Below are 72089 nucleotides of genomic sequence, written 5' to 3'. Positions count from 1 at the left end.
ATGACTAACAGGTACAAACTTGCCACTAGCAACTTCGACTAATAAAGCATTATCTAGTCTATCAACAGGCAAAGCTAGTTTTCTACCAAATTCATGCGATATAAAGGAGTAGTTGGCTCTAGAATCAAATAAAATTTGGGCAGGCAATTTGTTTACGAGAAAGGTACCTGAAGCGACTTCAGCTTCATCTTTAGCAGCTTCCTGTATCATCTGGAATGCTCTCGCCTTCGGCTTTGGCGGAATGTTAGGTCTAGCTGCCTCCTTCTTCTTCGGGCAGTCCCTCGACATGTGTCCCTCCTCACCATAACCGTAACAAACTTTCTTAGCGAGGGTGCATTCATTGGCATAGTGCCCTGGCTTTCCATACTTGTAGCATGTGGCCACTACCTCACATTTTCCATGATGCTTCTTCTTACATTTGTCGCACCACTTGGCTTCCCCTCCTCCTCCTCTCGAACTAGACTTCGAGAACTTGTTTTTCTTGTTGGACCCTGAGGTTCCATCGAACTTCCTCTTTTCACCAACATCTATCCTTTCTAGACCCTTTTCCTTCTGCTGGGCCTCCACATTCTTAGCTGCTCGAACATCTGTTTTCAGAGTGGTTGCCATCTTGGTTGTCGGACCAAAGTCGGCAGGCAGTCCATTAGCAAACCTCTCAATCTTGGAGAGTTCCGTTGGCACTAGGTACGTAAATAACTTCATTTTCTCAGTGAATGCAGTAGCATAGTCATCTATGCTCAGTTGTCTAACTGAAAAGACAGTCTTCTGTTTGTTGCTACAGTCGCAACTTTCAAATACCATCTCCATTTCGGAGATCCAATCCATAATCTCAACAGGCTTCAGGCTTCCAGAAAGACTTGGCGGCTTGGCGCCCAAGAAGTTCTTGTACATTCGCCCATCCTTGTTGTTTCTCCTTTCCGGATCGTTCCTTCGTTCTCCTTGAGTCCCAACTTGACTCACCATGTGACTATTGTTCCCTTCCTCCGATTGCTCGGGAATCAATTCGGGTTCCTCAATAGGTATGATAGGTTCATCCCTATTATCATGCAACATCTGTCGCATTTCATCCCTTTGTTCGGCTAACATAGCCTGAATCATGGCTTGTACCCCAGCCATCGTTATTGGTTCTGGTGCTGCTGCTACAACACGTATTTGCTCAATCACTGGCGGTTGATTCCTGTTTTCATCTGTATTTCCAACACCACTCCTTGTTCTCACCATTTTTTATCTACACACCAAATAAGGTGAAATTAGATCCTCATCCATGATAGATATTCAAATCATCCTTATCACTCCGAAACGTTTATATGTTAGTTCTAATACCGTAGACGTACGCTTAGAATCCTACACATATAAGGTTTCCAGATCCGGTCAACAACAGACCATAGATCCGAACAATTAATATAATATATGGCAACATATAACATTTAGCACATAAAAGCATTTTAGGCAACTTTCCTAAAATAAACTAGTGCTCGTGTCTATAATATATCTGCCACACTTCTCACAATCTCCACTTAGCATTCTAAGTTTAATTCTAGAAATCCTAAAAATTCCTAGTTCGCTTAAACTAATGCTCTGATACCAACTGTGACATCCCCAAAATCACAGCCAGAAAAGACCGATTTCATTTATGATTTTTAAAATAATTTCAGAGTAAATCCTTTTGATTTAAAAGAGTTGCGGAATTTGTTCCCAAAACAAAATATGATAAAATAATATTTATCAAATCATTTCATCAAGAGATGCATTTTCATTATATAATCAAAACTCGGGATGTCATATTCCGATACAGACCATAAAGCATAAACGATAACATTACAAGTCATTCAACAAATATATACATATACAGACTTGTAAACAAAACAACTCAATGATTCATCCACCTTATGCCCTTGCGCCACTTCCTGTAATACAAATAAAACTGAGTGGGTCGGGCTTGGGAGCCTGGTGAGCATATAGGGTTTTCAACCCACAATAAATAAATTATATTTAATTTCACCAACCAACGATAACCCGATTACCCATTCCCGTTATCCTCCCTTTACGTCCCTAAAACAACATCTATCTCAAGGGACCTAATCTAGGATTTTCATCGGGACGGACATTACTGCTAAGGGGTTTCCTCAACAATAGATATCCTAAAGGCAACCATGAGGGGGATAGAGTACACCGGTGAACACATCGTTCACAACACCTACAGGTTATGAACGTGGTAGCGTTCCACAGGACTGTCTATAAAGAGTATGTGGTCGTTATCCATACTCTGCTAAATAACTAGATCAACAACAACAACATCGAGGCCTCTCATCTGTTTATTACTGTCACACCCCAAAACCAAGAACGGCGGAAACATTCTGGGGCGGAGGACGTCATGTAAAGTATCACAACACAGTAAATGTAAATAAGCAAACAACATCATTCATTGCATTAAATATATAATTTTAATACAAGCGTGTTCCATACAGTTTTAGACACCAAAAATATAATGTAAATCAAAATAATATGATGAGTCTTGAATGCGCTCCATCTTCTCAAAAGCTGGCATCGGTACCTGTCTACTGATGACCTGAGAATACAAGTTATTTTGAAAGAGTTTATCAGCATTAAGCTGGTGAGTTTATAAGTATTTTAGTGTCGATGTTTGTTATCAAAACGTTTGAACGTGTCTCAAGTGTAAGTTTGTAAAATGTATGTAAGTGTTTGTAAAAGTTTGAATCTCTCAGAAAAACCTATATTTTCTATTAAACTAGCCTTCTACCAAGGCTTAACTGGTTTGTATGCTCGTTTGTTGTGAAACTGTGTAATTTCCCAAGTGTAACTATCATTTAACAAAATATAGTTTGTACATTAAAGTTTGAGTGAAATAATCACTAAAAATATGTAATGGGTAAATCTTTGTAGTACTGTAGTGTTGTATTATAGGAACTACTGCTATACTAACTACCTTAAACCGGATTTATATTAAGGTATAATGTGATAAATTGCACCATACTATCGACTGGTAACAATGACATACGAATGGTCGTAATAACGGAATGAAGTTTGGCACCCGCAGACCTGCAGGTCCGGCTGTAGCTAGCAGCAAGGTGTAGGATAGTCAATCCAGTATAGATCTATACGCAAACTCACGCTCTCCCTCCAATAGAATTCTGGCTACAACTCGGGCCATGACATTTAAGGCATGCTCCGATACAGTGGATCACAATTGTTAACGTATTCTTGTATATGTAGTGTACTGTTTCTCGTCTAGTATAGTTGTATATGTTCTCCTCCTAGTATAGTTGTATATGTTCTCTTTCTAGTATAGTTGTATATGTTCTCGTAGTAATGTAATGTATATGTTCTCATAGTAATGTAAAGTATAGACTCATGAATGAACTGACTCATTGATCTAGAAGTTGTAGTAGTATGATCCTGTGTTACCCCGATGGCAACATACTAATGATGTGTATAGTACGCATGAATTTGGATGTACTTTTATGTCTATATATGTATATTTGATATATAACTAATATTGAAACGACCTTTGGACGGTTACCCGAAATCCCACCAGACCACATCCAAATCGAGAAAAAGGAAATAGGGCGGATGGCCTTCCTAAGCCCTTTAAACATTACTTATATATCTATACATATATGGGAATGCAATTTATATGAAGTATAACAAAGTTTAAATAAAATTATTTGGTAAGTAAAAGAGTTTGTAAAACATTTTGAAGTAAAACAGTTTGATAAACAGTTTGAACAGTGATAAAATCATTGGTTTTCTAGTTATTAATCACATGTGATTAATGTAATCACATGTGATTGAAGCAATAACTATAAGCATTTAACTTGTATCCCCCCCATAAAGTATTTAAAACATTTAAAAGCATTTCAAAGGTTAATTAAAGGGGTATGAACTCACTTGTGGTGAGTGGTTTGGATTGTAGTGTCGGATACCGTGCTAGGTGGCAAACGGAGACTTGTTCACACGCACGAGCCTAGTTATCATATAATGAGCATATATATAACTAATTAGCCAAATAATAACTTAATGAAATAAGTTGGGACACTTAGGAACATGTAAACACTTTGTATAAGTGTTATAGGTCCTAATGGTTGCATCTAAGTTGTTATGGGACAAGGCTAAAGGGGTTTAAAGCTTCCAAGGACCTTGTATAAGAGTTTACTACCCAATAAACCCCACACAAGGAGTTTACGGTCGTAAACCCATGATTTTACAGCCGTGAACTCCAATCTTGGTGGTTTTGGGTGTTTTAAGGTGCTAAATGATTTCTAGAATAAGCCTAGCTTGGTGGTTTAATCCTTTGGGTAGTTTAGGGCATAGATTATACTCCTTTGAGGAGTTTACGGCCAAAAGACCATATCCCTTAGATTTTACGGCTGTAAACTCTCATGGGATGGATGTTTTAATTCTTTCAAGTCTCTTGCACAAGTAGGATAATTTCTAGGCTTTTGTTTAAGGCTAAGGGGAACCCTAGGCACACTTTGGTGCCCTTACTTGGAGTTTACGGCCCAAGAGCATTTCTTGGCCGTAAACTCCCTTTTAGGGGTGATTTTGATGTGTTAAAGTCCCCATTTTAGCTACAAGTAATTGAGGGTTAAAGTCTAAAGCCTTAGGGGGTGATTAGGGCACATTAAGCCCTTGAAAATGATGTTTACGGTCCAAGAAACTCTTGGGCCGTAAACTCCTAAAACTACGTGTTCTTGATTGTTTTCTAGTCTCAAATGATCATACATATTATCCTATGCTAGCTACCTAACAAGGAAATGGGACTAGATAGCCTTAAAGCTTCATTTTGGAGTTTACTCCCCAAGAACGTTCTTGGGCGGTAAACTCCCGGATCTCACATATTTGACATGTAATCTATGTTATTAAGCATATAACAAGCATTATAAAACAACTAGAGAAGTGTACTCACGATTTGGGATGAAAACCCGAAGATCCGTGAGAGAGAAAATGGCTTTTCTCTAGTTGGAAATGTGAATAATGAATGAATTTAGTTCAGAAATCTATTTATAGTCCTGAAATATTTTTGGTAGAAAATATTTTTATAGTGGAATTGGACTCTAACATTATGAAGTTTTGAAATGCCCAAGTTTCACGAACCCAAGAGCATCCACTCTCTTGATATCTCCTTAAACGTAAACCCTAATGTACACAAACTTATTCGGAAAAGTCTGAAATTCATTGAAACTGGACTAGCTTCTATTGAATAGTTAATGTTCATACAAAAATGGAAATTTCGGGTTGTCACATCATCCCCCCGTTAGAAGGAATTTCGTCCCGAAATTAGAATTTAAGCAAATAAGAAGTTACAAACAATTAAGCGAAAAGATGAGGGTATTTCAGTTTCATCTGATCCTCGCGTTCCCAAGTGAATTCCCATCCTCGCTTGGCGTTCCAGCGAACCTTCACGATAGGGATACGGCTTTGCTTCGTCTGCTTGACCTCACGGTCCATGATCTCTACTGGTTCTTCAACGAAGTTGAGGCTCTCGTTTATCTCGATCTCGTCGAGTGGGATTACAAGAGTCTCGTCGGACAGACACTTTTTCAAGTTAGATACGTGGAATGTAGAATGCACGTTACGAAGTGCGTCGGGTAGGTCGAGTTTGTAAGCTACGGGGCCGACTCTTGTGAGAATCTCGAAAGGCCCTATGTACCTCGGATTTAGCTTCCCACGCTTGCCGAAGCGTATCAAGCCCTTCCAGGGTGAGACTTTGAGAAGGACTCGGTCTCCCACCTGAAATTCCAAAGGTTTCCTTCGTTTATCAGCGTAGCTCTTCTGTCGGTCTCTAGAGGCTTTTAATCGTTCACGGATCTGAACGATTTTCTCTGTCATTTCCCGAATGATCTCCGGACCAGTGAGAGTACTGTCGGAAGCTTGCCCCTGGCTAATTGGGTATCACCCATCTCAGCCCAGCACAGAGGAGATCTGCACTTTCGGCCGTAGAGAGCTTCAAATGGAGCAGCCTTGATGCTCGTGTGATAACTGTTATTATTGGAAAACTCGACAAGGGGTAAATGAGTATCCCATGCCTTCCCAAAGTCAATCACGCAGGCTCGCAACATATCTTCCAGTGTTTGGATGGTCCTCTCACTCTGTCCGTCGGTCTGTGGATGGTAGGCTGTGCTCATGTCCAGCCTTGTTCCTAAGGAATGTTGTAGTGATTGCCAGAATCTTGAGGTGAACCTACTATCTCTATCGGAGATAATGGACATAGGAACACCATGAAGCCGTTCGATTTCCCTGATGTATGTTCTCGTAAGTTTCTCCATCTTGTCAGTTTCTTTGATAGGCAGGAAATGTGCAGACTTGGTCAATCTATCGACGATGACCCATATGGTATCAAGTCCACCTGTTGTTTTGGGCAACTTGGTTATGAAATCCATAGTGATCCGCTCCCACTTCCATTCTGGAATCTCTGGTTGTTGCAGTAAACCAGAGGGCTTCTGGTACTCGACCTTAACCTTTGCGCAAGTAAGGCATTTACTTACGAAGGTAGCAATCTCTGCTTTCATATTAGGCCACCAGTATAGCTTTTTAAGATCCAAATACATCTTATCTGAACCTGGGTGGACGGAATACCGAGTGTTGTGCGCCTCGGTCATGACCAAGTCTCGGAAACCACCGTGTTTTGGTGTCCAGATCCGGTTCATGAAATACAAGGCTTCGTCACCCTTGGCTTCTAAATTCTTATCCATTCCTCTATGGGATTCACTCGTCACATTTTCAGGTTTCATGGCTTCAAGTTGGGCCGCCTGAATTTGCTTAGACAAGTGTGAATGGATTGTTATTGACAATGACTTCACTTTGCGACCAGAATATTCTTTCCGACTTAGGGCGTCTGCTACTACGTTGGCTTTACCCGGATGATAACGAATATCGCATTCGTAGTCACTGAGTAGCTCGACCCACCGTCGTTGTCTCATGTTGAACTCCTTCTGATCGAAAATGTGTTGTAAACTCTTGTGGTCGGTAAAGATAGTGCTTTTCGTTCCGTACAAGTAATGTCTCCAGATCTTCAGAGCAAACACCACTGCTCCTAGTTCGAGATCGTGGGTCGTGTAGTTAACTTCGTGTGTCTTCAACTGTCTGGAGGCGTAGGCGATGACCTTACCTTGTTGCATCATAACACACCCGAGCCCTTGATTTGATGCATCGCAATAGACTACGAAGTCTTCTATCCCTTCGGGGAGGGATAGTATTGGCGCGGTGCACAAGACTCGTTTGAGCGTTTGGAACGCTCTCTCTTGTTTCTCTTCCCAGTCAAAGGCCACGCCTTTCTGGGTCAGGGTTGTAAGAGGTTTCGCTATTCGGGAGAAGTTCTGTATGAATCTGCGGTAGTAGCCAGCAAGGCCTAGAAATTGACGAATTTCAGTAGGCGTCTTCGGTGCTGACCAGTTCTCAATGGATTTAATTTTGGATGGGTCCACGTGGATTCCCTCTTCGCTTACCACGTGTCCTAAGAATTCGACTCTTCGGATCCAAAATTCACATTTCGAGAACTTCGCATAAAGTTTCTCCTTTCGTAATGTCCCTAGAACTTGTCGCAGGTGATCGCCATGCTCTTCCTTACTTCGGGAGTAGATCAGGATGTCGTCAATGAAAACGATGACGAACTGATCCAAGTAAGGTCGGCATACTCTATTCATCAGATCCATGAAGACTGCAGGCGCATTGGTCAATCCGAATGGCATCACCACGAACTCGTAATGTCCGTAACGAGTTCGGAAGGCTGTCTTCGGCACATCCTCCTCTAGTACTCGTAGCTGGTGATATCCGGATCTCAGATCAATTTTGGAAAAATAATTCGCCCCTGGCAGTTGGTCAAAGAGATCGTCTATGGGAGGCAGAGGGTAACGATTCTTGACCGTCAGTTTGTTGAGTTCTTTGTAGTCGATACACATACGGAATGATCCGTCTTTATTCTTAACGAACAAAACTGGTGCTCCCCAAGGTGAGAAGCTCGGCCTTATAAAGCCCTTGTTGAGCAGTTCGTTAAGTTGACCAGAGAGTTCCTGCATCTCAGCTGGTGCTAAGTGGTAGGGCGACTTGGCTACTGGGGTAGCTCCTAGGACTAAGTCGATTCTGAACTCGACCTATCGTTGCGGAGGTAATCCAGGTAGCTCTTCTGGGAAAATGTCGGGGAAGTCGCTCACTACTGGGATGTTCTTTAGTTCTTTCGTTTCGAGGCTCGTGTCAACGACGTGAGCAAGGAATGCATGGTATTCTTTACGCAGATACTTATGCGCTTGAATACTTGATATTATACGAAGATTCGCACCAGGTTTGTCGCCATAGAATATAAGAGTTTCGTTAGATGGGAGGTTTAGACGGACTTCTTTCTCGTAGCACATGATGTCGGCGCGATGAAGACTTAACCAATCCATGCCGATGATAACGTCGAAGCTTTTAATTGGGACCGGCATGAGGTCGATTGGGAATGAATGGTTATCTAGAGTTAGGGTACAACCTAAGTAGATGCTATTCGTACTTTCAGTTTTCCCATTAGCCATTTCTGCTGTGAATTGTTCCTTAAGTGTGTGTGTGTTTGTTGTTTAAGCATGCGGGAAAATTTATGGTTTACGAAGCTTCGCTCCGCTCCATTATCGAACAGAATACATGCATAGGAGTTATCGAGGAGGAACGTACCAGTCACCACTGTCGGGTCAGCAACTGCTTCCCCGAGGCCTATAGCTAGTACCCTCCCTGCTCCTCCAGCATTCTTCGCTTTGGGGCAGTCCCTCTTAAAGTGGCCTGCTTCGCCACATCCATAGCAGGTCGGGCTCGCACCAGAGCCAGGGACTTGGGTGATCGGTTGTGCCGGGAACTTACAGAAATGGACGGTGTGTCCTTTCCTGTTGCAGTTAGAGCACTGCATTTCACGGAAGGGGTCGTTGTGGTGGAAGTTGCATTTGTTGCACTTAGGCAAACTTCCAACATACTGCTTCCCCGGAGCAGTAGCAGCAGCAGGGGTCACCGCAGCATGCACTGCCACAATTTGCTACTTTTTGGTAGCTTGCTGCTTCTTCCTTTCGTCCCAGAATTTCCGCTTAGTGTCAGCAGGTTTGGAGGGTTCCGGGATGGTTAGGGTGGTTGTTGTTGCAGGAGTTTTGACTCCGTGGTCAATGAGTCGTTGTGCCAGTCGCTTGGCACTGTCGAAGGTAGCGGGGTTTGATGCTAGGACATTCCCCTGATACGGAGGCACTAGCCCCCATACGTACCTTTCGATCTTTTTCCCCTCAGTGGGAACCATATTGGGGCAGAGGGCCACCAGTTCGCTGAATCGGGCAGTATAAGCGACCACGTTGGTGCCCTTCATAGTCAGGTTCCAAAGTTCCTGCTCCAATTTCTGGACTTCGCCCCTCGACCAGTATTCCTCAATCATGAGATCTTTCATCGTTTCCTAGCCCATGTCGTTGGCTATGACGAGGGTTAGAGCTTTAACGTGGCCGTTCCACCACGTCAGGGATTTTCCCTCAAAGGTGCATGCGGCATATTTGACTTTACTCGCAGCAGGGCATGAACAGATTTCGAAGACTGATTCAGTATTCTCGAACCATTGCGAGAGGGCAATGACTCCGCCGGTGCCATAGAAGGACTTCGGCTTGCAATTGGTGAAATCCTTGTAGGAGCACTCTCTCGAGCGCACATGGGTTTCAACCTGAACTGATTCAACAAGGGTTCCACCTCTACTGGCATCATATGAGTGATACTGAGCCATGGCAGTTGCCACTGCTACAGCTACGGCAGCATTCAGGGTTGTAGTATCGATGACCGGAGGCGGAGGAGGCGGTGGAGGTGCAGGGTTATTCCTGGGAGATTTGCGAGGAGGCATCTTTCAGCTATAAGTTTATAAAGATAAGAAAAATGGTAAGAATCAATTCGTAAGCAACGTGAGAGTGACACATGGACTAACTAGCCGTAGCCCAACAGTTGTATAAGTGTTTGAGATCACAACAAAGAATATTAGTAGGAAACACAAATGTACAGATTTTTCCCACAGATTAGATAGATGTCAGTAATATTGGTATTACTGATGTAATAAGTTCAGGGAAAATCGACCTATCAGTAGTTCTTACATCATACCATACAGAAAAGTTTGACAGTTCTTAGATTCCTAATTAGAGTACTGAAAGTGAGGAATATTTTACAGACAAGTGCTACATAGAGCACAGATGTTAAAGGCTATTCCTTAACCAAAAGGCAGAGATGTACTAGACATCATCTAACGGCGATGGGAATTCCTCGGGCGATCCCTAAGGTCTGACACTTGACGAAACACCTCTTGAAGGTGTCGATCCTGAGCCCTCTGGCGGGCTCGAAGTTCCAAGACTTCAGCTCGGGAGGCAGCCAGCTGTTGCTGCAGGGTTTCATTGGTTCTCCGGGTCTGTTCCATGTCTTCTTTCAGACGGCGGATGCGGACTGTGTTGACACCAGAGTTGGCATCAATCTCCATGACCCGGTCGATGGCTGCTCGACCTTGCTCAACATTACGAGCTATTCTGCGGATAATGACGGGCAGAGCTCGGTCAGCAGAGCCACCTTCACTGACGTTGTAAAAGATTTGGTCCCCAAAGTATGGTAAGGGTTGACCCTGTTCGTCACTCCAGCGATTCAAGTTGGTTGCCCACAAGGGTGTAGGACCTGGAAAAGCTGGTCGGGGGTTGTTGTTCGGGGCTTGACCTACTATCGGTAGGTTGTTGACTTCAGGCTCGGATTCGGATCCATCAGAAAAGCCTTCTGTGAGGTGATCATCCAAAGGGATTGGATGCTCATCTTCGGGCTCTTCTTCGATCCACCCGGCATTGACTTCATTTGGAAAGTACGGGTCGCCGTGATGGAATCCATCCATTTAAATCTACGCGAGAAGAGAGGTATAAGAATATAGTATACATGTAACTAGTAGTACAAAATACACCTATAGTATTTTAAGTTTAAGTTCTACTGATCTTCTTGTGGTATTGTTGGTAAGTTTTTAGACTTGTTAACACATCACAACCATTCTAGGGCATATGCTAATCACTCCTCGGACCAGCATAGTTGATCAGGCTATGCCATTCCCAGGACTGACCATACATCCCCGAGCTCACTTGTGATATTTAACAATCGTAATACTTTTGTTCTTGTCATTGTGACACTGATTTTAGTATGAATGCAGACTAGTATACTTAATTAAATATTTTAATATTTAAAGTATAGACTCTGGGTCAGAGTGCTTTAATCCCTAATGGGTTTATAGTTTAGTATATCTTTTATGGGTCGATATACTTGATTCACTATGAACAATGCTTTGATACCAATCTGTCACACCCCAAAACCAAGAACGGCGGAAACGTTCTGGGGCGGAGGACGTCATGTAAAGTATCACAACACAGTAAATGTAAATAAGCAAACAACATCATCCATTGCATTAAATATATAATTTTAATACAAGCGTGTTCCGTACAGTTTTAGACACCAAATATATAATGTAAATCAAAATAATATGATGAGTCTTGAATGCGCTCCATCTTCTCAAAAGCTGGCATCGGTACCTGTCTACTGATGACCTGAGAATACAAGTTATTTTGAAAGAGTTTATCAGCATTAAGCTGGTGAGTTCATAAGTATTTTAGTGTCGATGTTTGTTATCAAAACGTTTGAACGTGTCTCAAGTGTAAGTTTGTAAAATGTATGTAAGTGTTTGTAAAAGTTTGAATCTCTCAGAAAAACCTATATTTTCTATTAAAGTAGCCTTCTACCAAGGCTTAACTGGTTTGTATGCTCGTTTGTTGTGAAAGTGTGTATTTTCCCAAGTGTAACTATCATTTAACAAAATATAGTTTGTACATTAAAGTTTGAGTGAAATAATCACTAAAAATATGTAATGGGTAAATCTTTGTAGTACTGTAGTGTTGTATTATAGGAACTACTGCTGTACTAACTACCTTAAACCGGATTTATATTAAGGTATAATGTGATAAATTGCACCATACTATCGACTGGTAACAATGACATACGAATGGTCGTAATAACGGAATGAAGTTTGGCACCCGCAGACCTGCAGGTCCGGCTGTAGCTAGCAGCAAGGTGTAGGATAGTCAATCCAGTATAGATCTATACGCAAACTCACGCTCTCCCTCCAATAGAATTCTGGCTACAACTCGGGCCATGACATTTAAGGCATGCTCCGATACAGTGGATCACAATTGTTAACGTATTCTTGTATATGTAGTGTACTGTTTCTCGTCTAGTATAGTTGTATATGTTCTCCTCCTAGTATAGTTGTATATGTTCTCTTTCTAGTATAGTTGTATATGTTCTCGTAGTAATGTAATGTATATGTTCTCATAGTAATGTAAAGTATAGACTCATGAATGAACTGACTCATTGATCTAGAAGTTGTAGTAGTATGATCCTGTGTTACCCCGATGGCAACATACTAATGATGTGTATAGTACGCATGAATTTGGATGTACTTTTATGTCTATATATGTATATTTGATATATAACTAATATTGAAACGACCTTTGGACGGTTACCCGAAATCCCACCAGACCACATCCAAATCGAGAAAAAGGAAATAGGGCGGATGGCCTTCCTAAGCCCTTTAAACATTACTTATATATCTATACATATATGGGAATGCAATTTATATGAAGTATAACAAAGTTTAAATAAAATTATTTGGTAAGTAAAAGAGTTTGTAAAACATTTTGAAGTAAAACAGTTTGATAAACAGTTTGAACAGTGATAAAATCATTGGTTTTCTAGTTATTAATCACATGTGATTAATGTAATCACATGTGATTGAAGCAATAACTATAAGCATTTAACTTGTATCCCCCCCATAAAGTATTTAAAACATTTAAAAGCATTTCAAAGGTTAATTAAAGGGGTATGAACTCACTTGTGGTGAGTGGTTTGGATTGTAGTGTCGGATACCGTGCTAGGTGGCAAACGGAGACTTGTTCACACGCACGAGCCTAGTTATCATATAATGAGCATATATATAACTAATTAGCCAAATAATAACTTAATGAAATAATTTGGGACACTTAGGAACATGTAAACACTTTGTATAAGTGTTATAGGTCCTAATGGTTGCATCTAAGTTGTTATGGGACAAGGCTAAAGGGGTTTAAAGCTTCCAAGGACCTTGTATAAGAGTTTACTACCCAATAAACCCCACGCAAGGAGTTTACGGTCGTAAAACCTTGAGTTTACGGCCGTGAACTCCAATCTCGGTGGTTTTGGGTGTTTTAAGGTGCTAAATGATTTCTAGAATAAGCCTAGCTTGGTGGTTTAATCCTTTGGGTAGTTTAGGGCATAGATTATACTCCTTTGAGGAGTTTACAGCCAAAAGACCATATCCCTTAGAGTTTATGGCCTTAAACTCTCATGGGATGGATGTTTTAATTCTTTCAAGTCTCTTGCACAAGTAGGATAATTTCTAGGCTTTTGTTTAAGGCTAAGGGGAACCCTAGGCACACTTTGGTGCCCTTACTTGGAGTTTACGGCCCAAGAGCATTTCTTGGCCCTAAACTCCCTTTTAGGGGTGATTTTGATGTGTTAAAGTCCCCATTTTAGCTACAAGTAATTGAGGGTTAAAGTCTAAAGCCTTAGGGGGTGATTAGGGCACATTAAGCCCTTGAAAATGGTGTTTACGGTCCAAGAAACTCTTGGGCCGTAAACTCCTAAAAGTATGTGTTCTTGATTCTTTTCTAGTCTCAAATGACCATACATATTATCCTATGCTAGCTACCTAACAAGGAAATGGGACTAGATAGCCTTAAAGCTTCATTTTGGAGTTTACTCCCCAAGAACGTTCTTGGGCGGTAAACTCCCGGATCTCACATATTTGACATGTAATCTATGTTATTAAGCATATAACAAACATTATAAAACAACTAGAGAAGTGTACTCACGATTTCGGATGAAAACCCGAAGATCCGTGAGAGAGAAAATGGCTTTTCTCTAGTTAGAAATGTGAATAATGAATGAATTTAGTTCAGAAATCTATTTATAGTCCTGAAATATTTTTGGCAGAAAATATTTTTATTCTGGAATTGGACTCTAACATTATGAAGTTTTGAAATGCCCAAGTTTCACGAACCCAAGAGCATCCACTCTCCTGATATCTCCTTAAACGTAAACCCTAATGTACACAAACTTATTCGGAAAAGTCTTAAATTCATTGAAACTGGACTAGCTTCTATTGAATAGTTAATGTTCGTACAAAAATGGAAATTCCGAGTTGTCACAATTACACACCAACTATCTACCCATGTTCTACCCAACATATTAGTAGATAAAAATATATATTTTTATACATAGTTTAAAACCTGTATAGCATTTTCATTCAATACATAACAGATGAGGCACACCCACCTAACACGTATTTCATAGAAAATAAATCAGATCTATGAGATAGAAGAGAGTGAATATACATTCACACACATAACAACAAAATTATACACATAACACGTATTTCGTATAAAATACTTCATAATTATGCGTTAGAAAAAAGTAACTACACACTCACTTGATCAGAAGATAATCGGACAGCACTACGACTTGTAGAAGTAGTATTCTTCGGTAGATCTGGAAGATCTTCACAAAAACCGGGCTCCTCGCGGGCAGAGCTTCGGCTCGGGAATCGCACTTCTCGGGATCTTCGGGGCTTCGAAACTTGCTTCGAGGCTCGGGATTGACACCGGGGCCTCTGGATACTTCTGGCATGCAAAACGATGCAAAACGGGAGAAAGAGGAGAGAATTTGGCAAATGGAGTCGGCTGCCCTCGCAACCCTTTTGTAGGAGGCTGAGGCCTCGCAGTACGCTGGGCGTACTCCTCCGAAATCGTCATTGCATGCGTCATCTGAAGAACTCGAGTGTGAGGGTCGTCATGCTTCGCTGTACGCTGGGCGTACTTCGGATAAGTCTGGTGACTCCCCTTCAGATAATGTCGGATTTAATAATTAAATTTACATATTAATTATTTAATAAACATCAAAAATTCATATCTTCTTCATACGAACTCCGTTTTCGAAGTTCTTTATATCCACGCGTAGGTGAGACTACGCTCTACAACTTTCGTTTAAACTCCGTCGGCTAATTTTGACTTTATTTTTATTATTTATTTTTAGTAGGCCGGGACAGGAAAACTTTGTTATAAATTCATAACTTCTTTATCCGACATCCATTCTCGCCTATCTTTTTATCGCTTCGCTACCACTAATGAGATCTTCGATTCTCGTTTAGATTGTTTCGGCTAAAAACCGCTCGATCTCAAATCGAGTATTCGGGTTGCATACTGCTAAGTCGAAACTTCAGAAAATCATAACTTCCTCATACGAAGTCAGATTTGGGCTTCTATATATATTCGGAAACCTCGTTTCGTCCATTACAACTTTATGTAAAGATATCGAGTTTATTTTACACTTAAATTTTGAAGCTTATTTTTATTCTTAATTAATCAAATCACATAGTTAAGCAATTAAGCACAAAACACATAATACTCAAATAATACACTTCTATTATTTCAAAACGTATGAGTACGAGTGAGATATATATGGGGAATAGAACCCCTAAACATGTCATTGATCCAGAAGCACGGATTAGACATAGTCATTGGTCCCTAGTCCGAGAGTATGGATTGGACTCAGTCAACTGTCGTTAATCCGGGAATATGGATTAAGACATAGTCAGTTGTCATTAATCCGGGAGTATGGATTAAGACATAGTCAATTGTACTTAGTCTGGGAGTATGGACTATTAATCCGGGAGTATGGATTTAAACACAGACCAATTGTCCCTCATCCGAGAGTATGGAATATGTACAATCAAGGACTCAAGAGCATGGATTAGATCCAGAGTAAGAGGTAAAATTTAAGGTCCGTGAGTATGGATAGTCTCGTTGTGAGGACTGACGGGGTGGGGGTAAGAGTTGATTATATATATGGGGAAATTGTATATTGTGTGAATTTATATATATATATATATATATATATATATATATATATATATATATATATATATATATGTATAACATTGTGGGATTGAAATCCCTATGTACTCACCAGGTTTCCCAACCTGACCCACTCAGTTTATTTACATCACAGGTGTTGATATGAAGTCACATTACACTGAGAGATTTAAAAGAGATGTAGATCACTAGTGATAATGAATGTAAGTTTTGTTTATGCTTATGTTTATGTATTGACGATGACATCCCAAATGTTTTAAAATGAATAAAAATACTTTTCTTCGGAAATGCTTTGAAAACGTATTTATCATGTTTTACTGGGAACAAATTCCGCAATATTTTTATTAAAAGAGGTACTCTGATTTTTATAAAGCATAAACAAAATCGGTCTTTTCTGGCCGTGAAAATGGGCATGTCACAGTTGGTATCAGAGCATTAGTTTAAGCGAACTAGGAATATGGATTTATTTCTAAACTTAAACTTAGAATGCTAAGCAATGATTGTGATGAGTGTGTCTAATAAATTTAGGTAATACACCTGAATAGACACAAGCACTAGCTTATTTTAGGAATTATGCCTAAAATGCCTTTATGTGCTAAATGTTTGTGCCTGATATGTTGTTATTTGTTTGGATCTATGGTTTATTGCCGACCAGATCTGGAAACCTTATGTGTTTAGGATTCTAAGCGTTTAACTACGATATTAGAACTAGCATATAAACATTTCGGGGTGATAAGGATGATTTAAACGTCAATCCTAAATAAAGATCTAGTTTCACCTTATTCGGTGTATAGATCAAGATGGCAAGGACCCGTAGCGGAAACGTGAATGCAAATGGAAACCGAGATCAGCCCCCAGTGATTGAGCAAATACCAGTTGTGGTAGCCATTGCTGAGCCAATAACGATGGCCGGAGTGCAAGCGATGATCCAGGCGATGTTGGATCGTCAAATGGAGGAAACCAGATGTTTGCTCCAACAAAATCGAGTGGAAGAGACCATACAGATCGAACAGCCCGAGTTGAACGAAGGGCGGACTAAGGAGGGGAACTACATTGGAACTGGTGGTCAAGTCAACCCACCAATAGTTCGACAAAACAACCAAGATGACGGAGTCGAGAGGAATGGATGCAAGTACAAGGATTTTCTAACTTGCAAGCCATCGAATTTCACTGGAAAGGAAGATCCGATCGGGGTCATGGATTGGATCTCGGAGATGGAGTTAGCTTTCATGAAGTGTGGTTGCAGAGGCAAACTACAAACCACGTTTGCGGTACGCCAGTTCAGAGGAGGCGTGGTTTGTTGGTGGAACACTCTGGGGAAGACTCTAAGCCCCAATGAGCCCCTGCAACTGACGTGGGTAGAGTTTTTGGTGCAGTTCAAACGTAAGTACTGCTCAGCCCAAAATCTGCTCGAGCTAGAAAACCAATTCCATACCTTGAAGAAAGGAAGCATGTTTGTTGATGAATACACCAACAACTTCACAGAGAAGATGGAGTTCGTCTTACATCTTGTTCCGGATGAGCTGACGAAAATTGACAAGTACGCAAAAGGACTTCCATGGGAATATCCAGTGCCAGTACGTTAGGCACCTACTTTGGAGGCAGCTATCTGGGCTACCAAGTCGGTTGAGGAGATGATTAAGGGAAGAGCAACCAACAAGACCGAGGTTGGAGAAAAGAGGAAGTTTGAGGGGTCTATGAAGCAAGTCCATTACAAGGAAGTTTAGAGGTGGAGGGATTGAAGAAAGATGGTGCGAGAAGTGCAAAAAGAAACACTCTGGAAAATGCAGTGAGGAGGTGACTTGTTTCAAGTGTGGGAAGCATGGGCATTATGCCAACGAGTGTACATTCAACAAAAGGGTGTGTTATGGATGTAACGAGGAAGGGCACTTCAAGCAAGACTGCCCAAAGAGAGAGGGTGTTACAAAGCCAAATGTGCCGCCAAAGCCAAAGGCGAGAGCATTTCAAATGATCCTTGACGAAGCAGATGACAATGCGAGGATTCAGGAGTGAAGGCTTGTCATCCAAAGATCGAGTTATGAAGTAGTCGTGTAGATATTACCTCGCGATGTAGCCTATTAGAAGCATAGTCTAGGGTGAACTTGAACACCTATGTAAACATTTCAAGGAATAATATAAAAACCTTCATTTTGATATTTGATGTGTTAAGCTGTTATGTGATTTTCTTGTATGGTGACTTGGAAAACTGCGGGACAATACTTGGGACGAGTATGAGTAGGTGTGAATGGTAGTAGAGGCCTATACTACCGGAAGCACAGGACTCACACTTGGATCAGGGAAAGTCACAAGGTTACCAAGAAACTAGTAATTGATTTCGCTTTATTCAAGTATGTCGTTACCATTGTTTCGGTAATGACTAAGAAGATTGTTGTTATCCCGACCCTAGTGGTCATATCACATTGAGTCCGACTACGATGAGTAGGTTACGTGGTTCAGAGAACCAAGTTTGATGTAGCGTCCGACTTAAACCAAACGATTGAAATCAAAGCGATCAATAGAAGTATCGCGCTCGTTGTTAAAGAAGTTGGTAGCTAGAAATGCTACATGTTAAAATGTGATTATATCACATTAGACCATGAAGGAAGGCATATTCCATTCTGGAATTTGACTCTAAGAGACCTGAGTCTAAGCGTTGCTACATATGATGATAGGTCATTAGAATATGACACATCGGTCAATTGTAGTAAATCAAAATAACTTATCCTAAGTTTGTTAAGAAGAAGAAGGAGTCTCTGATAAAGAATGAGGTTCTGACACGAAGGTCATGATTGAAAGACTAACGAGCAGGTGCAAGACCGAGCACCGCCTGCAATCAAGGAGTCCAAGAGTTAGATACTCGTTCGAAGCAACATAGAAGTTACAGTTATTACCTAGGATGAAGAGATAACGTATGGAGTCATTATACAATCCTGTTTCGTTGATGATTCCAAGACGTAATCATCCTAAGGGGGGGATAATTGTAACGCTCGTAGATTCGGGCTAGTCAATTTAGAGATGATAGTGGTCGAAAATGACTTTTCGGAAAAAGATTATTTATAATAAATAGTCTTAACCATGTTGTAGAATATGTCTCAAGGTTTCCGTACGTATAAAGAACGCCGAAATCCGAGTTATAACAAGAAGTTATGGCCCGTCGAAGCTTTTCGGCAAAACCGGCACGGCACCGGGAGACGTAAATAGTGAATTTCAGATAGAGGACTTTTTTAGCCTTAGTGATCTAAACAAAAGTTGTAGTATACATTAAACCGAGAACATACAAAAAAAAAAGAACGCCTAAATCTGACTTCGTATGGGGAAGTTATGATTTTTCTAAGATTTGGCATAGCAGTGAACGGCTCGAAACTCGAATTTTAGTTTGAGCGGTTTTTGGCTTACGCGACCTAAATGAGAGTTGAAGATCTCATTAATAGGAACTCAACGGTAAAAAGACAGACGAAAACGGAGTCCGTATGAGGGAGTTACGAATAATTCGCGGTCATTTAGCAGTCTAATCTCCTTGTACTGTTAAATTTAAGATCGTTCGATAATTAGCCGATGGAGTCTAAACGAAAGTTGTAGATATTGCTTTTACCTACGCGTGGATATAAAGAACGTCGAAAACGGAGCTAATATACAAAAGTTATGAATTTTTGAAAATCGGCTGATTTCCACCCTATGTGCGATGCCACGTGTTAGCACCAGGCTGCGCCTGGCTCACGACGTGAGCACCTTAAATCTCACGACGTGAGTGACCCTCCAGCCTCCTATAAATAATAGGTGAAGCCCTCTTCATTCCTCACACCTCCCCTCACTTCCCTCTCTCTCTCTAGAACTTCTCTGTAGCCCCGAAACCCCCCCCCCCCCCCTGAAAAGCCTAGGGAACCTCCCTAGCACGAGGCGGAAGCCTCGGAGCGCCCAACGGCTCCGAGAAGAAGAGCCTTTCGGCTCAGGAACGTTGCTCCAGCGGAGCCCGGTTTTGAGAAAAAGCTACTGTAAGTAAGCTACGCCTACGCTATTTTTAATATAGCTTTTATTTAATTATAGTAACGTTATTAGGAACTTATAATAAATACTTGGGCTATTATTATGGGCTATAGAAGTATTGTTTAATGCTTATATAATAGTAATAATAGCTACACTATTAATTAGTCGCGGTTAACGTTAGACTGAACCCTAGTGATATTGATACTAGGTTTTGTCGAGGAAAATTATTTTAAGAGTAACGCAGTGTTGTCCGAGTGCCGAGTCACCACCTAATCAAGTGAGTGCATAGTCCCTTTCATGGACATGATTTTAATACAAGTATTGATTGAACGTATTAAATATATGTTTATGTGCGAATTATTTGATGTTGTCTGAATTACATGTTAAAGAACATACCCGATTATTTATAATGATTTAGGTTAATGAGTAAACCTAAAATTTGTTATGAGGGTCATGGGGTAGTATCTCCTTATGAGTACGAGTGAGATATATACAGGGAATAGAACCCTTAAACATGTCATTGATCCAAAAGCACGGATTAGACATAGTCATTTGTCCCTAGTCCGAGAGTATGGATTGGACTCAGTCAACTGTCGTTAATCCGGGAGTATGGATTAAGACATAGTCAGTTGTCATTAATCCGGGAGTATGGATTAAGACATAGTCAATTGTCCTTAGTCCGGGAGTATGGACAGGACATAGTCATCTGTCATTAATCCGGGAGTATGGATTTAGACATAGACCAATTGTCCCTCATCCGAGAGTATGGAATAGGTACAATCAAGGACTCGAGAGCATGGATTAGATCCAAAGTAAGAGGTAAAATTTAAGGTCCTTGAGTATGGATAGTCTCGTTGTGAGGACTGATGGGGTGGGGGTAAGAGTTGATTATATATATGGGGAAATCGTATATTGTGTGAATTTATATATATATATATATATATATATATATATATATGTGTGTGTGTGTGTGTGTATAACATATTGGGATTAAAATCCCTATGTACTCTCCAGGTTTCCCAACCTGACCCACTCAATTTATTTACATCACAGGTGTTGATATGAAGTCACATTACACTGAGAGATTTAAAAGAGATGTAGATCACTAGTGATAATGAATGTAAGTTCTGTTTATGCTTATGTTTCTGTATTGACGATGACATCCCAAATGTTTTAAAATGAATAAAAATACTTTTCTTCGGAAATGCTTTGATAACGTATTTATCATGTTTTACTGGGAACAAATTCCTCAACATTTTTATTAAAAGAGATACTCTGATTTTTATAAAGCATAAACAAAATCGGTCTTTTCTGGCCGTAAAAATGGGGATGTCACAAAGGCAATGGCGGGAGCAAGTCCGGGAAGACCCACCGGTCATTCCGGTGGATGAAGAGTTGCTTATGGATTGGTACAACATTGAAGCAAGAAGGTACCAAGATGACCTTAGGAGAAGCATGAACTATAACAATGAGTCATTTGTTTATTTGTTTGAACAAATGAATATCGCACCAAGGCCCAAACCCGGATTCCCCTATGTGCCAAGTTGGGAGGAAAGATTGCAAGCAAGGAGGAACCAAGCTAGTGGAAGTAGGATAGGAGGCGATGAAGAAGAGGATGATGATTGATATTTTTATTTGTTTTGGATGTTTAAAAACTATTTCTATTTGTTTTGTGGGTTTGAAACTTTTTGAAACATTTAGGACGATAAGTAGGAATTTATTTTTATCACTTGTGGTTGCTCTTATTTTTTTCAGATTGAGGCTAGGATGCATGCGAGAGTATAAAATGTCAAGGCTGGAGTAAGGGTCGAGTCTAGAAGAAAATGTGCAATTTTTGAGTTTAAGATCAAGTATGTTGTCAAAGAGGGTTTAAGAGTGTTGCTTATTAAAGAAAAATGAAGGAAAGACACTAAATTATCATACCCAACCACATCAGGAACAGACTCAAAAGCAGAAGATATATTTATCACTCAGCGATGTACTCGCCGAGTGCATATTTTGGGCTCGGCGAGTCCGCTTGCGAAACCACGACTTTTCTGCTAAAAGTTCTTCTGCTCGTCGAGCAGCTGTATTTACTCGGCGACTCACTCAATACTTCACTATCAAATTTTGGATTTTGACCACATATGATATGGGTTTACTCATATTCTTTAAAGGCTAATTCCCGAAGATGATTCAAGACTATTTTCATGCATATTTGGAGTTGTACCACATGAGATTTGACACCCAAAACATGGATGAGCTGTTCCCATGTTTAAAGTCGGTTGAAGATGGAGCTTTCAAAGAAGAAAATCAACCTCGCGACTACTATCTCAGGGGAGTTTTTTCCAATTCTCTCTTTACTTTTATGTTTTTCATGCACAACATGCAATGGGGACATTGCATAATTTAAGTGTGGGGTAGTGGGGTAGGGGGCTTGGTTATTACACTAGTTAAATTTTCAAAAATTTTACATAAATTTGCTAGGACTTAACTTAGAAAATTTGGTAAAAAGCAATTAGGGTTCATACTAGTATTATGTTTGATGATTTCATGAAGACCCAAATGTTTAGTTGAGCCTACATACGTTCTAGTGAATTTTTGGCCCCCTTTATTCTAGTGAAATCATGGTACAAAAACACAACCTCGTTTATTTTGAGGGATGCAAAACGTTTAGCATCGTGTACTTGAAATGTATCCAGGAAAACTATTATCTTTAACCAATAAAGGTTGAAGTTGAGTGCCCCTGCTAAAGCATGTAGGGTTTTGAGTGAAAAAGAAAAAAAAAGTGAGATACATGTAAAAAAGAGAGAGAGAATTACAAGAAAAGTTTGAAGAATTTTGGAGCAATTAAAGTGAAGATCAAAAGATCAAAATTCCGAAGGTTCAAAAGTTAAAGATACCAAAAACCAAAAGTTGGTGAATTCAAAGAAATAAAGATCAAGTTATCAAGGAAGTGAAGAATTCTAAAAATAGCTCCATATTTGTATCGAAAAAATTGTAATTTTCTAGTTATGTATGCTCGGGTTGCTCAACCAAAAATACCTTTGAGGTTAGGAGGTTTTCTACGGATGGATTCGGAGGGATGCAGAAAATGAGCGTGGTTCAAAAGAAGTGGGAAAGTGTTTATGAGGATTGTGAGTATTTAGAATTGAGGGGGGTCCTTAGGGAAGTTTTAGACACAAATGCATGCTTTGCGGTCTTGACATAATGGCTGGGTTCGATTGGAATTGTCTTATTTGATATTAGTAGGCTAAAATTCAGTTTTTCTTGGGGGCAAACAAAAGTCAAGTGTGGGGTATTTTGATATGTGCATATTTCGCTATACATTTAGTATAGATCTTCATCATTTATTAGCTAATTATTTACATATTATGGACAAAAGGTACTTAATAGTGTTCAAATTGTATGTTCAGGTCAAAAGAGAAGCTCAGAGGTAAAAGGAAGCAGGAGATACAATTGAAAGCTCGGGAACTGAAGAAAGAAGAAAAATGCTAAATCCTAAAGCTACTCGGCGAGTAGGAACGTCTACTCGACGAGTACACACGAAGATTCGTGAAGCAACACGTGGAGTCCTTGCCGTATACAGATTCCTCAAGGGGACTCGCCGAGTCGGTTGACTACTCGACGAGTAGCCCCTGTTTTGAGATATCTATAAATAGAAGCCACAAATCCAAATTAACTCTCTCTGGCTTTTGGGAAGCTTATTTGGCGATTAAGGAGACTGATGGAGATCTGAAAGAAGAACCCTAATCCTCAATTCTAAGAAGAATAAGGCAACTTAGGTTTAATTTTCCACTTTACCTTTGAATAGAACTATGTCTAGCTTGTTTAAATTCGTTTTTGAGTTTGTTTTTACTGCAATTATGAACTAAACCCTTTATCTTCTGTTTAAGGTAGATGATTTTGTGAATATGAATTGATTTTATGGTTAGCATTAATTTTAATTGGCGATATTGTTTCGTTAAGTTTGTTAAAGAACCTCATATATTAATAACAACTATTTTCTGTTAATAAATCAGTAATTAAGTTGTATGAACATCTCTTAGTTATTAATTTCATATGATTTATGTGACCACATAGTTATATGCCTAGGAATACCGAATGTGAAACTAGAATTAACTAGAAGATAGGTAAGTTGATACGTGAGCTTGTGTGATACACCATCAACAAGAGATTAATTGAATCACCAATTTAATTAACCATTACAAGTCTTACTTAACCCGAATTAATTAACTAGGGAACTTATTAATTTAGACAACTGGTCACTGCTTGAATTAAACTGTTTTCTAAGGATTAGCAATAACGAACGTGAACCTAATAATCTCAATCGGTAGCCAATGAAAAGTTAATCCGATATATTTACCATAAAATCAACCATACGATCAATTGATTCGAGCCTAAACAGAAGTCCTTTTTATCATTGAATTTAGTTGCAATTTAATTGTTGAGCTGTTAGTTGCTTAGTTAAGTGTTAGTTAAGTTTCTAGTCTTGTAAAACTAGAGAAAACCTTACTTTTTATTACTTGTTCTTAGATAATATTAGTAATTAGTTTAATTTCCGTTCCCTGAGTTCGATACCCTACTTATTTTACTATACTACAATTGATAGGTCCACTGCCTTTGTGTGTCTAATTCATAATTAAAGAGTAGGATAAAACTAGTTGGATTCACACACATCACTGGCCTAATCAATATATTCATCACAAGTAGCGGTATTAAGGTTGTTGGATCTTGAATAGGATGTCGAGTGATTTAAAAAACAAGTTTGCTATAGAGTTCAGGGTCGTCAGGTCTTTACCCAGTAATTTATGTATTGTGTTGATTATGACATCTTTAGGGTTTTGTGTTTTTAAAACATCTTTACTCAAGATATTTTAATAAAACAAAACATTTTCCGCAAAATGTTTTATTACATTAGGATGTTCCGCAAAAAAAGATATTATGATTTTTAAAGTGTAAAGATAAAAAGTTTTTCGGTTCTGAAAAATAAGGGTTGCCACATTAACTTATGGTTGTTATTATCTTTAGTGATTAATTGTTATTTTATGTAACTAAGTCTATCATATATTTTGATTGTATAAGTTGTCTTAGAAAAACTTATTATTATATTTTATATATTATTGTTGCATATAAACAAACCATTATAATCTTTATATTGTTGGTTGATATTTATTTATTCATAACATGAACAGATAAATATTTAATTTTTTATTTTTTATTTGTTGTAATAAACATCTTGTATTCTTTTTTTAAGCGTAACAAGTTGAAACATTCAAAGCTCCCACTATGTATGTCGCAATTCAAGCAGTTATTTCACCCAGTATGTATGTCATAATTCAAGAAGTTCTTTCACTATACGTCACTGGTCCTAAGACTGGTAAGTCCCTCATTTGTTTGTTTTACTTTCATAATCGGATCTGAACTCATGACCCGTTTGGCTTCTTCTTGTAGGTCTTGTTCTTGATTCGGGAGATAGTGTAACTCATATTTTTCCAATCTATTAAGGTTATGCTCTTGCTCATGCTATATATAATTAAATCAACAAAATTGCTCTATCAAATTGAACAGGAAACATATACATATATATGGAAAGATCTTATTATATTGGATTTGTTACAACAAATTAAGAAGACAAATTCTATCTTTATCTAATATTCAAACTAAATAAAAGCATGTGAATAATGTACATAAATAAAAGAAATCGGGTCCAGATTATGTGTTTATAGGCTCCCGCAAGATGGACGATCGAGAGAGAAGGCCAATCTTGGAAATGAGAGTATGGAACCCTTGATTAAGAAGTGGCTTTGTTTAGGCATCAGCTAATTGATCATCACCGTTAATATGGGTGACACGAATAGAGCCTTCTTGGACCTTTTCTCGAACAAAATGGAAGTCGAGTGCGAGATCTTTCATACGTGAAAGAAACACGGGGTTGGCAGAATAATTTGTGGCACTAAGATTGTCGCAAAATATGGTTGGCACCTCGCTAGATTTGAAACCAAGTTCAGATAATAATGATATTAACCATTGGACTTCAGTTATAGTGGATGAAACTGCTCTGAATTCTGCTTATGTGGATGAGCGAGCTAACGTTGGTTGTCTTTTAGAGCTCCAGGAAATAGGATTAGATCCAAGTACACAACATAGCCTGTGGTGCTGCGATAAGTTTGTTTGTCACCTGCCCAATCAACATCAGTAAAGGCATGTAAGTTTAGTGGTGAGTTGTGACGTATGAGGAGACCGTGATTCATTGTGCCATGTAAGTATCGCAGCAATCTTTTAAGTGTTGTCCAATGAATATATGTAGGTCGATGCATAAACTGTGAGAGTTTATTAACTGCAAAGGCGGTATCTGGTCGTGTAAGTGATAAATATTGCAGCACCCCAACCAATGATTTGTAATTTGTTGAGTTTGGGATGGGTTTTCCATTATCAATGGTGAGGTGTAGTGAACTTGACATCGAGGTGGTTGTCGGTTTACAATCAGTCATTTTGGCTTTACGAAGAAGGTCAAGAATGTATTTGGTTTGGGAGAGAAACAAACCATTGGAGTGGGGAAGAACTTCGACTCCAAGAAAGTAGGAAAGAGTTCCTAAGTCTTTTAAGGAAAAACGATTAGCTAGAGAGGTGATGAATGAATTCACATGAAAAGAGTTGGTGTCGGTAATGATAATATCATCAACATTGACAAGAATATATATAGATGATGTTTGAGAATGATGAACGAATAAAGATGAATCTGAAACTGTGGGTTTGAATTTAGAAGAGATTAAGAATGATTTAAGCTCATTGTACCAAGAACGTGATGCTTGGCGAAGTCCATAGATTGCTTTGTTTAGTTTGCAAACATGATCAGGGGAGGATGGGTCAATGAACCCAGGAGGTTGAGACATGTAAACAGACTCGGTGAGATGACCTTGCAAAAATGCATTGTTAACGTCTAGTTGACGTAAACACCAGTTTTGGAAGGTAGCCAAAGAGAGAATGAGACGGAGAGTAGCTGGTTTAACTACAGGACTGAAGGTTTCAGTGGAGTCAAGTCCTGGTCGTTGATGGAAGCCTTTAGCTACGAGTCGAGCTTTTAGGCAGTCAACGGTACCATCGGGTTTGTATTTAGTGCGATAAACTCATTTACATCCAACTAAATTGGGGGCTGAGTCATGAGGGACAAGAGTCCAAGTGTTGTTACGAATGAGAGCGTCATATTCAGATTGCATTGCATGACACCATGCAGGTTGTTTTAAGGCTTGAGTGATGGTTTGGGGTTCATGAGATGAGGAGGTAGCAAAATGATAAAGAAGAAAGTGATCATTATAATATTTAGAATTGGGTTTGGGATTTTTTTTCGAGTGTTTATCTGTTGTGTATTGGAAGGGGGGGTTGTTCAGGTGGAGTAGGTGCGGAAGAAATGGAAGTGTGTGGAGAGGATCGTAAACTGTTGGATTTAGTGGAATCGACAGAGGTGGAAGAAGAGAGGATTAGAGTAGTGTTAGGTGTGGAAGGGGGGGCTGTTTGAAGGAAAAGATGAGGGAGAATTTGGTGGTGATGAAAGATATGAATTTGAAGGTGGCTGATTTGGAAGAGGGACTAGATTAAGGTGAAGCCAAGTATCAGGTTCAAGTGTTGGTGGTGTAGTAGTGTTAGTTTAGAGTAGGGAAATTCTTATTCGACAAAGTAAACATGGCGTGAGGTATATATTTTGTTGGTTATTGGGTCCAGAAGATGGTATGCACTTTGTGATGAAGAGTAGCTAACAAAAATGCAAGGTTTGGATCGAGACTCCAATTTGTGTTTGGTATAAGGACATAACCATGGATATGCAAGGCAGCCGAAACTTCTGAGTTTATCATAATTTGGCGATTTTTGAAAGAGTCTGAAATATGGGGAAGTATTATGAAGAGTGTTGGTGGGTAGCCGGTTGATTAGGTATGTAGCTGTGGTAACAGCAAAGGTCCAGAATTTTAATTGCATGTTTGCATGAGATAAGAGTGACAAAGCAGTTTCAACAATATGGCGATGCCTTCTTTCAGCATATCCATTATGTTCAGGAGTGTGAGGAAGAGAAGTAAGATGAGAAATTCCACAGGATGATAAATGAGAAGCTAGTTTGAGGTACTCACCTCCATTATCAGAGAAAAATTGTTTAATTTTGAGTTGAAAGAAGTTTTCAACAAGGTTTTGAAAACATGTAAAGATTGTGAGAGAATCAGATTTGTTTTTCAAAGGGTACGCCCATGTATACTTGGTGAAATGATCTACAAAAATGATATAGTATTTGTATCCATCGATAAATTGAATTGGAGAGGTCCAAACATCTGAGAAAATTAATTCGAGTGGATGGGTAGATGTAAGAGATGTAGTATGAAAAGGAAGCTTATGACTTTTATTAATGCAACATGAATTAGATGTCAAATGTTGTAAGACTCTAAGATGTGGATGTCCAAGTCGATGGTGCCAAGGAATGGACTTATTGGAGAGAATGACCTTTAGTGATGGCAAGTTCACCTGTGGGTATTTGTTCTTGAAGGCATAACAAGATGTGAGTGAATGACCTTTAGTGATTTGACTAATGCATTGATGAACACTATTACTAAAAGAGGTTATTCGTTTATCACAATTTATGTAACCTTAACATTGTGTATTAATTTCCCAATAATCATTATTCTACAAAACTCATAACACCGTAAAACAAAATCAAAATCAAAGTTGTATTTCTGATTTCCTTCCCCCAATTCACCAAATCTTTACATTCAAAACAGAAACCTTCAAACTAAAACACCAAATCTTCACCTTTTTGACTCGATAATTTCTCAAAACAACATTAATAAGGGGAAATAAAATAAAACAAATAAATATATATATTTATATGTCAATAATCTGAAACTAATCTTATTTATTTCTTACAATAATCTCCATATCCATCGATGATAAGAAACTGTACCCTACGAATGCGCCATGAAATAATCCAAAATCGTCTTTCGTTTCAAAGAAGGCGGAGGATTCAAAACAGAAGACGGACTTCCAAAACTCGGATCCGGTGATTTCTCGCATGTTTCATCGATATACAAATTCAAATTCGAATTCGAATTCGAATTCAAATTCAGATTCGACGACTGTTTTTTGATGGATTCGGGAGTTCTAATTTCCGCCATTGATGTTTCTAGTGGTGGATCGAGTAAAGGTTGAGGTGCGTTTACAGATCCTTTTGTTTCTTCTTCGAAAAGTTTTCGGCATTTCATCTTCGGAATTGTGAATTCTCGTTTTCGGATTGATGATGGAGATCGGGTATTTGAATAGCAGCTGTTGTTGATGTTCCATAGTCGGACCTGAAAAGATATTATTTTTACCTTTATGAGAAAAAAAATATTTAATTTATTTCATTGATCAGTAAGTAGTAAAACTTACCACGGAATCATCAGCAGAGGTTGCTATTTTACCTATCTCAGATGAGCACCTACAAATGAATAAAAAATTGTTAATTTTTTTTTGGTAATTATAAATTTATAATTTAAATATTTACTACATACCAATCTACTGCAGTAACTTCTCCATTATGGCCTTTAAGCATAACAGGATCAGCTGTATGATTGTTGACCTGCCATACATATGCATTTCCATCACTAGATCCACTCAGGATATGCCCTGCATCTGGACTCAATTTTGACTGCATATTTTCACATTTAAAAACCATTAATTATTCCATTATTTAAATAAAAAATAATAATATTGGAAAGAGAATTTTACCTTAACAAAAAATGTACTGATGTCACACCCTTTGAAGCTTTTAATAGGCCCCTTCTCTAGTCTAAGTACATTCAAGAGATATATCCTGTTGAAAAGCAAAAATATTTATGGTTAATTTCATAAAAAAAAACTTTATATTTTGTGTTTTTTCTAAAAAAAACCCTCAACTTTGTTTTTTTCTGAAAAAAAAAAACCCTCAAACTTCTAACTGTTTATAAATAAATCCTTGATTTTTTTAGTTTTTACAGAAAGAAGCCTCACAATTTTCGGAAAAATGACTAGAAGGGTAAGATTGGAAAAAATGAAAAAAATGCAAGATCTTTTTCAAGAATAGAATAAAGATGAGGTTTAATCCGGAAAAAACACAAAAGATTAACCTTAACCCAAATATTTATGCTAAAACTAAAAAAAGGAATGAAATTATTGGAAAGGGTAAAGGGTAAAATGGTCAAAAGATTTTAAAAGTGTACCTGCCGTCCATGCATGAAGCAGAAATATACACTCCATTTAAATCTTGGGAGAGGCTAGATATGCCATATGATCTTACCTGAAAGAAAATTAAATATATATCATGTAATTGTAATTATTTAATTAATCACTTTTTTATTTGTTGTAACAATTGAATAATGTACTTCAATTAATTAACTTTTATAGCATCCTATTTTTAGTTTTTTTCTATAAGGAAATGAAAAATCTAACATTTATTGTTATTATCCAGATACAAATAAACAAAAGTACATTGCTATTCTTGTAACCCAAAACTTTTTTTTATAAAAAAAATGAAAAATCTATTCATTTTTATAATAAATTAACGAAGTTTTCAACATGAAGACATACCCATTTCTGTTTTGTTCTATCATGAACACTGGTCTGAGTAAATGGAGTTGTAAGATTCCTTGTATCCCAAAACTTTATAGCACTACAAAAAAGTAACATTTCATTGATTGAAAAATAACCAAAATTTAAATAATCATTCACCAATATGCAACTAAAATTCTAAATAAATTACAGTAGAATCTTGCATACCTATCTGCAGCTCCAGCAGTAGCAATAGTGACCTCATCTTTCAGATATAAAACTGAAGTTATGCTTATAGCAGCAGCCTATAGTAAACAAAAACTTATTTGAGAATTTGAATTTGAGAGTATATGTGAATGTCAATGGGATTAAAATTTAAAATTTAAAAATGTCTTGAAAGTTGAAACTAACCTTTCCATGTCTACCCCTGGTTTTAAGATTTGGACTATGTGCCCCTTTAACAATGTCTATTGGCCTAAAAAGATATGATAGAGTATTCAGTATTGTTAAATAGTCAAATCATTATGTCAACAGTCTAATGCATGTCAAACACAGTACAAAACAGTCTGTCAGTACAAGGCTAATGGAAAACTTACGAAGTGGAGAAGTGGGACCGCCTACGTTTAGAGTTTCTTAAGTCCCATAAAGCAAAGGATCCATCTCTTGAACCAGATACAATGATATCTGGACACAATTTAATCATTTAGGTTAGAAAATTTGGTATATTTTTTGGAGGAAACACAAGTGAGAAGATGATCATAACTCATATCTCATATCTTATAAGCATACCTTCATTAACAGGGTGAGCACTGATTGATTTTACACTTCCAGTGTGTCCAATAAGTCCTCCAATGCATTTTTGTTCTTGAGTATCCCATAGCTTTATCTGTGTAAATGCCACAACAAAATCATCAAGTTTGGTATAATGTGATGTAAATTATAATGTAGAACATTTGGTAATAGTTGCTTACGCTATGATCACCACAAGCTGTTAATAAATTGGTGTCCTCCTGCAAAGATTTAATCCAGAGACACAAATTTACAATTTTGCTACTGTGTTACTAAATTAAAATGATCTGAAAGGAGTGACTACGTGAATGATTATAGTTTTTTGTACCTTTATCCAACATACATCAAAGATAGCATTATCGTGAGCAAGCCACTCAGATACCCTAGCTTTATCTGCCAAAAATTCAACGTTTTTAAACTAAATTGTAGCAGAAGAGGTGAAAATTATGTAATATATTTGGTAAATGGATATTCACCTGCGTTTGCTTCGTGTGTTGCTGAAGAAGGGAGTTTCAAGCGAGTGTTGTATAAGCTAACGTATCCATCTTCTCCGGTAACAGCAACAATATGAGCGTTTCTGCTTGTCTGTGAATTTTGTTTCCATAAATTTTGGTTAATTAGATTCGTCGCTAGCAATGAGAAATTTATTTCGGAAAACTAGGGTTGCAAGATCGATTCTATAGAAAATCTAATATACAGCTAGGCAAATCAAAATCATATCATACTGTGAGTGAAATTAAACCTTGCAAAATGATAAAGCCATTGGAGGAGTAGCACTGTCGTCATGTACAAACTCAAAAGCTCCGATTTCACTAAATTGGGAGGAATCGTCAACAAAACGCGGTCGTTTTCGTACTGTAGACAACACAATCGATATAATTAATTACTTCGTAATAGTTACAATAAGTCTAGATCTGTAAACGAATAACTCGGTTGCAAAATGTTAGACGAATTTTGAGAAGCATGCAGTAGGAATGAAAAAAGTTGAAACCAGATTAGCTACCTCTGAAGCCATTGAGCTCTCTGGAGCTGATGTCTTTGAAGATCGGTCGATATGTAGAGCTCTCCATTTGCAAACGCCTGTATTTTTGTTAGAAAATGAAATGAAGAATTGAGAGATTTAGAAGTATTTAGTTGAAATTTTAGGTTTTCGCGGGTGGTGGGATGAGGAAGTCCGACAGCGGGAAAAGTTTTGAAATTCTTTTGGGTTCCCGGCGTTGAGCCTGGCGGTATTTTTTTCATTTTCAAAATAGAATAAGATCGACAAAATTACATAAACAGTCCCTTTGGTTTCTAGATTGTTGGTTTTTATCTCTAACTTTTTAAATATTCTACATATTTTTTTAATTTTTTTTTATTTATATAAATATTGAAGCAATAGGGCATAACATACCCCTACCATATACATATACTTATACCCACCTCCATGTTGTACATTTAATTTTTTCATAATCACCAGGATCCATACTACAACTAGGGGTGGCAAATCGGGCCATTGTGTCGTGTTTTTGTCTGACACGATACGACACGACAAAATTTTATGTAACACGAATACGACACGACACAATGTCGTGTTTTTTTAACTAACACAAAAACAAACCGATTAAAAAACGACAAACACGACACGACACGACAAAGATAACATAATAAAAAGTTAGTTTATTTAATTAATATTTAATCATATATAACACGACAAATAAATGCTAATTGTGTCAATTTCGTGTCAAATTTTAAACACGAACACGAAACGACACGACATCGTGTTTTTTACACTTAACACGAACACGACACGAACACGAATTCGAATTTCAGTTTCGTCCCAATTTCGTTTCGTTTCGTGTATTTTTGCCGTGTCGTGTCAACAATTGTCACCCCTAACTACAACGTATATGATTTCACAATGTTTGTTGTTTCGCACGCTAATGATGCTATTATGTAAAGTCATTCATATGCTTCCATGAACTCTAATTGTAATAACTATGAAATAATAGCCTTAAATCCCCTTAAACTGTTGTCTCCACTAGCTTATTGTGCTTTGATATTTTACGTTATAAAATAAATCACTATATGAGAAATAACACTAGTTGATCCAATTTCATGATCATAATCGTATGAAAATAAATTTTGGATTCAACAAACAACAAAAGATTCATACCATAGTCATGCACACACCTCTCATAAAACAATTAATCATGCTTCTAACAAAAGTCATGGGACAAGAGATTAGCCCCAATCAATGGTGAAGGCGGAGTTCTACAAAAGTTCTTGTTTTTGTTTTATTTCTTTGGCATACAGTAAAAGGTGCCATATCATCCCACTGCATCATGGAATAGGTGTACAACAAAAGATTGAACTTATTTTACATAAGTATTTATTTAGTCATTTATCCATGTTTTAATTTAATTAAACATAAAGAATATTAATATTTTTTAAACCAAATAATAGTGTAAGAATATTGATTACATAATTACATAACGATATACTCCTATTTTTTCTTTAATAATTTTATGTGAATAAAAATAAAATAAAAAGGTGCAAATTGTTGAATTTTAAAATATATTCCAAGTTTCTAACTCATTTAAAAAATATATAAAAAAGTTTAAATTGACATTAACTTGTAAAAATCATCATTTAATAATTAAATTACATAAAATATGTTATAAATAAAACCTTTGATAATATATGACCGTTTTGCATCAGAGAAAATTGGTAATTATGATTTGAGATATATTTTTACAAACAAAAAACACTGCAATCGTGTGTTATGCATCACGAGTAAAGTTGCATTTTTAAGTGGATGTGGATAAATTTTCAAAAGTAAAACTTACATATTTTGTCAACGGTTCAAAGCATATATAAATGTGTTTTTTTAGTGATGTGTGTGTATCTATGGATCCTGTGTTCAATCTGAATCTTTTAGTGTCTAAAATCAAGCAAAATATGTTTCAAGAAAAAAAATCAAGTAAACAAAAGGATATACACAAGGGACAATAAAATCACTACGACTTATAAGGAACTATATAAATTTATGTCTATTTGTTTAAAAACAATAATAGATCGTCCATTAGTGCTCATAAAAGAATCTATACAACCATACATTTTGAATAAGCAAGGGACAATAAAGCTCATGGTTTATACGAATCGCAAACATTAATAAATGTAGATCAAACACATATCAACAATCAACTTCTCTTTTGGTATATGAAATCATGAACAAAAACGGATACCATACCTGTCGCTATCAGGTTCGAAAAGACAAGAAAGTGCGGCGGATACTACAAGAACAGAGTTCGTAAAATGTCAAATGGTTGACCTCTAGGGATTTTTTGGTTTTATATCATTAACGTTGGAGGGTAAATTGGTAAATTTGAAAATATTAAGAAAATAGATGCGTATCTGGAAATGTATATTGATAGTCCGCTTGACCATATACATTTCCAAAATATTCATTTATTTTCTTAACACTTTCAAATTTACCAATGTAGCCATCAGCATTAATGCTATAAAAAAAATAAATTATTAGTCGTCAACCATTTCAAAACCTTGTGTTATTTGTAATATTCGCTTCATTCTCTTACCTTATGGATCACAAAAATTTTGGTAATCCTTTTTGTTCATGATTTCATTTACCATATGTTGACTGTATTTAGGAGGTGTTTGTGATTGCTTTTCGAGGTGAGAAGTTCTTTTTGCAAAAGAACTTTTTGTTTTTAACTTTTAAGAGAGTTAAAGTGAAAAGTTAGTTTTAAAAAATGTTTTTCAAATATTTTTTTGACTTTTAAAGGTAATTTACCTTATAAGAAGGCAAAAATAAAAAAAATCATAATTTCTTGACTTTAGGAAAACCCCTAATTCCTTCATGCCAAAAAGTTATTTTGAAAATACAAAACTTCTTTTAGAATTTTTGACTTTTTGAAAAACTCAAAAGTCAAAAAGTCATTTTTTTAAGCAATCCCAAACACCCCCTTACTTTTTGGGAAATCAAATATCCTTTACCTTTTTATTTATATTTATCTTTCTACTCATTCGATCAATACAAGTGTCACAAAAAAAAATAATAATAAAGATAATTATAGTATCTACATGTCATAATCTTATATGAATAGAAGGATATACAGTAAGAAAAAGTCGAAGAATATTTAATTTTTTTTTTATTTGTACTTTATAGTTGTCGTGCTTACTGTTCATTATGTTTATGGCCTTTGCTCCATGTTTGTATTTAACCTCCAAAGTGGAAAACCATAGCTTACTTTGTACCCTAACAAATCAATGTAGATGTATTAAAGTAATAATATATCAAACAAGACAATTGATGTTACGTTCGATGATCAACTTGGGATGTATGCTCATAAGCTCATTACTCATTGCGTTGGACATTTCTGTTTGGGTGTGTGTTGGGCATAATCGGTTGGCGTTGACGTGATATGAACCTAATAGATCACACAATAAGGATAAATAGACAATAATAGAATGAAACAATGATATCAAACTATAAGACTCGTGGGTTTGAAAAATTAGCAATGGGGCATGACTAGATTGCACGCGAACTTCACTAGAATGTGTCGTGCTCTGGTGCGGACTGTGCATAAGCTCATGCCTAGTAAACTCTGATTTCGGGAGCTATAAGATCAACTTCGACCCTAACTATAAAATTTAAATATTTTTGCAAAAATCTTATACTAAATATATTTTTTCTACTACACATTAAAAACTCATGATAGAATATATTTTAATATTATATAATAATAAAGTCACATTTACTTATTCACTATGATAGTTTGCTATAACTTATTATTTATAATGAATAGATTATTAATAATTATAACTAACCATTTAGTTATTTTACAAACTAATTTATGTTTTAATAAATTTAAAATATAAATTGACGATACTTTTATTAGTAAAGAAACATTACTTAATTGTTTTTGAAAGAGAACATTACTTAATTGTTTTAACTATTTGCTATTGAATTTGTTTTGGTGGACAAAAAATAAAATTCTAACCGTCTATAATAGGTTTCGTCGGTTTCCATCGATCTAAACATCTCCTATGACTCTTTAGCAAAATGAGTTTTTTGCCGAATTATTAGCACATTATGAACACACACACCAGAAAACCGCAAAAGCCCACCAAATATTCTTCTACTGAAACCCATAAAAACTCAAAGCTTTTCTTCATCCCCAATAACTAAAAAACCTAGAAAAATATCATAATATCCGGAAGCTAGATTCTTGTATGAGTTTTCATTTTGAAGAACACAAAGTTTTTCTTCATCTTCAAAAACATGAAGTTTGGTTTTTTCTCGTTACTCTATTACTAAATTCATAAATTTTTTGATAAAATATAGTTCAATACATATCGAATTAAGGCAAACGGGTAACAATCTGCGTCGCTAGTTCTTTGTTAATGGCAAAACTAATTCTTTTGAAAACAACATTTGTGGATCTAGGAGATATAACATTACAATGCATGATCTATTGGACTCTAGTGAGGAGCTCCACCGCCTCTGATACGAAAAAATCAAATACAAAAAATACAAACACATGTTGATTTTCTATACAAATGTCTTTTTACCCAAGAACATGATATAAAGGTGTTTGCTTGGTAACCACTTGGGTTGTAATGACTTGATAAGGCATGTGGAAGATACGGTGGATAACCTATTGACCCAAGTTCAAATCCTGGCACTACTCAGCCCTTGTGGCCATGGAGGTTCGCCTGCAGTGACTCCAAGGCATGAGGCAAAGTCTCATGTTTGCAGTGGGGGATTAGTCGGTGCACGTAAGCTGGCCCGGAAACCCTCGTTAGGGAAGTTCCCTTTCCAAAAAAAAAGGTGTTTGCTTGGTTGTTACTCACCGAAAAATTTATGTTTGCTAGAGACTCATCGAAAAAGTCGGTGGAAAACAGTTAAATGAGCCATAAAAAAAACAATTTAAATGGTAAATGGTGTACAATAGCCGTTACTAATGTTATTTTTTTAAAACAAAATTTGGATGGTAAATAATCTTAAGTTAATATAAAACAAATAACAAAACGTCAACATCATTATCCCTTATATATATATTTCCACTACAAACAAAACACCAACGTAACACTTCTTTAAAGAATCGTACCTCTTGTCTCTAGACTTTAGACGTATAACGAAATCTATGGGCCAAATTCTACACGTTTTTTGTTTACTGGGCCAGCCCAAAAAATCTCATCTGAATCCCACTGACCACCGGGCCCACTTAGACGACATTGCTGACCAAACAATAAAAGCCTCCGTCGGCGAGCGACTTCACCAGTCACCACCGTCCTTTAAACACCAATCGCAGCCGTGCATAGGAAACCCCAAAGCCAAAACACTCAGATTGCGCGGGAAAGAGAGCCGTTGATAAATCTTGGCGCCAAGTTATTAAACCATTTTGTTGCTTACCCTGCCCGACATTTTACGGGCAGGAAGCATCCTATGCAAATCGTTTTAGGGTCTCATTAATATATAAAAACTCACTTTCTTTCTCTTTTTATTTCTCTCTTTATCTTTTACCGCCTCCATTCAAAGCTTCCGAAAAACCTCTCCTTCCTCTCTACTACTCAATCCGGGCATATATTCTTGTTATATTCCTAGCTTCTTCTTCAATCTTGGTTTCACAAAAGGTCGATTCTTGTTCTTGGTTTGGTTGAAAAGCAATCTTTTTCGGGTTTTTGATATGGGTTTTTCGAAAAAGCATCAAGTAGATGGGGAATCTTTGGAAGGGAAGAAATGGGTGATTGCAGGAATCACCATGAGAGCTCCATTGAAGTCTTTATCTATAAAAAAGGCGAAAGAAGAAGATGATGATGATGATAACACAATCTCCGGCAACACAACTCCGACGTCCAAGGACTCGAGGATACCGGAGGCTTTACCATGCCCGCCGCCGCCGAGGAAACGCCGGCCGGTGTCGACTTGTCACAACAATGGCAACATGGAGTTTTTTACTTCACCGGAGTTGGATTCCTTGTTCAAACTCCTCTCGAAAGCCAGTTGAATTTATCTAAAATTTAGGGTTTTTACATGTCCCTTTTTTTTCTCACTAGTTTTCTAGTTATGTAGGTTAGATTTAGATTAGAGTTTGTTTTAGAAGCATGTACAAATATAGTAGTATATGATTCTTGATTAGGTTAGCTTTTGAGTTAAATGAGATAGTCTTGTTTTTTATGGGTTGTTTCAAGTTTGATGTGTCTTTCTTTTTTCTTGGTTTTTCGAACCATAGTAGTTACTTCTAAACCCAAAACGGCAAATGGGTTATAGCCATAAGGGTACAAAGAGCCTTTTGTGGCCATGTTTGGTGCTTTATGCTTGTATGTGTGGCAATTTGCAATAGGGTTTCTCACCCAATGATATTGGTCTTTGTTAATCTTGAAACTAAAAAGTTTGTTATTTAATATATAAAGATTGTGTTATTTCGCTTGTTTGATCAACTTTTACAACATTGGTATTGCATATTCGTACGTATTAGATTGAATCTTGAATGTTATTGGTTAAAAAGAATACGAGTGGAAATTAAAAGGTTTATTGAGTAGGTATTCATGATTTGCATCAAGGGTTTACATAGGGTGTGTGTGACATGATGCCACTCAAATTTGGTGAAAATGGGGTTTATGAAAATAAAGAGAAAGTCAGTCAACACACGTGTTTTGTGGCATAGGAGTCAACACCAAATACACAAACGAAAATGGTCAAAATCGGCTATCATTCAAAGAAAATAAACTCTTGCATCATCATAATTATAAGTAGTTAAAATTATATTCAAACCGAACATAAATATAACTTTTATAAATATTTAAGTTCTATGGCTTTTTCAATGTGTACAAATATGATTAGTTTTATCACAGAGAATAATTATCTACATAAAATGGAAATAGTGAGTAGGAAGGTTGTCAGAAAAAAAAAAAAAATTTGCAGTAAAAGGAGGAAGACAGTATCAAAGATTAAGAGAATCCAATGTGGGCTTGTGTTTTGTGTTATGGCAGCCTTTCCTCTATCCATTCAATCATTACCATGCTCACCTTTTGTATTTTCTTACTCTCTTACGTGTGTTTATAATCAAAGGGGTTTTAAGCAAATTAAAATTTTATAGGGATCAATGCTAATATTCCAAAAGGTTGAAGCTTTTGTGATATTTATGGATTAGGTAAACCTAACACTCTTTTAGTTTTAACTATACGGTTACTACTTACTAGTATATATTTAAGGTAATTATTATTTAAATATATTGTTAGAAAATTGGTTTTTTAAACTTTTAATAACATACTAGAGAGCACTCATCTTGGGTGGGCTTACTACTTAAATGCTTTCAAGAGTGCACTTGGCTATCCAATGTTTATCATGGTCATAATAACCGTTACACCAGATGTGCGCTCTAATCGTATTTATAAATATACATATTTGTTTACCAAGATTTTTTGAACATGTTCAATACATTTGATAGTGCTAGGACTTGGTTAATTTGTTATTTTGAAAGATAAACTATCAAAAGGAATATCAAAACGTGTTTCTTTGAAACATATAACTTATACTTGCAGATAAAACAAACATTGTCAATAGTATTATATATCCCGAATTCATGGGCACAATTCTTCCATTATGCAATACGATATATAAAAGGTTAATTGCATAAAAATTACTAAGTTTCACATTAACTTTTGCTTTAAACTTAATTTGTTTATAACAATTTTACAACATGTGTGTCAAAAGTTTTTCAACTTTCTTGTTCGAGCTAGTTGCATTGTCTTATTCAGCAGCCATCTTCTCCTAATGTGCAAGTTTTGATTATATCGTTGACCATGTTAGCGACTTAAAAAGAGAGGTAAAGGAGGGTTTCGAAGGTAATAAGACACAAGATCCCTCGATTACGAAAGACATGTTTACTATTAAGCCAAATGCTACCTTTGTAATGAATTCATTATTAGTTGTATATGATGGCGATTTTTAATTTAAAATAAAAGGTTAAAATATCAAAAAATTAAAGACTTTAACCCACAATCAAAGTATAAATTTATAACTAAACTAAATACGAATCTTTTGCTATAATAGTCTCATTTTTTATTAAAAACACACACACATATATATATATATATATATATATATATATATATATATATATATATATATATATATATATATATATAATGTCATGTATAAATACAAATTTATAAGTATTATTAAACATATATACTTATCAAAATATATTATCATGTATGAATAACATACACACATACATATGTTGTTAATTTGATAATATAAAGTCAGTGGTTCTTGAAAAATTCACTCAAATTAAATCACTAATACGTGATCTAAGACCATGCATTTCTTCATACAACATGAATTATATATATATATATATATATATATATATATATATATATATATATATATATATATATATATATATATATATATATATATATATATATATATATATATATAGGGTTGGGTTCATTTGAGACCACCTATATTCTGTGAGATATGAGGACCAAATCTTAGCCCTTGATCAAAATTGACATGTGGTTCAGATTTAATTAAAAAAAAAAATTGGCGGTGGCGGTTTGTATAAATAACACGAACTTTGTAATTAACTAGAATACATGGAGGGGTAGAAACGTAACTCAGCACATTCACAAACGCATTCATATGCTTTTCATTTTTCAAAACCATTTCAACGATAAAAAACTCTTCCATCACAAATTTGTTTCAGATTAACCCTAAATCGAAATTTAAAAGTCGAGTTCTTTATTCTGATTCTAGCTCGAGTTCATCCTCTGATTCATACTCGAAAACAAATCCTAATTGATTCACGTAGCAAAAAACAAACAGAAAACCCTCGATCAATCTCGATTATCAACAAATTCTTATTCCTTCTAATTCGTAATTTCAACCTTCTTATTTAATATCGACTATCAGCCATTCCTTCACAAAACAGATATTAATTCAAGCTATTCAAATCTTGGATTGTGTAATTGAACCACTGAATAATTCGGGTTATACATATTATGAGTCGAATAACCCTACCATATCAAATCAAAACCACAAATCATATCCTCGTTGTTAACCATTCTTCTAATTGAAGCAAAGTTTCTCAAAGAGTTAATTTTGGTTTCTTGTTTAAAAAAACCAAAGATCAAATCTAGAAGATCGCTAAGGAATCAAAATCATATATCCATGTTCTTTCTTTCCTTAATCTATCATCCCTTAAATGCACATAAACCCTATCCTTCTAAATAGAAGGAATCAACGACCATTTAAAATCATAAACCTTAATTATATTATTCAGATTGTTTCATTCTAGTTTTAAGAATCGAATTTAGAACTCATACCCATTAAAGGATTTGATTTTATCTTTCAACAATGTCTTGTTCGAGAGAATCAGATTCCAGTTCCCCTTCTCATTATAAAAGATGAGTTACCAATAGATAAAATGATTAAAATAGCATGTACTGAAGTATAGCCTAAAGAGCCAAAGAGAAGTAACCAATTCAAAAAGAAAGGACATAAAGCTATTTTCCAAGAAAAACTCGATCTTTAGCTTTCGGAACAACATTCTACTAGTTATGATTTTGTATAGTACAATATCTAATCATTCTCTTTTGTTTTTTATATGAGCTTCTAGTATACTTTTATAGTAATTCTGAGTTTTGTATGTTAGAGTTAGTATTCTATCCATTCTAATTTTGATCATGAATTGCTAAAAATCGAAATTGTTGATGAGTTTTTCATTGATTCTTACTGATACTTATTTTATAATAGCAAAATTAATGAATAATTGTTGAAAATCGATCATTTACATTAATCCTTTGATAATATAGAATTGATGATAAATTGCTAAAAATAAATGTTGAAATCTAGAAATTCCTTATCAATGTATGTAATAGAGAAAATGATCATGCATTGTTAAACATTGATGTTTAGAAAAGGACACATAGGGGTAATTATGACAACTTACATTCTATTTGTATTCTAACGTCATTCAATATCTCTACAAGTCTTTCTTCATCCAAAATCACCTCTTCACATACGATCTCAAATTCAATTGCGATCCAGATTTATGGATTCGAAACCCTAGAAAAATAATTACAATTGGATCTACCTCGAATTAAGCTTAGTTACATCGTTTTCTACCCTTTTTATTCTAATTGATCATCAAGAATGGATCCTTCAATACAATGTGATTTTGATTCTACATTAAAACCCCCTAAAACCTTAATCTGTAATTTTGAATCTCGCACTTCTAATTTCAATTTTGAATCTCCAATATCATTAGCTCGTTAGTTTGTTTTAATAAACAATAAAAACTTCTTAGCACATACAAATTTCCGCCAATCCTTCAATTGGTACTTCTTCTCATGATTCTCAGTCGAGGAAGGATTCTTCTCATCAGGTAATAAAAGATTCTACTGACTCATCTTTGGTTGTTAACAATTTCGATGTTAATAAGTCTACAATCTTGCTATTTTATTATGCATAAATGAAGTTATTCACAAAATATGTAGAGATATTCCTATCATTTGAAATATAATTTGATTCAAGATCTTATTTTGTTTAATTTATCTTATTATCTACTAAAAATCTAGTAAATAAATGTTTGATAACTTGATATTCTACTTATTCTAATTTGATAAGTCATAGCTTACTTCCTAACTTGATTTTAGATGTTATTTTGTATGAGTAATTGGATTATTTAGTAAAAAATTAGTGAAATATTGTTTGATAACTTGATATTCTGAGTATTTTGGTTTGATAAGTCATATGTTACTTCTTAATCTGATTAAGATGTTACTTTGTTTGATTAGTTAGACGATCTTGTAAAAATATTAGTAAAATAGTATTTGATAACTTAATATTCTAGGTACTTTGATTTGTTAAGTTAGGTGTTGCTTTATAAATTTGATTTCAGATGTTATTTTATTGATTAACCAAATGTTACTGCTTACTTTGATAAGTCAAAACTATAATATGTTTTGAAAATTTGTTATTCTATCATGAAATAATCAAATTCATCTCTTTATGTTTTAATTCAATAATATCTTATTCAGATTTGGATTCTAGATAATGTAGATTCTAAATCATCTCTTGTAACAGACTTCAAGAAGTTATTATTCTATTTATTCAAATTTATGAATTATTTTTCTGAAATTTATATTGTAGTTATGATTAGTGTTTGATCTAGATTCACTATAGTTAGGGCTAGAAACGAACTTCTTTAATGTAGTTTTGGTTAAATATTTTTGAAATTGTTTACTGTAGCTAGGATTAGTGTTTAATACACATCGAAAGCTAAAGAAATTGTTGGTTTAGGTTGGTGGTGTATATTAACATAAAGGTCTGTTAGGTGATTAGGTTATCTGATCTTTTATATTTTATATAATATTAAATCTCTTGTTTGAATTATACAAGATATTACTAATCGAAATTAAAGGAATATAAACTTTATTTGGAGTCAGTACCATGTGGACAGTTATGTTTTTTTGTTATTTTATCTCATAGATTCTACTTTGTGTATTGTTAATGATGTCTTGATCATATTAGATTTGTGTAAAATAAAATGTGAAAATAAAATAAAATTCTCTAATTGTAAATTATTTATTAAACAATTTTATGTTGTTAATTATTGTCAGAATGTTAGAATATTCTAGTATAATGATTTGTTTGTTTATATCCTAGTTTTATTGTTTTAATAAAAGTATGGTTTATGTTTTGATACAGTTGAAATGAAGAAACTACTAAATCAAGGGAAAAAGGAGTTTTTGATCCTAAAAGAAGGAATGTTGAACAATTTCTATCATCAGAAATAGATAAAGGCAAAAAATGTTAGTATAAGGTCTTCGTTTTCGTCCCTGAAAGGTTCCTGTAAAGAAAGATTAGATACAAACGATGTGGTTGAGGCTCGAGTTGGACTCGATTCCCTTAAATAGATTCGTCGTCTGTTCCCAGGGTACAACAACCTAAACAGTATCGTGTACTGCCGGATATCACCACTTTTCTTATAAGCTAAACATAAATGTTTTTAGGAATATACATAAAACTTATGCAAATTTCATACTTTATTTCCCTTTTGTACTATGTTGAGCGTAAGGGACGTTTTCACTAAAATTGCATAGTTTTTGCCGGACACGCTATTCGCTACATTATACATGCAAACTATAATCGGTATAGTTTCGGATTTCTCTAAAAACTTATCAAGCATAGAAACTTCTCTACTAAACATATGCATTTGAACAGAAACCGTTTACAGTTTATATCACTGTTTTATCATGATTTTCATAACCGTAACTTATCACTATACGCGGTATACATTCGGATTCTCACTACGGTAGAACGCTACTGCATCACTTGTAAACTAGATTGTACGATACTGTGAGGCGCTACTTCACTACTGTACCCTTAGGTGTACAGGGATAAATCCTACCATTGTATAACCAGAGTCTCCTGGAGGGAGAGCGTGAGATTTGTGAATAGATCTATTCGAGACTGACAATCCCACATCTGGACTGCTAGCTACAATTAGGTGGGCACGCCTGAGATGTACAAATGTCATTTAACATCAACGCCTGAAGAACGTTGGAAAGGTCACTAGTCATATCAAGCATGGTTATACGACTCACATTATGTATAAATCACCGATAGTTTACCAACCTGGTTTTCTTCAGTAGTTTTATTTATACCAAATAGAACTAAACACACTATGCATACTGGCCGAGCCAGTTTTTTTTTTCAAAATCGAATCATTTATGCTACGGTTTTACATTTAAATACGTATACTTCATGATTAGCTTTAGCTAGCCACATGAAGTAGTATTTTGCATATCTCTACGATTTTTAGAAACGAACATTCATGGTTGTATACGAAATCGATCTCACTATGTTTTTCACTAAAGAAAATATCGGATTTTCTTGAAACTACATAATCATTTCGGCTCGTTCATCAATAAGTTTTCATTACAAAATTACTGCTTATGAACTCACCAGCTTTATGCTGATATTTTTCAAACTGCTTGTATTCTCAGGAAATCAGTAGACAGGTACTTGCTGGATTTTCGAGGAACCAAAGCATTTAGAGTTTCTAAGTTTTTACAATGCAAAACTATTGGATGTAATTCAAACTAAGTTTCAAAACAGATGTAAACGTTTTTACCTAAGTATTCACTGTAATGGTTGTGTTGCTATGATTGTTGTTACTCATTGGTTGTGATGCTATACATGACGTCCTCCGCCCCTGAACGTTTCCCCCATCAGTTTCGGGGTGTGACAGATTGGTATCAGAGCTGTAACACCCCAAAGTTTGGAAAGTCAAGAAAAGAAACAAGACCTCAATTTTAAGGAGAGACTCGGCGAGTCCATGGAGGAACTCGGCGAGTCCGAGCGAGATCCGGGTCGATGTGTAAGCGACCGACTCGGCGAGTCGGCCAAGGAGACTCGACGAGTTGGGTCTGAACGAGGAAAAACCCTAAATCCGGGACTTGGAGCCTATTTAAGCGTCTCAATCTCCTTCCTAGGGTCCCTTTACTGCCTCTTTACCCCAAAACACCAAACCCTAGCCGCCATATCCATTTTTGAGCTAGATCTTGCCTTGAAGAGTGCACTAAAGCTTGGAGGAGGAAGAAAGACCTTGGAGGTGCAAGAAGGGACTGGAGATCTGGGATTGAGGAGTCATTTCAGACCAATTGGAGGTAATAAGCTGTTGCTTGGACTCCCTGTCTATCTAGATCTATTCTTATGTGTGAGTTTTGGTCATTATTGGTATGATATGTAACCAATTCGAGTTGGAGGTTCAGATCTGAGGTTGCTACCTCAGATCCATGTTGGTTTTGGTCTTGAATCCCCTAAAGTATCAGCCCTTGGTATGTTGAAGAAGTATGTTTGCCATAAACCCTAGTTTAGTGCGTTTTGAGCATAGATCTCTTAATCTACACGTAAAGTTTGCCACTTTACGTGGGGGATAGGCCCTAGAAGTATAGATCTATGAGTTGGAAGCTCTATTTGGCTCGAAAAGCCACCGCATGGATTGAGGACTGGATAGACTCGGCGAGTCCTTCGAGTGGACTCGGCGAGTAGCTTGAAGATGAGGAGGAACTCGACGAGTAGGATGAACAGCTCGTCGGGTCGGTTGAAGTTAGGCATGGACTCGGCGAGTTGGATGACCAACTCGACGAGTTGGTTGAAGATTGCCTTGGACTCGGCGAGTCTATTAGTGGACTCGGCGAGTCAGATCGTGAAACCTCAAACCCTTCGAGTTGAGACTCGAATCAGTGAGTCGGGTGGTGACTCAGTGAGTTGGACAGGACAGGACTTGGAGCTAGTTGGACTCGGCGAGTCATAGACTGACTCGGCGAGTCGAGTCGCGAATAAGAAAGACCCTGAGCATATGAACTCGGCGAGTCAGTAGGTAGACTCGGCGAGTAGGGTTGACCTGGAAGGTTGACTTTGACCAGGATTTTGACCTTGACCAGAGTTGACCTAGTGACCTTTGGAGGTCAGTTGGACTAAGTGATATATTGGCTTTTGAAGCTCGATGAGTTAGTGGAGCAGCAGTTCGGAGTCAGAGGTCAAGTAGCAGTCAAGAGGATTAGCAGCATCAGTTCAGCAGTCTCAGGTGAGTTTCCTTCCAGTAGGAACGGGTCTAAGGCCACAATGCCGGCCCGTTTAGCTAGCAGTAGTTTTCGGATGTTGATCTGATACAGTAATTAGTATGTTTGATGCCTTCGTGGCTCAGACAGGATTTATGTGTTATGTGTTTCGGGCTACGGCCCGATGTAGTATGCAGTATATGTGAGTTTATGCCAGTTGATATGTTATGATATGCTGTGTTCAGTTAGCTTCGGACTTCGGTCCGATGGAGGGGACAAGGTCCTAGACAGTCAGTTAGCTTCGGACTACGGTCCGATGGAGGGGGCAAGGCCCCAGTCAGTTAGCTTCGGACTCCGGTCCGATGGAGGGGGCAAGGCCCCAGTCAGTTAGCTTCGGACTCCAGTCCGATGTCAGCTTCGGACTTCGGTCCGATGTCAGCTTCGGACTTCGGTCCGATGTAGGGGGCAAGGCCCCAGTCAGTTAGCTTCGGACTTCGGTCCGATGTCAGCTTCGGACTTCGGTTCGATGTAGGGGGCAAGGCCCCAGTATGTGCTTTATATGTTTTTGTGTGGTATGTGGTAGATTGGGGGGAGCTCACTAAGCTTCGTGCTTACGGTTTTCAGTTTTGGTTTCAGGTACTCGGTTTTCAGAAGAGGAGCTCGGGAAGATTGCAGAGCACACACCATAGTCAGTTAGCCTGGGAATGTTTGACTCTGATAATGATATTATGTTTTGAATTTAATACTCGAAAGTTATGTTTAACTTATGATACGTTTTATAAATCCAGTTTTAGTAATGTTTTAAAAGAAATTTTTAGTCGTGATTTTCGGGTCGTGACAAGTTGGTATCAGAGCCTTGGTTTGAGAGATTCGGGCGCACTCCCGAGTGTGTCTGAACTCAAACTAAGGAAGTGGTATATAGTTTTCAAAAGAAAAATCATAGTTACAAAAGAGTTTTGAGAAAAGAAAACAATCTTAGAAAAAGTGTAAAGAAAAGAGTTTTAGAAAAAGCAAAAAGAGTTTTGAAAAGAGAAAAGGGTGTGGTGCATGCAATCAGCCGAGCTCAAGTAAGTACTCCCAATTTACCCATACAAGTTATATTATGATTATCAGTATCAGTTTCAGTATCGGTTTCAGTTTCAGTTTCAGTTCCAGCTTCAGTAGAACAGCATGCTAGAATAGGACTAAGGATCTAGGATGATGCCTTATGTGCCTGCTTTATGTGTTCAGCTTTATGAGAATTGCATGCTAGTATTGAGTAGACAGCAGTAGGATAACCTGTTTAGGTTATGCCTGGTAGCGCGAGCTTAGCATTGTATGCTAGTGTAGTTTCTTGTTATGAGAATAGTTCTGCCTGAGTACGTTTCCTTCATCCGAATGCTGCTTGCTTTGTGCTTTGTGGGACTCTGAGTGATGGGAGTTAGCCATTAGGTGAATACATCACATCACATGTGATCAGGGTTGAATAATCTCAGAGTGCTGGATTTGGCCCTACTGCGCAGCTCTTGTCTGAGTCCAACCGTTGTAGGGACGAGTCTTTTACTTGAAGGATTATCTGAGCCTCGTCACATGTGATGGTATTCAGGTGGTGACTAATTGGCATTACTGGGAGGTCTTCAGCAGCTGAGGACTTTTTGGGTAGAGTCAGAGGTTCCCTAGGGCAAGCCTAGGATGAGAGTAGCAGAGATCAGTAGAAGAGTAAAGGGGACTTGGTGGAGTTGAGGTAACTCTTGAGGAAAGTACGGATAGATGTGGAAGGTAGTAGGGGCCCATACTACTGAAAGCAGAGGATCCGTACTTGATTCAAGAGGGGCCAAGACGAAACCAGGAAATGGTGTAGTGAGTGAGAAATCCCTCAGCAGTAGCGTGTAAATTGATCAGGATTTTGTTATATTTTCAGCATGGTGACATTGTGCGAGCTACTAGTTAGCAGTTCAGGTGTCGAGGAGGGGTCTGGCTCAGGCTTCAGAGCCGAGCAACTTGATGATCAGATGAGGGATTTCATTTCTGCAGAGATTACGCGCAACATCATTGATCAGACTCCAGTGATTTTCGGTTCGGTTAGAGAGGCCATTGTGGAGCTCATGGACAGTCATCTTGAGGCCTTTAAGGCCGGGATAGTTTCAGGGCAGTTTGGGGCTCGTCTAGGTCCCGAATCTTATGGAGTTCAGGGATCCATTAGGGAGGGAGATCCCATTTCTAGTTTCTGCCATCAGGGGACAGGAGTGAGCCGGGCATCCTGTCTTCAAGAGAGACCTTTGGATGATTGGATAGTTGAGGAAGTTTCGCGAGCCATTCGTGAGGATCTGCCCGACACGGTCGTGAGGATCACTGATAGATTGATCGAGAGGCTCCAGGATCAGACAGCTGTTGCTCAGTCGGCGGGCAGGGAGTCGGAAAGGAAGAGGAAAGCGGATGAGACTCAGGTAGCCTCAGGTTCGGATATGAGGCCCAAGGGTTCGGATTTGAGGGCAAGGAACTATCAGAACCGCAGTCGGTGCGGGAAGTGCAGAAGGACGTACATGGGAGTGTGCAGGCGTAGAAATGGTGGCGATGCCGGATGTTTCAAGTGCGGCCATATTGGCCATTTTAGCAGGGATTGCATTATTACCATCGCCCAGGGACTTGATCCGATATGTTTCCATTACAGACAGAGGGGCCACAAGAAGGCCCACTGTCCGAGTTTGTATTCAGCAGGGCAGGCGCCAACTCCTGTCCTTGGGACTTCAAGTACCGATAGTGGTTGTCGAGGCCGGGCAAGGGCGCCTACAGCTCGGAGCCGAGTTTTCCGGTAGGTTTCAGCAGAGATTCGAGCAGCACTAAGTAATGAAGGTATGTAACTTTTGCTTTTCTGACAGCTTATGTGACAACCGTCAATTTTCGGTCAAGCCAAAGTCAACAAAAGTCAACAAGTCAAACCGGTCAACCCAATTTGCCGTGAGTACTAGAGTTTACGTTAAGTAACTTCTAAACAACTCTCTATTCTAATGAGAGATCATAAATTGAAAAGTGCGTTCACCTAAATCTCCTTAACCTGAAACGGTGGTACGTAGAAAGCCAAACCGATACGACAATGTTACATACTCATCGGGAGTATGCAAGATCCCTAATCAAGGCTTAACTGGGTTTACGGACCTTGCAGTGCGTAGCCGGACACTCAGAAAGGTCACCAGTGAAACCTCTCCCACATATCTCTAAGTATGTGAAACCTCTCCCACATATCTCTAAGTATGTGAAACCTCTCCCACATATCTCTAAGTATGTGAAACCTCTCCCACATATCTCTAAGTATGTGAAACCTCTCCCACATATCTCTAAGTATGTGAAACCTCTCCCACATATCTCTAAGTATGTGAAACCTCTCCCATATATCTCTAAGTATGTGAAACCTCTCCCACATATCTCTAAGTATGTGAAACCTCTCCCACATATCTCTAAGTATGTGAAACCTCTCCCACATATCTCTAAGTATGTGAAATCTCTCTCACATATCTCTTTGTATGCGAAATCTCTCCAAGTATGTCAAATCTCTCCCAAATCTCTCCAAGTATGTCAAATCTCTCCCAAATCTCCCCAAGTATGTCAAATCTCTCCCAAATCTCTCTAAGTATGTGAAATCTCTCCCACATATCTCTTTGTATGCGAAATCTCTCCAAGTATGTCAAATCTCTCCCAAATCTCTCTAAGAACGAGGAATCTCTCTCAAATCTCTCTCGAAATCTCTCCCAACTTTCTATAATCACTCGGGGCATCCCGACCCTCGAATTTGGCAAAAACAGCCCAAAAACAGAAGTCTACGCGAAAAACGGACCTTAGGAACCGAAACCCCTCTTAGGAACCGAAACCCCTCTAAGGAACCGAAACCCCTCTTAGGAACCGAACCCTCCTGATGAAGAAGGCTGCTGATCCGAACCGAAGGTACTGTTCACTAACCGAACCGAAGGTACTGTTCATTACTGTTCACTACAGTCCGTTCGGTTCTGCCATTCTCGCTTCTTAACTCCGAACCGAAGCTTCCCTGCTGACCCTTCGGACCGAGGCTTCGGACCGGACCCTCGCCCTTCGCCTTCGCTCCTTCTTCTGGCTCGCGCCTTCGTTTCCGACTCAGCATCAGCATGGACCGAGCCTCGGCCTAGGGACCGAACCTCGGCCTAGGACCGAGAGGTCTCGCTGGAAGGCCAATTTCTCCCGGTTTTCGCATAGTTTTACTTTTAAGGCCCGTTTTTAATTATTTTAACGCGGGGTTTTCACCCAAAATCATATTTTAACATAATAAACCCTAAATATTCACAATTTAATCATATTTTCATAAAAATCTTTATTTAAGTATTAAAAGCAAGTGGGTAAAGTACAAAGAGATGGAGTGTTGACTTTGCTTTACTTTATGACGCAAGCAACCCCCATACCCACTCCATGACAACCCATACTCCTCCCCACCATACCTTGTACCTTTTACCCCTTTTTACAAGCCATCCCCACGTTTTTGAGAGCTGGATAATCATCCTCCCTCCTCATTTTCTCTCATTTGCTCTCATTTCACAAGAAGATCAAACTCTTTTCTCTCACTTTCTCTCTCTAGAAATTCGAGATTGAAGGGCTGATCTTGAGTTTTTCCTCCACATTTGGTAAGCATAATCCATTTCCGTTATGATTATCTCAATTATTTCCACCCAAATCATGGGTATCTTACACAAACTCCATAATATTTGTGTTAGAGCTTCGAATCTTCAAGTGATTCTTCAAGTGTTCTTGGGTTGAACACTTATCTTCTTCAACAGTTACCTACTGAAAACACTTAAGGTGAGTTCATACCCCTACATTTTCACGTTTTCTCAAGTTTTTAGGGGGGGGGGGGGGGGGGGAATACAAGTTAAAATGCTTAGAACATAACTACATTCTTCTAACAGCTTTCATCAGAAAAGTTTCACTCCATTCACAGACTGTTTTGGACATCTTAAATATTTTTGTTTTAAAAACTGTTTTAGGTGCATGTAGTTCCACTTCTTAGCTTTAAAATGACTACTTGCACATCTCCATACGATTTTTCTACAATTTATGGTGATTTTTACAAAACTGCCTATCATTTCAAACATCAATCCGGACCAGTCTGTGATTATGGACTTTTTCACCCAAGTTAGAGATCATTAAAAATTATAATAAAAATTATGAACAAACTAGACTCATTTTCCAAACTCCCAGAAGTTACAGAACCTGATTTGGACATTTTATGATTTTTCTACAATTTTTCCAATATCAGTTACAGAAAAGGTTATTAACAGAAAAACACAATAAATTTCATTTCACCTTGTAACATGTCGAGCAAGGTATACATCGTTAGTTGATTATGTGTAGTTGCAATATATGACAAATTTTGTATTCCTACATAGACATACATCAGAAAACACATGGATTTACATCTTCACAAGTACGACAAATATATATATATATATATATATATATATATATATATATATATATATATATATATATATACGATACTACGAGGCTATATCCATTAAAATATAAATATTGATAAATTATGACAAGTAAGGCCTATGCTCATTTCCCACGAAATCAATCGATAAACTATAATAGGTGTAGTTTAGGGTCATTCATATAACAAACACAATATTAAAGGTCTTACACTTACATAAGAGTTATTGCCGCTATGGACGATTAAGATAATCTATAATAAGTATAGTTAAGCCATTATACCCCCACAAACGAACTCGTTAGTTATAATTGGTATAGTTATGGTAAATACATATTACAAACAATGTAATAAACTATAATAGGTATAGTTTATGTTTCATCTACTCTAGGAACTTAATTACAAGAAAGGAACTCACCATCACCATCACTTTCGATAAGCTATTCATATGCATAGTTCAGGTTCACTAATCTCTATTATTCCCCGGTGAACTATGATATGTATAGGTTATATTCACATTAACACATCATATAGGTTATATTCACATCACTTTCGATAAGCTATTCATATGCATAGTTCAGGTTCACTAATCTCTATTATTCCCCGGTGAACTATGATATGTATAGGTTATATTCACATTAACACATCATATAGGTTATATTCACATCACTTTCGATAAGCTATTCATATGCATAGTTCAGGTTCACTAATCTCTATTATTCCCCGGTGAACTATGATATGTATAGGTCATATTCACATTAACACATTGTATAGGTTACACTCACCATCACCATCACTTTTGTTAAGCTATTCATATGCATAGTTCAGGTTCACTAATCTCTATTATTCCCCGGTGAACTATGATATGTATAGGTCATATTCACATTAACACATTGTATAGGTTACACTCACCATCACCATCACTTTTGTTAAGCTATTCATATGCATAGTTCAGGTTCCCTAATCCCTATTACTCCCCGGTGAACTATGATATGTATAGGTTATAATCACAATAGATTTTCATATGGTTAGACTTCAACTATAATCGTTGAGCGTATATGCTTGAGTCATACAAGAATTTAGTCTGGATTGGCTTGGAATTGGTGGTGCCCGCCTTATCTCCTGTTCCTTGTTTGGTTGTGGACCTAGGGCGGACCCATTACATTCGACGTTTTATCTAACCTAAATCTTATATAACTTATATAGGCTGGACAATTGTAGGGGAAATCTACGGGTAAATCTAGAATACATCAACGTAACATTTAGGATTATTCTGTTTACACTTAACTAAGAAAATATTGGATTTTCTGGAAATCAAACTTCATCGATTTTAAGAAGGAAAACGGTTTTTACTCCAAACAAAACTCTTATGAACTCACCAACTTAATTGTTGACACTCTTTCAAAACTACTTGTATTCTCAGGAAATCAGTGAAACAGGAAAACTTCAGCGCTTTGAGGATGGGACGTTAAACCGTCAACAATTTATTTTTGTCATCATATTGTAATTGATTTTGAAACATGTAAACATATACTTTGATGTAACTTTTTCAATTATATTTATGATGGTTGTATTTACTTTGAGCACTATTATACACGTTGTTGTGATACTGTACATGAAGTCCTCCACCCCTGGACGTTTCCGCCATCCTTGGTTTGGGGGTGTGACAGATTGGTATCAGAGCATTGTTTATAGTGAACTCAGTATATCGAACCACATAAGATATACAAACTATAAATACATTGGGACCGAAAGTCTCTGATTTAAAAGTTTTCAAAACAACTATACTTTTAGAAACAAATAATTCTTCGGTAAAAGTAAGAGCATGTGCACACACACACTAGGGTCAGTATCACGATGGGATGGGACAAAAGTAGTAATTGTTGAACAATACGAGTAGGCTTGGGGATGTATAGTCAGGACTGGGAATGACATAGCCTGATCAACTATGTCTCACCCAGAAATGATTACCATATGCCCAGGAATGGTCGTAGGAGTTGCAACAAGTCTAAAAACTTACCAACACTACCACAATGAAATACCATAGGGGTATTTGGAATTATTATAATTACTTATTTGAGAACTAAATAGATTTTATCAATAGGTCAATAACTGCCTAGAGGATACAATAAAACTATATGTATCCAGGACGTCATAGGCTTAGAATCTGTGAATCTTTGCTTTACTTCCTGTTCTCGTTGGGTTGGGGATTTAGAGTTAGGATCGCTTATTCGAAGGTCTATCCTGTCCCAAATACATGTGACTAGTATACCCTAAATAATATATTGAAGTACCTGATAAAGATCATCTTATAATTATCTAATTAGTACGTCTACTTAGTCATTTCTTATATCCCCATTTCTCGCAAAGATATTATGGCTGAATTCCTTCTCCACGACGACCCGTACTACCCTAACCACGGCAATACTAAATGGCTCGGAGAGGAGCCATAGAGTGAGTACCAAATCTCTTTGGATGATCACCAAGCCGAAGGCTTTGCTGATGGCCCTGACCCCAACCCTGAGGTGGAGAACCTACTCTGATAGCCCTTGTTCCAAATCCTAACCCTCGTCCGGTTATTCAAGGCCCAACGCCTCCTTAGGTAGAGTGCTTGGAAACCTGGAAAGAAGAACACGACCAACCTAGGTTGTTAAGTGGAGACATTCGACTCCTTCAGAATCCGGAGACTACACTATTCAAGGGAACCGTAGCATTGCCCAGAATCTTCCTTACGTTAATAAGATGTAAACCTATTATCCTCGAACCCCATACTACAATCAATATACATATGGTAACTCTAAGAAATTCTTAATATATATCAAGTAATTTTAGAAAGGGATCAGGCGAAACAAATCACTAGTTGCATTTGAGTCACCACCACTAAAATTCATTCACGAGGACTTTGTTGCGAAATACATACAAAATACTTTTAAAACAGAACATGATACAGACAAGTCTGGCTTGATAACTTCTGACTTGTCTCTATTATTAAAAACTTATCGTTTGTACGTCTCTACCAACTTATGACAGGACTATGCCGCCAAAGAAAAAGTCCAGACCCTCCGGGAGCACAGCACCGCCCCCTCCGCAGTTTGATCCCATAATGTTTCAAGCTGCCGTAACAGCAGCAGTGGCGGCAGCAATGTCGCAAATGGGTACAAATGGATCCGGCGGCTTCGGATCCGGGAATACTAACTCGAATCAGGGGGACAGCACAGGACGCACTAAGGAGTGTTCTTACAAAGACTTCACAAATGGCAAACCTGATTCTTTTGATGGAAGCGGGGGCGTCATCGCGCTGATGCAATGGTTTGAAAGGACCGAAGCAGTCTTCGAAATCTGCACTTGTCCCGAAGCGAGCAAAGTCAAGTATGCGGCATTCACTTTTTCAAGAAAAGCTCTCACTTGGTGGAATAGCCGAGTTAAGTCACTTACTCCTGCCGTGGCTAACTCTATAAGCTGGGAGGATCTAAAAGCTTTAATGCTAAAGGAGTATTGCCCAAGAGGCGAAGTGCAAAAACTAGAAGAGGAACTCTGGAACCTCAAAATGTCGGGAATGGATCTCGAAGCTTATACTGCCCGATTCAATGACCTAGCACTCCTCTGTCCTGCAATGGTCACCCCAGAGGAGAAGAAGATAGAACGATACCTTTGGGGGCTATCATCCCAGATTCATGATAGTGTATTGGCCTCAAGACCAACTACCTTCGACAGCGCCAAGGAGTTGGCACAACAACTCATCGACCATCGAGCCAGCCGTGACACTTCGACAACCACGCCAATTGTCGCGATTCATGCTGCCACAACCCTCACCACACCCACTCCCATAAAGCAATATGCTGGAACCCTCCCGAAATGTAACAAGTGTAGCTTCCATCACACTGGGACTTGTAGAGAATTGCATTGCAAGAACTGCAATAGAAAAGGGCACACTACCCGTTTCTGCAAGGCACCGGTACGACCCATCAACCAGTTCCCCGGCTCTGGAGTAAGCCCATCCTGTTACAAATGTGGAGAAACAGGCCACTTTAAAAGGAACTGCCCAAGAGCAAGGGATGCCAGTGGTGGTGGAAGGGTACTTGCGATCACCGAAGGAGAGACCACCCCGGAACTGCCTGCAAATATTAGTACGTGTTTCTAACACCGACGTTTAAATTCCAAATTTCTTTATTTAATTAAGTCTAACATTGATTTAAGCATGCATAGTTGTAATGCCAAAGATTAAACTGGGAGCATAAACAATAGGAAATTCCAAGGCCGTCATAAGACCATTCTAGGAATTGCTTCGACTCCGCAATGGGACTGCATCATAGGGATGTAGGTCAAACTTTCGAGAACATACTTCTACTTTATAGGTGAGCGGTTAAAATACATCTAGGTTCAATGTTAGCCCTGACTAGGAACTCAAATTCATTAAGAAGAATTACTAAGTTATTTGTTATGATTTCCTCGCTTATACATTCCCCAGTTATATATAACAAATACCTGGTAGATAACAAAATGTGAGAACTCTGACTTAGTTTCTTTTCCTCGTTGGGATGTGAAACTGAAATAGAATCACACATTTTACTATCCGCCCAGTATTGGTTATATCATAATGTGTATAAGCTAAGTTTCATGTATGATAACTCGTCTCTTAGTCAGAATCAAAATAATGTAGAGCCGACCTTAGTCATTTTCAAACTCCTTGCCTAAATTCAAATTTCGGGACGAAATTCCCTCTAACGGGGGGATGATGTGACAACCGTCAATTTTCGGTCAAGCCAAAGTCAACAAAAGTCAACAAGTCAAACCGGTCAACCCAATTTGCCGTGAGTACTAGAGTTTACGTTAAGTAACTTCTAAACAACTCTCTATTCTAATGAGAGATCATAAATTGAAAAGTGCGTTCACCTAAATCTCCTTAACCTGAAACGGTGGTACGTAGAAAGCCAAACCGATACGACAATGTTACATACTCATCGGGAGTATGCAAGATCCCTAATCAAGGCTTAACTGGGTTTACGGACCTTGCAGTGCGTAGCCGGACACTCAGAAAGGTCACCAGTGAAACCTCTCCCACATATCTCTAAGTATGTGAAACCTCTCCCACATATCTCTAAGTATGTGAAACCTCTCCCACATATCTCTAAGTATGTGAAACCTCTCCCACATATCTCTAAGTATGTGAAACCTCTCCCACATATCTCTAAGTATGTGAAACCTCTCCCACATATCTCTAAGTATGTGAAACCTCTCCCATATATCTCTAAGTATGTGAAACCTCTCCCACATATCTCTAAGTATGTGAAACCTCTCCCACATATCTCTAAGTATGTGAAACCTCTCCCACATATCTCTAAGTATGTGAAATCTCTCTCACATATCTCTTTGTATGCGAAATCTCTCCAAGTATGTCAAATCTCTCCCAAATCTCTCCAAGTATGTCAAATCTCTCCCAAATCTCCCCAAGTATGTCAAATCTCTCCCAAATCTCTCTAAGTATGTGAAATCTCTCCCACATATCTCTTTGTATGCGAAATCTCTCCAAGTATGTCAAATCTCTCCCAAATCTCTCTAAGAACGAGGAATCTCTCTCAAATCTCTCTCGAAATCTCTCCCAACTTTCTATAATCACTCGGGGCATCCCGACCCTCGAATTTGGCAAAAACAGCCCAAAAACAGAAGTCTACGCGAAAAACGGACCTTAGGAACCGAAACCCCTCTTAGGAACCGAAACCCCTCTAAGGAACCGAAACCCCTCTTAGGAACCGAACCCTCCTGATGAAGAAGGCTGCTGATCCGAACCGAAGGTACTGTTCACTAACCGAACCGAAGGTACTGTTCATTACTGTTCACTACAGTCCGTTCGGTTCTGCCATTCTCGCTTCTTAACTCCGAACCGAAGCTTCCCTGCTGACCCTTCGGACCGAGGCTTCGGACCGGACCCTCGCCCTTCGCCTTCGCTCCTTCTTCTGGCTCGCGCCTTCGTTTCCGACTCAGCATCAGCATGGACCGAGCCTCGGCCTAGGGACCGAACCTCGGCCTAGGACCGAGAGGTCTCGCTGGAAGGCCAATTTCTCCCGGTTTTCGCATAGTTTTACTTTTAAGGCCCGTTTTTAATTATTTTAACGCGGGGTTTTCACCCAAAATCATATTTTAACATAATAAACCCTAAATATTCACAATTTAATCATATTTTCATAAAAATCTTTATTTAAGTATTAAAAGCAAGTGGGTAAAGTACAAAGAGATGGAGTGTTGACTTTGCTTTACTTTATGACGCAAGCAACCCCCATACCCACTCCATGACAACCCATACTCCTCCCCACCATACCTTGTACCTTTTACCCCTTTTTACAAGCCATCCCCACGTTTTTGAGAGCTGGATAATCATCCTCCCTCCTCATTTTCTCTCATTTGCTCTCATTTCACAAGAAGATCAAACTCTTTTCTCTCACTTTCTCTCTCTAGAAATTCGAGATTGAAGGGCTGATCTTGAGTTTTTCCTCCACATTTGGTAAGCATAATCCATTTCCGTTATGATTATCTCAATTATTTCCACCCAAATCATGGGTATCTTACACAAACTCCATAATATTTGTGTTAGAGCTTCGAATCTTCAAGTGATTCTTCAAGTGTTCTTGGGTTGAACACTTATCTTCTTCAACAGTTACCTACTGAAAACACTTAAGGTGAGTTCATACCCCTACATTTTCACGTTTTCTCAAGTTTTTAGGGGGGGGGGGGGGGGGGGGGAATACAAGTTAAAATGCTTAGAACATAACTACATTCTTCTAACAGCTTTCATCAGAAAAGTTTCACTCCATTCACAGACTGTTTTGGACATCTTAAATATTTTTGTTTTAAAAACTGTTTTAGGTGCATGTAGTTCCACTTCTTAGCTTTAAAATGACTACTTGCACATCTCCATACGATTTTTCTACAATTTATGGTGATTTTTACAAAACTGCCTATCATTTCAAACATCAATCCGGACCAGTCTGTGATTATGGACTTTTTCACCCAAGTTAGAGATCATTAAAAATTATAATAAAAATTATGAACAAACTAGACTCATTTTCCAAACTCCCAGAAGTTACAGAACCTGATTTGGACATTTTATGATTTTTCTACAATTTTTCCAATATCAGTTACAGAAAAGGTTATTAACAGAAAAACACAATAAATTTCATTTCACCTTGTAACATGTCGAGCAAGGTATACATCGTTAGTTGATTATGTGTAGTTGCAATATATGACAAATTTTGTATTCCTACATAGACATACATCAGAAAACACATGGATTTACATCTTCACAAGTACGACAAATATATATATATATATATATATATATATATATATATATATATATATATATACGATACTACGAGGCTATATCCATTAAAATATAAATATTGATAAATTATGACAAGTAAGGCTTATGCTCATTTCCCACGAAATCAATCGATAAACTATAATAGGTGTAGTTTAGGGTCATTCATATAACAAACACAATATTAAAGGTCTTACACTTACATAAGAGTTATTGCCGCTATGGACGATTAAGATAATCTATAATAAGTATAGTTAAGCCATTATACCCCCACAAACGAACTCGTTAGTTATAATTGGTATAGTTATGGTAAATACATATTACAAACAATGTAATAAACTATAATAGGTATAGTTTATGTTTCATCTACTCTAGGAACTTAATTACAAGAAAGGAACTCACCATCACCATCACTTTCGATAAGCTATTCATATGCATAGTTCAGGTTCACTAATCTCTATTATTCCCCGGTGAACTATGATATGTATAGGTTATATTCACATTAACACATCATATAGGTTATATTCACATCACTTTCGATAAGCTATTCATATGCATAGTTCAGGTTCACTAATCTCTATTATTCCCCGGTGAACTATGATATGTATAGGTTATATTCACATTAACACATCATATAGGTTATATTCACATCACTTTCGATAAGCTATTCATATGCATAGTTCAGGTTCACTAATCTCTATTATTCCCCGGTGAACTATGATATGTATAGGTCATATTCACATTAACACATTGTATAGGTTACACTCACCATCACCATCACTTTTGTTAAGCTATTCATATGCATAGTTCAGGTTCACTAATCTCTATTATTCCCCGGTGAACTATGATATGTATAGGTCATATTCACATTAACACATTGTATAGGTTACACTCACCATCACCATCACTTTTGTTAAGCTATTCATATGCATAGTTCAGGTTCCCTAATCCCTATTACTCCCCGGTGAACTATGATATGTATAGGTTATAATCACAATAGATTTTCATATGGTTAGACTTCAACTATAATCGTTGAGCGTATATGCTTGAGTCATACAAGAATTTAGTCTGGATTGGCTTGGAATTGGTGGTGCCCGCCTTATCTCCTGTTCCTTGTTTGGTTGTGGACCTAGGGCGGACCCATTACATTCGACGTTTTATCTAACCTAAATCTTATATAACTTATATAGGCTGGACAATTGTAGGGGAAATCTACGGGTAAATCTAGAATACATCAACGTAACATTTAGGATTATTCTGTTTACACTTAACTAAGAAAATATTGGATTTTCTGGAAATCAAACTTCATCGATTTTAAGAAGGAAAACGGTTTTTACTCCAAACAAAACTCTTATGAACTCACCAACTTAATTGTTGACACTCTTTCAAAACTACTTGTATTCTCAGGAAATCAGTGAAACAGGAAAACTTCAGCGCTTTGAGGATGGGACGTTAAACCGTCAACAATTTATTTTTGTCATCATATTGTAATTGATTTTGAAACATGTAAACATATACTTTGATGTAACTTTTTCAATTATATTTATGATGGTTGTATTTACTTTGAGCACTATTATACACGTTGTTGTGATACTGTACATGAAGTCCTCCACCCCTGGACGTTTCCGCCATCCTTGGTTTGGGGGTGTGACAGCTTATGTCATGATTATATTGTTATGGTTCTGCATCAATTTGTGGTATAAGTGTTGTGTTATAGTGCGGCTTGCTTGTGATTATGTTATATGCCATTTGCATACCTCGAATAATTGGTTGGTAGTTAGGGGATGTGCTCGTATGGAGAAGGTTTCGGAGGATGCAGTAACTGTAGCATGGTTGGGAGAGATTTGGTTCGTTTCGCTAGTTCGAAGTGGTTAGTGATTTGGATGGATTGGTCAAATTCCTACCTGGCGGGCTTGGGTTCCCCAGTAGATGTTTTGGAATGGTAGTGAAGATCAGGATCTCTTTTGAGTGTGAAGCAACAAGGGGTAAGCAGGATCGAAGTGGGGGAGAACCCTCCGGGTATACATGGATAAGAGTCACGTAGACTCAGAATGAGTGCGCGGCCTCTGAGAAGAAATGGTAGTAGCACAGTGATGGATGGATTGAGTAGTTTAGAATTGGGAGTTCGAGAACTTTTCCCAGCAGTTAGTTCATGTAATCGAGATGGTTAGAAGCTGGTTGAGAATCCAGGATTGGAGGACCACCTGTCGGACGCATGAGAGTCGGAATGAGGATCCTGAGAACGGGTAACAAGAGATGTTTTCGTATTAGTAGCCAGTGTCTGAGGCAGCATGCAAGTTGCGTAGATTCAGGAGTTGGGAGGTTGGAAACTTCCCAACAATAGCTTCTTGTATCCGGATTAGTAGACAGTTGGTTTGGGAACCAAGCCGAAGAATTCCTCGACGAAGCGCTAAGAATATCAAGGATATAAGATGTTGAGGTTGATGCAGTATTCGAAGACTAAGGGCTGTTTTTGAGAAATCGGGATGAGGAATCACTAGCGGGACTAGGGTTAGTCGGGATGTTCTCGAGATAGTAGTAGTGGTGTTGTAAGTCTGCGGGGGTAGCCGTAGCATTCACTAGCAGCCAGGTAGCATTAGAGAGTTGTAAGTCCGCGAGCATAGTCGCAGTCTTTTATCAGATTGGTAGGTAGCATGAGCGCGTGTTAGACGCGGGAAAGCAGTAGTACCCACCAGTTCGGGTGCAGCAGTGAGGATATGGGAATCCACGGGTTAGATTTCGGATTTTCCGATTGGATCAGTTATGGCTAAGTCAGCAATTTGGGCTATAGATCGTCACATCAGTTATGAGATCAGAGTAGCAGTGGACCGTTGGGGTTCGGGTATGTTGCGGGCTACCGTCAGTCAGGGAGCCATCATGTTGTTAGTCGTGGAATTGATGATGTCAGGATGTGACGTATGGACCCGATCGGTTGGATCGGAAGGTTGCTAGAGCCACTGTGGCAGGATAACTAGTGGAAACTAGTCCTAGAGGAAGATTTCGTTCAGAAGTCGGGGAAGCGACTAAGTGAGGAGTCCCTTGACTCCACAGTTGGGTTGGAGTTTAGTGTTTCAGCCAGTTCAGTGTTTCAGGCAGCTCAGTGTTTCAGCCAGTTTAGTGTTTCAGGCAGCTCAGTGTTCCAGCCAGTTCAGTGTTTCAGGCAGTTTAGTGTTTCAGGCATGTTCATTACTGCAGGCAGTTCAGTGTTTGGAAGGTTTCAGAGTTTTGGGACAGTATTAGTATTTGTGTTGGAATGCAAGTGCTGACGGTATAGTTGGTTGATTTGGAAATGGCAAGTCTCTCTCAGTAGGATCAGTTGAGCCTTCTGCCAAGTGTAAGTGATCTATAAGGATAGCTAGGCAGGTAGCTTTTCTTTCAGGATGGAAGGCTCGAGTTAGTAGGAGTAGAATAATCAGAGGGGATATAAGCAAGCTGATTCCAGCAACATCGTTTCAGTATGAGCGGAAGAATGGATAGAACAGTTATAGATAGTCGAAGTATCTTCAGGAGTCTCTGGAAGCGACTAGGAGTTTGCGATGGAGTGTAGTGACCGGTGGGGGTTCGGTAACTCAGATATCGGTAGATTAGTTGGACCAGAGTGGTCTCAGTGCATCCAGTAGGCGGATGAGGGGTACAGAATTCTCAATCGGAGGAAGTAACATTGAGGAAATTAAGGAAAGGAGAAGAATTCAGTATGTACCAACAGTAGTGACCAGCACTGTGAGTGGCTGGAGTGATGGACAAAAGGGTGTTAGTTTTCCAGATAGAGAGTTGGAGGCAGTTCGCACGGCAGTTGGTCATAGCAAACTTCGAGGACGAAGTTTAGTTTAAGTGGGGGAGAGTTGTAACACCCCAAAGTTTGGAAAGTCAAGAAAAGAAACAAGACCTCAATTTTAAGGAGAGACTCGGCGAGTCCATGGAGGAACTCGGCGAGTCCGAGCGGGATCCGGGTCGATGTGTAAGCGACCGACTCGGCGAGTCGGCCAAGGAGACTCGACGAGTTGGGTCTGAACGAGGAAAAACCCTAAATCCGGGACTTGGAGCCTATTTAAGCGTCTCAATCTCCTTCCTAGGGTCCCTTTACTGCCTCTTTACCCCCAGAACACCAAACCCTAGCCGCCATATCCATTTTTGAGCTAGATCTTGCCTTGAAGAGTGCACTAAAGCTTGGAGGAGGAAGAAAGACCTTGGAGGTGCAAGAAGGGACTGGAGATCTGGGATTGAGGAGTCATTTCAGACCAATTGGAGGTAATAAGCTGTTGCTTGGACTCCCTGTCTATCTAGATCTATTCTTATGTGTGAGTTTTGGTCATTATTGGTATGATATGTAACCAATTTGAGTTGGAGGTTCAGATCTGAGGTTGCTACCTCAGATCCATGTTGGTTTTGGTCTTGAATCCCCTAAAGTATCAGCCCTTGGTATGTTGAAGAAGTATGTTTGCCATAAACCCTAGTTTAGTGCGTTTTGAGCATAGATCTCTTAATCTACACGTAAAGTTTGCCACTTTACATGGGGGATAGGCCCTAGAAGTATAGATCTATGAGTTGGAAGCTCTATTTGGCTCGAAAAGTCACCGCATGGATTGAGGACTGGATAGACTCGGCGAGTCCTTCGAGTGGACTCGACGAGTAGCTTGAAGATAAGGAGGAACTCGACGAGTAGGATGAACAGCTCGTCGGGTCGGTTGAAGTTAGGCATGGACTCGGCGAGTTGGATGACCAACTCGACGAGTTGGTTGAAGATTGCCTTGGACTCGGCGAGTCTATTAGTGGACTCGGCGAGTCAGATCGTGAAACCTCAAACCCTTCGAGTTGAGACTCGAATCAGTGAGTCGGGTGGTGACTCAGTGAGTTGGACAGGACAGGACTTGGAGCTAGTTGGACTCGGCGAGTCATAGACTGACTCGGCGAGTCGAGTCGCGAATAAGAAAGACCCTGAGCATATGAACTCGGCGAGTCAGTAGGTAGACTCGGCGAGTAGGGTTGACCTGGAAGGTTGACTTTGACCAGGATTTTGACCTTGACCAGAGTTGACCTAGTGACCTTTGGAGGTCAGTTGGACTAAGTGATATATTGGCTTTTGAAGCTCGATGAGTTAGTGGAGCAGCAGTTCGGAGTCAGAGGTCAAGTAGCAGTCAAGAGGATTAGCAGCATCAGTTCAGCAGTCTCAGGTGAGTTTCCTTCCAGTAGGAACGGGTCTAAGGCCACAATGCCGGCCCGTTTAGCTAGCAGTAGTTTTCGGATGTTGATCTGATACAGTAATTAGTATGTTTGATGCCTTCGTGGCTCAGACAGGATTTATGTGTTATGTGTTCCGGGCTACGGCCCGATGTAGTATGCAGTATATGTGAGTTTATGCCAGTTGATATGTTATGATATGCTGTGTTCAGTTAGCTTCGGACTTCGGTCCGATGGAGGGGACAAGGTCCTAGACAGTCAGTTAGCTTCGGACTTCGGTCCGATGGAGGGGGCAAGGCCCCAGTCAGTTAGCTTCGGACTCCGGTCCGATGGAGGGGGCAAGGCCCCAGTCGGTTAGCTTCGGACTCCGGTCCGATGTCAGCTTCGGACTTCGGTCCGATGTAGGGGGCAAGGCCCCAGTCAGTTAGCTTCGGACTTCGGTCCGATGTCAGCTTCGGACTTCGGTCCGATGTAGGGGGCAAGGCCCCAGTCAGTTAGCTTCGGACTTCGGTCCGATGTCAGCTTCGGACTTCGGTTCGATGTAGGGGGCAAGGCCCCAGTATGTGCTTTATATGTTTTTGTGTGGTATGTGGTAGATTGGGGGGAGCTCACTAAGCTTCGTGCTTACGGTTTTCAGTTTTGGTTTCAGGTACTCGGTTTTCAGAAGAGGAGCTCGGGAAGATTATAGAGCACACACCATAGTCAGTTAGCCTGGGAATGTTTGACTCTGATAATGATATTATGTTTTGAATTTAATACTCGAAAGTTATGTTTAACTTATGATACGTTTTATAAATCCAGTTTTAGTAATGTTTTAAAAGAAATTTTTAGTCGTGATTTTCGGGTCGTGACAAGAGCCCATGTTTATAGCGAACTAGTATACCGAACCTTACGTGGTATACAACTATAAACACTAAGGGGCCTAAGTGCTCTACGCTAAAAGTATACTTTCAAAATATAAGTATTTTTATAAGAAGTATACGAGCATGCATACATAACAGGATTCGTGTCACTAGTAGAACTGAACAAAAGTATTTTGGATGCTAGAACGCTACGATTAAACCTGGACAGTTATGTAATCATGTCTAGGGTGAATATAGCCTGATCAACTATATTCAGCCGAGACATGACCAACATGTGCTTGGGAGTGACTGTGGTGCTACAGCAGGCCTAAAACTTACCAAAATCATCTCACATAAAATACTATAGGAGTATTTTCGCTAGAGCCAAACTCAGTATGCAAATTCACTCTAAGTATTGCTACCTCTCCTTCCTTAATCGATAACTCACTTGTGTTAGTAACCTTTCTATGATTATCGCTCGGTAGAATACTTTCATTATCAGGATGAGATATATTTTGTTCTTTTATATATATCTCGAGGACTTACCATCCTCCTCTTCCTGATTGTTTCTAGAACAAGATGCCTCCCCGACCAAGACCCATCAGAAGGAACAACGACGCTCCGCCACCACCACCACCTCCTTAGTTCGACCCTGTCATGTTCCAGGCATCAGTTACCGCCGCTGTGACTGCAGCAATGGCATAAGTAAACGTTGGAGGAGCTGGAGGTGGAACCGACCCACAGAGACAAGATGGAAGTCAAGGACACCAGAAAGAGTGTTCCTACAAGGACTTCATGACTGTGAAACCCAAGTCCTTATGGAAATGGAGGTGTCATCGCCCTGACTCGATGGTTCGAGAAGATCGAATCCATCTTCGAAATTTGCGTCTGTTTTGAAGCCAACAAGGTGAAGTTTGTCGCATGCACCTTCACTGACAGAGCCTTGACCTAGTGGAATGGTCGAGTCAAAACCCTAACCCTGCCAGTGGCTAATGCCATGGGTTGGGAAAGGCTTTAGGAGCTCATGCTAGCGGAGTACTGCCTGAGGGGCGAAGTGCAAAAGTTGGAGCACGAACTCTGGAACTTAAAGATGAAGGGTTCCGACATCACTGCTTACACTGCTAGATTCTGTGATCTGGCGCTTCTCTGTCCGGGAATGGTCACCCTGGAAAGCAAGAAAATCGAGAGGTACATCTGGGGACTGACGCAACCCACCAAAGGAAATGTCTTGGATGCTAGGCCAACTACGTTTGAAAACGCCAAGGATCTGGCACATACTCTGATTGATCATGGAATCGATCTGGATGAAGTGACAACTGTCCCTGGACCCCAAAAGGATAGCGGTGGGAAGAAGAAGAAGTCTGGCAATAAGCGAAAGGGTTAGTCTTCGCAGGAGCCCTCCAAGAAACAACAAATAGTAGCAGTTCATGCTGCTACTGCTCCTGCTGCTGCGCCCACTGCTGTTCCAACCACCCAATCCCCTACAGGTGGTTATGCTGGAAAACTGCATTTATGCACCAAGTGTAACTTCCATCATCACGGGCCCTGCCGTGAGTTGATCTGCAACAACTGTGGGAAGAAGGGACACACAATTCGATACTGCAAGACACCGGCTCAACCAACTAACCAGGCTCCGGGAGCGGGCGCTGGTCAAACTTGTTATAGATGTGGAGAGGCTGGGCACTACAGGAGAAACTGCCCCAAGGCAACAACTGGTGGCAATACAGGGAGAGTTTTGGCTATGGGCCAGAATGAAGTAGTTTCTAATCCTACCGTTGTTACGGGTACGTTCCTCCTTGACAACTCTTATGCATGCATACTCTTCGATTCTGGTGCGGAGAAGAGTTTTGTTAGTCATTCATTTAAACACCTAATCAAATTTACATCCCAACCTCTAACCGAAACATTTACTGTCGAGATGGCTAACGGAAAGAAGGAGAGCACTAACGACATATTCATAGGTTGCACTCTTACTCTAGACAATTATTCTTTTCCTATCGATCTTATGCTCGTGTCCATCAAGAGCTTCGACGTCATTATCGGCATGGACTGGTTAAGCTCCAATCATGCTGATATTCTTTGCTTCGAGAAGGTTGTCCGTCTCAATCTTCCTTCTGGCGAAACCCTTATGATTTATGGTGATAAGCTCAGTTCGAACCTCCGTATCATTTCGTGCATCAAAGCTCAGAAGTATCTGCGGAAGGAATGTCAAGCATTCCTAGCTCATGTTGTCAACGAAACGCGAAAAGTTAGAGACCTCGAGAGCATCCCCGAAGTCTGTAACTTTCCTGATGTCTTCCCTGAAGATCTCCCAGGAATCCCTCCTGAACGTCAAGTTGAGTTTCGTATCGACTTGATCCCTGGAGCTACTCCTGTAGCTAAATCTCCCTACCGTTTTGGCGCCAACAGAAATGCAAGAATTATCCAGTCAGCTCAATGAACTGATCAACAAAGGATTCATAAGGCAAAGTTCCTCACCCTGGGGAGCTCCGATCTTATTTGTGAAAAAGAAGGATGGATCCTTTCGATTGTGTATTGACTAACGAGAGCTGAATAAGCTGACCATCAAGAACCGATATCCTTTACCCAAAATTGATGATCTCTTCGACCAACTTCAGGGAGCCAATTATTTCTCAAAGATCGATTTAAGATCAGGGTACCATCAGTTGTGAGTTCACAAGAATGATGTGCCCAAGACAGCATTCCGAACTCGCTATGGACACTACGAGTTTGTAGTAATGCCCTTTGGTCAGACTAACGCACCGGTAGCATTCATGGACCTGATGAATCGGGTGTGTCGCTCTTTCTTAGATAAGTTCGTGATTGTGTTCATCGACAATATACTTGTCTATTTGCGGAGTGAAGATGATCATCGACGATATACTTGTCTATTTTCTGGAGACACTATCTCTATGGAACCAAGTGCACTATCTTCACCGACCATAAGAGCTTACAACACATCTTTAATCAGAAGGAGTTAAACATGAGACAGAGACAATGGGTCGAGATACTCAGTGACTACGAGTGCAAAATTCGCTACCATCCCGACAAGGCCAATGTGGTAGCAGACACCCTCAGTCGAAAGGGGTATTCAGGGCGTAAGGTGAAGGCACTAACAATGACCATCCATTCCCTCCTGTCCGTGCAGATCAGAGAGGCTCAGCTGGAAGCCTTAAAACCCGAGAACGTGACAGAGGAAGCCTTGCGAGGAATGGACATGAACTTGGAGGTCAAAGAAGACGGAGTGTACTATTTCATGAACTGAATTTGGACCCCAAAGTTTGGAGGTTACAGAGAGGTTGTCATGAATGAGGCGCACAAGACTAAATACTCCGTTCACCCAGGTTCGGATAAGATGTATCTGGATCTCAAACAACTCTATTGGTGGCCAAACATGAAAGCAGAGATTGCTACCTTCGTGGCCAAGTGCCTGAATTGCGCCAGGGTGAAGGTTGAATATCAAAAACCCTCAGGTTTACTTCAACAATCAGAAATACCTGAGTGGAAGTGGGAAAGGATAACCATGGATTTTATCACCAAGTTACCCAGGTCTCCGAGTGGGCACGATGCCATCTGGGTAATTGTCGATCGGTTGACGAAGTCCGCCCACTCCCTGCCAATCAAAGAAAGCTTCAAGATGTAGAGACTTACACGGATCTACCTTCAAGAAATACTTCGCCTTCATGGTGTACCTGCATCCATTATCTCCGATTGAGACAGCAGGTTTACATCGAGTTTCTAGCAGTCTTTGCAGAAGGCTCTTGGAACTAAATTGGATATGAGCATGGCTTATCATCTGCAAACTGATGGACAGAGTGAGAGAACAATTCAGACCTTGGAAGATATGTTGAGAGCCTGTGTCATTGACTTCGGCGCGTCATGGGACACTCATCTTCCTTTGGTTGAATTTTCCTACAACAACAGCTACCATACCAGCATCAAGGTTGCGCCATTTGAAGCCCTCTATGGCCGTAAGTGCAGATCCCCTCTGTGCTGGGCTGAGGTGGGCGACACGCAGCTAGCCAGGGGTCAAATCCCCGACAGTACTCTCACCGGTCTTGAAATCATCCGAGAGACAACTGAGAGGATTGTACAAATCCGGGAACGACTGAAAGCCTCTTGAGATAGACAAAAGAGCTACGCCGATAAGAGACGTAAACCCTTGGAGTTCCAGGTTGGTGACCGTGTTCTTCTGAAGGTCTCACCCAGGAAAGGCATGATACGCTTCCGAAAACGTGGAAAGCTAAACCCAAGGTACATCGGACCATTCGAGGTCCTTGCTAGGATCGGTCCCGTAGCATACAAACTCCTACTACCAAGAGAACTCAGCAACATTCATCCTATTTTCCACGTATCGAACCTAAAGAAGTGTCTGTCCGATGAGACACTTGTGATTCCTCTCGACGAGATTGAAATCAACGAGAACCTCAACTTCGTGGAAGAACCTGTCGAAATCATGGATCGGGAAGTCAAACGAACGAAACAAAGTCGCATCCCTATAGTGAAGGTTCGCTGGAATGCCAAGCGGGGGCCTGAATTCAAGTGGGAGCGCGAAGATCAGATGAAACAGAAGTATCCACATCTCTTTCCTAATCCATGATTTGTATTCTAGGTTTGAATTTCGGGACGAAATTCCCTCTAACGGGGGGATGATGTGACAACCCGAAACTTATCTCGTTTCCGTTACGTGATTCCGTTAATAAAAATTCAAATTTGTTAACTTTTCCGTCAAACTCTTTGGTTTATTAAAATAATCTAGTTATATTTAATTAAATTATTTACGAATCGGAACCAAAAATCGCGCGGAAACCCCAAAATCTGGAAAAAATCAAACATTTCTGGTCGAAGTGGGTTTACGACCGTAAACGTGTTTACAACCGTAAACTCGTTTACGACCGTAAACTCTGTTTACGGTCAAGGACGAGTGGACCCCTCACCTCACCCCTATAAATATGATGCCTCCGACTTCATTGGGATGTTTCTAGCCGCATTCTCTCCTCCTCTCTCTAAGATTCATCAACCGTAAACTCGCCAACCTTCAGAGACCGTAAACACCTTTTTGGTGGTACTTTTGGCTGAAAACCCATTTCTTTGATTCAAGCAAGTCTCGGTAACATTCCTCAACCGAATTCAAGTGTTCTTATGACACTTTATTTATCGAAATCGCTAATTTAGATACATATACGTATTTATTTGATAATAGGATTTCGTTAAGTGTCACGTTCAACAACTCGGGAACCTTCTTTTCAGTCAACAACTCCACGCAACAACTATGAGTTCATACCCCTACATTTTTCCGTATTGTTAAGGTTTTTAGGGGGGAATACAAGGTAAACATAAATGTTTTTATTATAAGCTAAACATAAATGCTTTTAGGAATATACATAAAACTTATGCAAATTTCATACTTTATTTCCCTTTCGTACTATGTTGAGCGTAAGGGACGTTTTCACTAAAATTGCATAGTTTTTGCCGGACAAGCTATTCGCTACGTTATACATGCAAAACTATAATCGATATAGTTTCAGATTTCTCTAAAAACTTATCAAGCATAGAAACTTCTCTACTAAACATATGCACTGGAACAGAAAACTGTTTACAGTTTATATCACTGTTTATCATGATTTTCATAACTGTAACTTATCACTATACGCGGTATACATTCGGATTCTCACTACGGTAGAACGCTACTGCATCACTTGTAAACTAGATTGTACGATACTGTGAGACGCTACTTCACTATTGTACCCTTAGGTGTACATGGATAAATCCTACCACTGTATAACCAGAGTCTCCTGGAGGGAGAGCGTGAGATTTGTGAATAGATCTATTCGGGACTGACAATCCCACATCTGGACTGCTAGCTACAGTTGGGCGGGCACGCCTGAGATGTACAAATGTCATTTAACATCAACGCCTGAAGAACGTTGGAAAGGTCACTAGTCATATCAAGCATGGTTATACGACTCACATTATGTATAAATCACCGATAGTTTACCAACCCGATTTTCTTCAGTAGTTTTATTTATACCAAATAGAACTAAACACACTATGCATACTGGCCGAGCCAGGTTTTTTTTTTTTTTTTTTTTCAAAATCGAATCATTTATGCTATGGTTTTACATTTAAATACGTATACTTCATGATTAGCTTTAGCTAGCCACATGAAGTAGTATTTTGCATATCTCTATGATTTTCAGAAACGAACATTCATGGTTGTATACGAAATCGATCTCACTACGTTTTTCACTAAAGAAAATATCGGATTTTCTTGAAACTACATAATCATTTCGGCTCGTTCATCAATAAGTTTTCATTACAAAATTACTGCTTATGAACTCACCAGCTTTATGCTGATATTTTTCAAACTGCTTGTATTCTCAGGAAATCAGTAGACAGGTACTTGCTGGATTTTCGAGGAACCAAAGCATTTAGAGTTTCTAAGTTTTTACAATGCA

The 72089-nt window shown here is 38.6% G+C and overlaps 2 protein-coding genes across 2 annotated transcripts; one reads left to right on the top strand and one right to left on the bottom strand.

Moving 5' to 3' along the window:
• Positions 1-28630: 28630 nt before the first annotated feature.
• Positions 28631-32508, bottom strand: LOC111913105 (uncharacterized). The gene is made up of 15 exons (XM_023908833.3): positions 32281-32508; positions 32020-32132; positions 31754-31862; positions 31606-31670; positions 31460-31498; positions 31278-31374; positions 31085-31172; positions 30900-30963; positions 30717-30793; positions 30528-30609; positions 30161-30237; positions 29691-29775; positions 29474-29610; positions 29352-29400; positions 28631-29272 (listed from the first exon to the last, which is right to left on the bottom strand). The coding sequence occupies exons 1-15, from the start codon at positions 32345-32347 to the stop codon at positions 28889-28891; spliced, it is 1533 nt and encodes a 510-aa protein (XP_023764601.1). The 5' UTR covers positions 32348-32508; the 3' UTR covers positions 28631-28888.
• A 5139-nt stretch (positions 32509-37647) lies between these two features.
• On the top strand, positions 37648-38714 carry LOC111913104 (cyclin-dependent protein kinase inhibitor SMR6). Its single transcript, XM_023908832.3, has one exon. The coding sequence runs from the start codon at positions 37970-37972 to the stop codon at positions 38288-38290; it is 321 nt and encodes a 106-aa protein (XP_023764600.1). The 5' UTR covers positions 37648-37969; the 3' UTR covers positions 38291-38714.
• The last annotated feature ends 33375 nt before the right edge of the window (positions 38715-72089 follow it).

The sequence above is a fragment of the Lactuca sativa genome, chromosome 3, assembly GCF_002870075.4.
Source record: "Lactuca sativa cultivar Salinas chromosome 3, Lsat_Salinas_v11, whole genome shotgun sequence".
NCBI classification, from domain to species: Eukaryota; Viridiplantae; Streptophyta; class Magnoliopsida; order Asterales; family Asteraceae; genus Lactuca; species Lactuca sativa.
The sequence above is the reverse complement of the archived record's forward strand: the minus strand, read 5'-3'. Positions and strand labels throughout refer to the sequence as shown.

Coding starts and splice junctions, on each gene's coding strand:
- LOC111913105 (XM_023908833.3), bottom strand. CDS start 32,347: ATGGAGAGCTCTACATATCGACCGATCTTCAAAGACATCAGCTCCAGA. Junction 31,173..31,277: donor TGCTCACCCTGTTAATGAAG/GTATGCTTATAA, acceptor AATTGTGTCCAG/ATATCATTGTATCTGGTTCA. Junction 29,776..30,160: donor GCTTCATGCATGGACGGCAG/GTACACTTTTAA, acceptor GCTTTTCAACAG/GATATATCTCTTGAATGTAC.
- LOC111913104 (XM_023908832.3), top strand. CDS start 37,970: ATGGGTTTTTCGAAAAAGCATCAAGTAGATGGGGAATCTTTGGAAGGG.